This window comes from Pongo abelii, chromosome 3 (assembly GCF_028885655.2).
Source record: "Pongo abelii isolate AG06213 chromosome 3, NHGRI_mPonAbe1-v2.0_pri, whole genome shotgun sequence".
In the NCBI taxonomy this organism is placed as follows: Eukaryota; Metazoa; Chordata; class Mammalia; order Primates; family Hominidae; genus Pongo; species Pongo abelii.
Window position 1 is genome coordinate 136,230,284 of NC_071988.2, and position 72,089 is coordinate 136,302,372.

Genomic DNA, 72,089 nt, shown 5'->3' on the forward strand with positions numbered 1-72,089 from the left:
AGTATCCTGAATTATTTTGTTGGGCCCAATGGAATTATGAGAATGCCTATAAGAGGGAGGGAGTAGAATCAGGGAAGAGCAAAAGGCAATCTGATGATGAAAACAGAGGAAGGTTGGAGTACACTGAACTGCTGGCTTTGAAGATGTATGGAAGGGCCATTAGCTAAGGAATTCAAGGGATACCTAGAACTTGGAAAAGACAAGTAAATGTATTTTTCCCCAGAGCCTCCAGAGGAAGCAGAGCTTTGCTAACTCCTTAATTTTTGACCTAGCAAAATTCATTTCGGACTTCTGACCTTCAGAACTGTAAATTTTTTTTAAGTGTTGTTTTAAGCCATTAAAGTTGTAGTAATTGGTTACAGATATACATTGGTTATAGACCTATATATAGGTAAAGGTGATTGATAGTGTTGTTCAGATAATCTATGTTTTACTGTATTTTTGTCTAGTCATTCTTTCAATTGCTCAGAAAGGAATGTTAAAATCTAACTATGCTTATGAAATTGTCTTTTTGTTCATTTAATTCTGACAATTTTGCTTGATATAAATCAAGCTTGTCCAACCCATGGCCCATGGACCACATGCAGCCCAGGATGGTTTTGAATACAGCCCAACACAGGTTCCTAAACTCTTAAAATATTATGAGATTTTTTTTTTTTTTGCAATTTTTTTTTTGCTCATTGGCTATCATTAGTGTTAGTGTATTTCATCTGTGGCCCAAGACAATTCTTTTTCTTCCAGTGTGGCCAAGGGAAGCCAAAAGATTGGACACCCTTGCTAACATAAAGCTCTGTTATTAGGTGCATACATACTTATGGTTGTATTCTCACTACAAACTATATCTTGAGCAATAGCACTCATCTAATTTAATTCTGTTATGTATAATTGGGGTCGTTCTCATCCATGCATGTTTCTGGGGTCAGCCAGAAGATTGTACATCATTTGTAAACAGAGTTTGGGGCTCCCATTCTCCAACTCTTCCCTTTCTAAGATTTCTATCCCAATTTTTAACACTTAGACGACTCTGAACACTGTCCTGTTTTTCACCATACAGACTGGGGACTCTGTATAAAAGTTTTAAAGAACCCACTCACTACTGCTGCCTTCTGTCTAACTTTAGCTAAAATCTATAAAGAATGATTACTTCGTCCACACTATTTTCTTTTTGCAAACCTTGACTCATCTCCAAAATCGAGCTATTTTTTTTATTTATTTATTTATTTATTTATTTATTTATTTAGAGACGGAGTCTCACCCTGTCGCCCAGGCTGGAGTGCAATGGCGTGATCTCAGTTCACTGTAACCTCTGCATCCTGGGTTCAAGCAATTCTCCTGCCTCAGCCTTTCGAGGAGCTGGGATTACAGGCACACACCATCATGCCCAGCTGATTTTTTGTATCTTTAATACAGACGGAGTTTTACCATGTTGGCCAGGCTGGTCTCAAACTCCTGTCCTCATGATCTGCCCACCTTGACCTCCCAAAGTGCTGGGATTACAGGCATAAGCCAACATGCTTGGCCAATCCACCTATTATTAATTTAATCTAATCACAGGAGTGATATTTCATCATATTTCAGCTCCCACATATATGCTGGTACATATATTGGGTATGTATATCAGTAAGTAGGAATATTGAAGGACATCTTAGAATTCTACCTACCACACACTGCTGTGCAAAAAGTAAAATCAGGCTTTTGCATTTTACTTTTCAAATACCACATCAAGAACAAGTCAGAGGCTTTATTTCCCTTTCCTCCATCTTATTATCAAACTCTAAGATAAGGTGACATTTAGATGTCTCTGCTCTTAGGGGAAAATATTCTGTGACTATTCTATTCACTTCTTAGCTATTTAACATTTTGGGGGTCATGGTATTTTTTTTTTCTTTTGAGCTATTTTCTACTATCTTTGCTTATCTCCTCTGGCTCATTCCCAATTGCGCATTGCTGCTTTTCTTGGCTTTATTGCCATTTCCTTTGTTTTCTTCCTTTCTGAATAGTGTTTGTACAAGCAATACTTATGCCTATAAAGGAAACTTAAGTGTTTAGTGTTTTGCAGAACCAAATTGAGTTCATTAGATAAAATCACAAGCATGAAGTTGGTTCCATAGATTTTTCAGTTATTTGGGAAAATAAAACTACTGTAATGTGTAACAGAAGGCATCCTAAATGTATTTACAATGATTTTCATAATTATTATGTGATCTGAGCTGCATACAATTTACACTGTTCTTTTTAGGAATGTTTTTGAAAGGACTTAGCACACTGCAGCTTTCATGTAGCTCTGGGGATGTTCACAATGCTATATTATTGCTCAAGGATTACCTTTGTGGTACCCAAGAACACAGGATATAAATCTTTTTTAAGACTACTTGCTTGTATATTAGAAGTTTGTAAAGATATTGTTTTCAACTAATTCTAGAAGAGTAAAAACCTTGACAAGGTATAAAACCTGAGCTGGTTCTCAGGGTGTCTCCAGGAAATAAGATTAGATTCAAAATCTTTTGAATCTAATTTTTATGATTTTAACATAAAAATTCTTATTCCACACCTACTAAGATATTTGATAAAACACACACACACACACACACACACACACGCAGATTATTAAAAGAATATAAATCCTGGCTTTCATACCTATGAACATTGTTTTCTTTAGTGGTACCAATGACTGTTTCCTTTGACCAAAACTTCAGTTGGGCTCCTTTGAGTAAGCTTGACTAGACCAAACCTTGGGCTTCTCTCTCTCCTTGTAGAATCCTGCAAAGTCAGTGTAGGTGAAATCCACCCCTGTTGATATCTTATTGTCCTGGCCTGCCTTCAGCAAAAATTCTTATCAACCCCTTATGCCCGATGTTTCCTCTTGGTGATTTTCCATCCACTGACCCTCACCCTGCACCTTGCTTTTAAATCCCCACTGTCCTTGTTGGAGTTGGAATTAAGTCCAATCTATCTCCCATTGCAAGACTCCATTTCAGCAGTCTCTGTAGACATTGCCATGATCACCCTTGAATAAAGCTTGCCTTACCATCTTTAATGAGTGTCATGAATAATTTTTTCTTTAACAGTAGATACATAGATCTCTATCATTTTCAAATTGGTAATGACTTACTATTTGAAATGAGGAGACTGAGGCTATGAAACAACCAAACTAGAGGGTTGCAGTGCCAGAATCAAGCAGTTTAAAGAGGTCTTTACCCAGTTCAACCTTTTTCCATGGTTCCTCAAATCAGGTAGCTAAACCTGATTATATATCAGTCAATTTTATAAGTCAATTCACTAAGTGCAACAGGACTTCCCTTAAAAACCATCTAATTGTAGAATAAATAATCATTTCCTAATACATAATTAAAGTTGCTGCAAATAAAAGCAAATCTACCTATGACTATGGTTCCTTGGATATTTTGATTTTGAAAATACTAGTTGTAATGGAAAGCCAACAAATGTACAGTATTTTTTTTTTTTTTTTTTTTTTTTTTCGCTTCTGCTTGAGCTACTTAAAAGTTGTAAGGTCTTGGGCTGGACACGGTGGCTCATGCCTGTAATCCCAGCACTTTGGGAGCCCGCGGTGGGTGGATCACGAGGTCAGGAGTTTGAGACCAGTCTGGCCAACATGGTGAAACTCCGTCTCTGCTAAAAATACCAAAAATCAGCCGGGCGTGGTGGCATGTGCCTGTAATCCCAGCTACTCAGGAGGCTGAGGCAGGAGAATCACTTGAACCCGGGAGGCAGAGGTTGCAGTGAGCTGAGATCACGCCATTGCACTCCAGCCTAGATGACAGGGCAAGACTCCCTCTCAAAATAAATAATTAATTAATCAATCAATTAAATAAATAAATAAAAGTTGTAAGGTCTTTTCGCAGTCCCAGGTACTCTATTCACTGAGAGTCAGGCTTTCTTCAAAGCATTGGTTGATCTATGTACTCTTTCTGGCATGCACTTAGACAACTGATATTTAGTTGAATTCTAAAAGCATTCAGTTGGGGTCACTTAAATCTGAACTTTCAATGTGGCAGATGAGGTGGAGATTCAGAGGGATTAGTTCTTATTGTGATTTTTCCTAGGGAATTGCTTATATTTCTAATCATGATTTTTTCATCCATTTAGCTGGGGAAGAAATCCTAGACAAATTTTGACAAGTCTGTAAAGCGGTGGCAAAATATCTAAGAAATGCATACAATGTTTGAATATTTTAAGAGATTTATTTGAATCTGTAGTGGATAGAGATTTGGTGTTTTTTTCCTAGTAGAAAAAGTTTCTAACGCTTAGTAAGCACTCAGGACGTGTTGAATAAAATGATGTATTTGAATAAAATTCAACTATTTTTTACTACGAAATTTAATTTGGATGGTGAGATGCTTTGGATAAAGGAAAGTATATGGACTCAAAACAACTATTTAAATTCTTGTTTGGCTCCTTAGTAATTCTGTGTGTTCTTGGGCAAAACAATCACTCTCAGTATGCAGTTTTCTTTTAAATAAAAGGAAATATTTAAGTGTCTAAATTGATTGTGTTAAGCAAGAAAAGTGTCTGTAAAATACCCAGAATTTTGTTAATTTTTTTAAATTATAGGAATTTTATTAACAAAATTCTCTTCTGAGTCTGATATGTTTCATTTTTGTATAATTTCTAGGTTACTGATTCTAGGAATTTAAATTACATAAGCGCTATCTTTTAAATTTTTTTCTAGACTAAAATATGACAAACTAATTCATGATTGAGAAGAGTTGTCTTCTCTGTAATTCTGTAAGCACCTCATCTACCTGCCTAAAATAGCTGGAAGGGTACACATATATTTGAACATAGTTTTATGCATCTTTACCAGTACAATCTGTACTTGTTTAATTTCCAAGTTCAGGTTTTTATTACTGCTATCATAATTTAATTCCTGCTTCCACTCTTTTCAATCTCTAAGCAATATCTTAAATCCAAAAATAGAAAATATTTAAAGACTAAATATGGTGAGGACAATCATAGATATTTGACAGGAGCATAAAGACAAAGAATCATTGCCTTCTATCAATTTAATATGAACATTTCTATTCCACAAAATGAGAGTTCCTTTGCTAAGAGTTTAGGAGAAATATACTAATGTCATTAAAACTGTTAAATGATTTTAAATAGTTGTTTAATAATATATTAAAGTCCCCTTAAACATTGTTTTTAACTTGCTGGTCTGACTAGAAACCCACATCTGAAAAAGATACATTTGAAGCTGACAGTCATAATCATAGAAAAGAATTAGCTGAGCATCATTAGTCACCTAGCTCTATGTTAAAAGTTAGGGGAGATATAGAAGACAAATTTGGGTTCCATGCCATCAAATTTATAATAAATTAAAGAAACAAGACACATATGAATAAATGCTTAAATTGTAGAATTGTTTATAAATAAAAAGTTCTGTGCTAGCAATTTTATAATTTAGGCATGTAGAAAAGAGGAGATCTTGGATGTTTAGTGAAGAAGTTTAGGGAGCGAGATTTTTCCATGGAGGTCTCCAAGTTCTCAAGCCTAGATGGCTGGTGGACAGTAATGCCTGTGAAAAGAAATGAAGAAGGGATTTTTTTTTTCTTAACCTACCATACATATGGGGACGTTTTATCCAATGGAGAAAATACAACAGACAGGGACAAAGGTGTGAAGCTCAGTGAGAACTTCAAACTGAAGACTGAGACCTGGCAGTCATTACCAGAGTCTGAAAGATGAACATAAATGTACTTTCCAAAAAATAAATTGAATGTAATTTTTAAAATGTGAATTATACCACACTTCTTTTCTTCCATTTTAATTATAGAATTAAAATGTATTCAAACCATTTTGCTGTATTCTCTTAGACTTCTCCAGTTGCTATAACAAAACACCATAGACTGGGTGACTTCAACAACAGCCATTTATTTCTCACAGATCTGAAGGCTGGGAAGTCCAAGAATAAGGTGCCAGCCAATTTAGTTCTTGGTAAGGCTCTCTTTCTGGCTACAGACAGCCACATTCTACTGTCTTCTCACATGGCAGAGGGAGAGCTCTGGTTGCTTCCTCTTCTCAGGATACTACTCTGTTAAAAGATAAACGTAGGCACATTAAATTGTTAATGCATTTATTTGAGCATTCAACAATTCACAAATCAGGAATAACCAGTCAGCAGATGTTTCAGTGCTCCACTGAGGGGAGCAAGGAGAAAACTTTTCTAAGACGTTCATGGAGGCAAGACAAAGAAAGTCTATTTGATTGGCTAAAGCAGAAAGTTCCTAGTTAGAGGTTAGTTTGGTGCTTTCTGATTCATTAAGGTTAAGTTTTATTTTACTGTTTACATTGAGTTGGGCTTCAGTTTGCTTGCACAAGAAACCAAGGTGCTACAGGTTTCTCAGCCTAATAGCCTCCCAATTCATCTTTTTAATAAATTCTATTACAAGGGTCCTATCCTCATGACATTTAAACATAATTACTTCACAATGGTCCCATCTTTAAATTAATCACATTGGCAGTTAGGGTTTTAACATACAAATTTGGGGGTGACAGGACACAAACAGTCAGTCCGTAATGTGTATTGAAGAATGGTGGCCTCAGTATCTGTGTAACTTGAAAGGCTCCAATATTATGTAAGCATGTAATATTTGTGTATAATTATATAAGGATAAGGAAGACTCCAAAGCCTTCTGGGATAAGATATCATTTATAAACTTTGAGTCTGGAGATAATAGCTAAAAATGTCTAAAGTTTCTATTGCAGAGCCTATAGGCCCTCTTGTTAATGAAGTTTCCATAGTAGTATTTTTCTCTACCAAAGGTTAGGTCTTTTACTGATAGAATTGAATATATTAAGAGGCAAATAAGGCTGAAAGTACCTCCTCTACCACCTTATAATAAGCACACTGAAGTAAGACATTAAATGATCCTTTTCTGCTCAATGGCCTGGAAGCCAATGTCTTCAGTGGGTCCTGGTTCCGGAGGAGAAGTCAGAGCTACACTGGAAGAATATGCAAAACTTCCAAGTCAGGATGTACATACTGTGCAAATATGTCCAGCTAGACCTAACCCTGATTCATTAATTGCTTTTATTGAATGAAGCAAATTTTTTATTTGGATAATTTCATTTAAATTTTGTAATTAGGGCAAGGAGAGGATTAAGTAAATTGTACAAATATGAAAACTATAGCTTTAAAAATGGCTTCTGTGTTCTCAAATAATTTTAAGGGAAAAAAGTTTCTTCTAACATGACGCACATAGTTCCTTAAAAATAATGGGATATCTGTCAAACTGCAAATTGTTTTCTTGGCTGGAATTTATTGTTGGGGGCAATGCCCTTTTCATCTCTGCCAAGGAAAATATATTGAAATGAGTCCTTTTTTTCTTTTAAAGTTTGAGCTTGAAAAAATGACTTTAAAAATGAAACCATCCTAGAATGTGGTTTTTTAAAAAGCAATGGCTAGAAAGTACAGATTTAGAGAAGTGTAGAATTTATGCTGTGGTAATAGCCACCATTTTACAAATCTTGCCATTTACTTAGGTGAAGTTATGAATGTTATCTATTGTGGGTGTCTGAAGAATGTATGGTTAGATGCCAATAACCTCCTTTTGATTCCATTTAAATTATTCTTAGGATTACCCTAAACCAGTAGGAGAACAAAGAATTATGAGGCTAAGCTTAGAAATATCTAATAATAATGATTGTGAGAAATATATATCCTCAAATATATGAAGAAATACTTCACTGTCTTGGCTATATGAGAGAAAACAGGACATGGGATGAAGCCTGCAGGATATTTTTACGTGCCCTGCATTGCTACTGCCTTTGCATTTTTAAGGAAATGACCCTTAATTAAATGAGCTAAATTCAATAATAAGCATTTAGCTCAGAACAGACAGCTTGCAATCAATAAATATCATTTTTTTAATCTCACATTTATGTCACTTGGTCAACTCAGCCATTGTTTGTTTAAATATATAACGTAAAGATATTTGTACCACATTAAAGTTCATTTAATAATAAATTTTAGTTAAAATAATTAACAGTAAGCAACTCTAAGAAGATAACTTAAAATACAAGACATCTAAGGAAACCTTGCATCAGACTTAAAAGAATCAACATCAATTAAATGTATCAGAATACTCTGTAAATTCATGATTCAAGCAGCAATAATTCATAACAAAAATTGAATGTACTTTTAAAGAAATCTTTAGATTTGGTGCAGAATTCCCTCATATGAAGTGAAAGCTGTGCAGAAGATGAGCCAGATGAATAGATTCAAATTGCTGAAACACGGTCCTGACACACTCAGAGGGTCTTTTAACAAGTTATATTTTACTGTGACAGACAAGTCATTTTTCACACACATCAGAAACCATGGGGGCAGCAAGTATAGAGTAATATGTGACATATTCTTGATTAAGTTTGTCCTGTGCACATTTTTAACTCATTTGTGTAAGAGCAATGTTGGCTATATATTTTTTCCTTTCTATTGCTCATGCTTTTCGCAATCTGACAGTTGAGCTTGGCTATTTCATATATAGATACATTCTTCTTTGCTCATTATTTGAAGACAAATATCACAGCTCACACTTCAAATTTTTGAAATATTATCAATCATTTGTGCCTCCTTTCTTAATGCAAAAGTCATTTTTGGTACTTAATGGTAACATAAAAATTTTGTAACAGTCTTTAAAAATGATTTGTAAATTCATCACTCATTTTATGAAATTATGCCTCCTGCATAGTACCAAGGTGTTTACTCATTTTCCAAAATACCCTAAAGTGATACAGAGGAAAACAGACACAGTGACACAGGAGAGTCTGGAACCTTCCAGGGCTTGTGTGTTGTGGTCATTTGTCCCCTTAGAATACTACAGCAGAGGCCGGGCACTGTGGCTCACACCTGTAATCCCAGCACTTTGGGAGGCCGTGCGGGCAGATCATGAGGTCAGGAGTTTGAGACCAGCCTGGCCAACATGGTGAAACCCCGTCTCTACTAAAAATACAAAAATTAGCTGGGCGTGGTGGTGCATGCCTGTAATCCCAGCTACTGGGGAGGCTGAGGCAGGAGAATGGCTTGAACCTAGGAGGCGGGGGTTGCAGTGAGCCGAGATTACGCCATTGCACTCAAGCCTAGATGACAGAGTGAGACTCCGTCTAAAAAAAAGAGAGAGAAAAAAGGATACTACAGAAGCTTATTTTACATTTACTTTATTTACCTCTGTCAAATAAAGACTCTTGCTCTCTATTATAAAAGGACTCTTTCAGGTACATAGGGTGGCTTCTGAGCACCCATACATTGTCAGCAATTCCTTCAATAATTTTCTGGTAAAGAGACATTATCTCTGGGACGATAGGAGGCCTCCTTTGGTAATTCAGCTCAGGACTTCAGCTCCTAAGCATTACTTTTATTTCTACCAATTTAATAAATGCTACTTAAGTTATCCTCCTCTGAAAAACTTGGGACATTGAACTATAGGTCTTAGTCAGAATTGCATATAAAAAGGCATAATTCCTCAGGGTAGTTTTCTCTAGCAAATAATAGCGTAAATAGAAACAGTTTTTGGCCAGGCGCGGTAGCTCATGTCTGTAATCCCAACACTTTGGGAGGCTGAGGCGAGTGGATTACCTGAGGTCAGGAGTTCAAGACCAGCCTTGCCAACATAGTGAAATCCTGTCTCTACTAAAAATACAAAATTTAGCCAGGCGTGGTGGCAGGCACCTGTAATCCCAGCTACTCTGGAGGCTGAGGCAGGAGAACCACTTGAACCTGGGAGGTGGAGGTTGCAGTGAGCTGAGATCATGCCACCACACTTCAGCCTGGGAGACACAGCAAGACTCTGCCTCAAAAAAAAAAAAAAAAGAAAGAAAGAAAGAAATAGAAATAGGAATAAAAGCAGTTTTCAGAAATTGTGTCTGTTTATATTAACATAAAATAATTATAATAAATATTTATTATGTGTATAAAAATATTATGTATGTAAAAATAAATATTTATTATGTATATAAAAATAATTATTGTGTACGCAAAATAATAAATATTATGTTTGTAAAATAATAAATATTTATTATGTATGTAAAATAAATATTATGTATGTAAAATAATAAATATTTATCATGTATGTAAAATAATACGTTTTTGCATTTATAAGAGCTACTAATGACAGATTATATACAAAAAGACAGTTTTCTTGTTAAGAAATATGAGATAGATAAATTGTAGTTACATCAATAACACAAGTATAATTTTGGAGAAAAATCTATTAAGTTGTAATAAATGAATTGCAAACATTTTATACTAAACTGTATCAAAAAATGATATTAGTCAAAGGAACTACTGGTTTTCCCATTGACATGTAAAATGCTTGAAAGTTATTAATATCTTCCTCAAAACAAGAAAAAGCTGAACAAACTGAAAATTAACTTTTCTTAGATCTCAGAGAATTGAGATCATAAGACATGTTTAAGGAAATGGCCCTTCATTTCCTTAATGACCCTTCCACCACCTGGAATACTAGAGACAGGCAAATACAGACAATACTGATCAGCTCACTTGTGGCAGAAGCTGTGGGGGCCAGTAACTGGTAGAAACACTTAAACGGTAACTTCAGTTTAAAGCTGGGGGTTAATGGTGTGGACTAGCTTAATAGTGAAAAACTCCTGATGCCCCACTTTAAGATGGAATCTCACACCTTTGTGGATTTTCCCTTCAGGAACTGCATTGAGTTTCTATGGTAAAGATCAGAGGTGAGAAGAATAAGAAACCTTGTGTTTGGCCAGGAAGGGGAAAGAAGAATTTTGAAAGAAGGAGGGAGAGTTCACAAGAAAGGCCTACCAAAGGAATAAACCAGCAAAGGGAAAAAAAGGAAAGGAAAGGGAAAAAAAAAAAAAACTTTCCAGCAAAGGAAAAAATCTTCACTAGAGCCTTATTGGACTTGGGGGTAAGGTAAATTACCCACCTCCAGCTCCCTATAGCCTTTCTGTCTCACTTACAGGGAGGAATAAAAGGCTGAGAGTCAGGAGGATTGCTGGAGCCCAGGAAATGGAAACAATAGTAAACCAAGGTTATGCTACTGTGCTCCACCCTAGAATAAGGGCTATCTTGCCCATGGGACTTGACCAGTCTGATCTGAGTGCCTCATCCAAGGTCCCTGCTTAGCTGAACTCTCTTACAGCATAGCCTCAGATGCCCAACCAGGGCACTTCCCAGAGGCCATGGGCACAGCTCTTTTATGGGCAGATCCTGCCTAACCATCAGAGAACTTCTGCATACAGGCCCCCAACAGTGTGCACACACTTGCCTCCCCACACTGCTTTGCCAATTCACACTCTCCCACAACCTCCTTTGCAAGCACACATGTGGACCCTGCCACTATAGCCCCGATGAAGCACTTTTGCTAGCATTCCTCACTGAAGTATTGTTGCCAACAGACTTGGAACAGCATGGTCCCTCCAGGGCAGCAGGTGTTTAACCTTGAGGGGCCAGAGAACAAAGCCATGGGCCTCGTCCCAGCCCCCCAGTGTTAGAGAACACATGCCAGGAGTGCTGAGCTAAGCCTCGGCCCCTGAAATCATCCAGAAACAAAGCCAGTAAACTAAAACAAACTTACAGTGAAACCCTGAAGGACATCAAAGAATATAAAAGCAAAACCCCCATCAGAAGGAGAGCAACTTCAAAGATTACAGGAACATTAGCCTACACAGATGAGAAAGAAACAGTGCAAGGATTTTGGCTACTCTAAAAGTTAGGATGTCTTCTTACCTCCAAATGACAGCTCTAGCTCCCCAGCAATGGTTCTTAACCAGACTGAAATGACAGACATAGAATTAAGAATCTAGATGAGAAGGAAGATCATCAAGATTCAGGAGACAATTGAAACTCAATCTAAGAAATCCAGTAAAATAATTCAAAAGCTGAAAGACAAATAGCCATTTTAAGATAGAACCAAATGGATTGGATAAAGCTGAAAAATGCACTACAATAAGTTCATAATACAATCAAAAGTATTAAGAGCAGAATATACCAAGCTGAGGAAAGAATCTGAGAGCCAAAAATTGGTTCTTTGCATCAACTAAGTCAGACAAAAACTAAAGAAAAAAAAATTTTAAACATGAACAAAATCTCCAAGAAATATGGGATTATGTAAAGAGACCAAACATACAACTACTTGGCATCCCTAAAATAGAAGGAGAAAGAGCAAGGAATTTGGAAAATATATTTCAAGATATGCTTTTGTCTACGAAAATGTCCCCAACTTTGCTAGATGGGTCAACATTAAAATTCAGGAAATTCAGAAAACTGTTATGAGATATTATACAAGATGACCATCTCCAAGATACACAGTCATCATATTCTCCAAGGTCAATGCAATAGAAAAAAAATTAAAGGCAACTAGAGAGAAGGGGTAGGTCACCTACAAGGGAAACCTGTCAAATAAACAGCAGATCTTTCAGCAGAAACTTGACATGCCAGAAGAGATTGGGGCCCTATGTTCAGCATCTTTAAAGAATCTCCAACCAAGAATTTCATATCCAGCCAAATGAAGCTTCAAAACCAAAGGGAAAATAAAATCCTTTTCAGACAAGCAAATGCTAAGGCAATCTGTTATCAACAGACTTGCCTTACAAGAAGTCCTTATGGGAGTGCTGAACATGGAAACTAAAGACCATTACTGGTCACTACAAAAACACACTTATGTACATAAACCATTGATACTATAAAGCAACTACACAATCAAGTATATGTAACAATCAGCTAACGTGATGACAGGACCAAGTCCACACATATCTATATTAATCTTGAACATTAATGGGCTAAACACCCACTTAAAAGGCAAAGAGTGTAAAGTTGGATAAAGAGGCAAGACACATCTATTTGCTGTCTTCAAGAGACCCATCTCACATGCAATGACATCCATAGGTTCAAAGTAAAGGGATAGAGAAAGATCTATCAATCAAATGGAAAGCAAAAAAAAAAAAAAAAAAAAAAATTCAAAAGTTGCTCTGTTCTTTTATTTCAGACAAATTAGACTTTTAAAATTTTTTATGTCAGACAAAATAGACTTTGTAAACCAACAATGTCCAAAAATAACAAAAAGAGAAATTACATAATGATGAAGGGTTCAATTCAACAAGAAGACTTAATTATCCTAAATATATATGCACCCAATACTGGAGCACTCACATTCATAACACAAGTTCTTAGAGACCTAGGAAGAGACCTAGATAACCACACAATAATAGTGGGAGGCTTCAAACCCCACTGACAGCATTAGACAGATCATTGAGGAAGAAAACTAACAAAGATATTAACGACCTAAACTTGACAATGGAACAAATGGACCTAACAGACATCTATAGAACACTCCACCCAACAAAATAGAATACACATTTTCTCATCTGCACATGGCACATACTCTAAAATTGAGAACACACTGTACCATAAAGCATTTTTTCAAAAAATTCAAAACAAAACAAAATCTAACCAACCATACTATCAGGCCAGAGTGCAATACAAATAGAAATCAATACCAAGATTTCTCAAAACCATACAATTACATGGAAATTAAACAACTGGAACCTGAGTGACTTTTGGGTAAGCAATAAAATGAAGGGAGAAATCAAAACAAAATCTTTGAAACTAATGAAAATGAAGATACAGTATACCAGAATCTCTGGGACAAAACTCAGGCAGTCTTAAGGGGAAAGTTCATAATATTACATGCCCAAATCAGAAAGTTAGAAAGATCTCAAATTAACAAACTAACATTACAATTACAGAAACTAGAAAAACAAGAGCAAACCAAAACCAAAGCTAGCAGAAGAAAATAAATCACCCAAATCAGTCAAACTGAACTAAATGCAGACACAAAAAATTACACAAATGATTAATGAAATCAAAAGCTAATTATTTGAAAGAATAAATAAGATTGCTAGATCACTAGCTAGACTAACAAAAAAAACAGATAGAAGATCCAAATAAACACAATCAGAAATGACAAAGGTGTGTTACCACCAACCACACAGAAATACAAAAAGCCCTCAGAGACTATTATGAACACATCTTTGCAAACACACTAGAAAACCTGGAAGAAATGGATAAATTTCAGGAAGCATACAACCTTCCAAGATTGAACCAGAAAGAAACTGAAATTCTGAACAGAACAATATGAGATCCAAAATTGAATTCATAATAAAAAAAACCCACCAAACAAAAAATGCCCTATCCAGACAGCTTCATAGCTGAATTCTACCACAAACAAAAGAAAACCTGGTTATCAATCCTCTAAAATTATTTTAAAACATTGAGGAGAAGGAACTATTCTCTAACTCATTCTATGAGGCCTGCATTGTTCTGATACCAAAACCTGGAAATAGGAAATAATGGAAAAAGAAAAATCCAGGCCAATATCCTTGATGAACATAGATGCAAAATTCCTCAACAAAATATTAGCAAACCAAAACCAGAAGCATATCCAAATAATTCACCATGATCAAGGAAGCTTTGTCCCTTGGATGCAAGATTGGTTCAACATATGCAAATCAATAAATGTAATTCATCACGTAAATGAAACTAAAATCAAGACAACATGATGATCTCAATAGACCCAGATAAAGCTTTTGATAAAATTCAACATCCCTTCATATTGAAAACCCTCAACAAACTAGGCATTAAAGCAACATCAAAATAATAGGAGCCATCAATAAAAAATAAAACAAAACAACCACAGCCAATATCAGAGTGAATGGGCAAAAGTTGGAAGCAATCCCCTTGAAAACTAGAACAAGACGAGGATGCCCACTCACCACTCCTATTCAATATAGTACTGGAAATCCTAGCCAGAGCAATCAGGTAAGAAGAGAAAGAAATAAAAGGCATCCAAATAGAAAGAGAGAAAGTCAAACTAGCCTTGTTTGCAGAGGATATAATTCTATACCTAGATAACCCCACAGTCTCTGCCCGAAGGCCCATACCTCTGATACAAACAATTTCAGCAAAGTTTCAGGATACAAAGTCAATGTACAAAAAGTTGGTAGCACTTCTGTATACCAAAATGTCCAAGTTGCAAGCCAAATCAAGAATGCAATCCCATTTATGATAGTTACAAAAAGAATAAAATACCTATGAATACATGTAACCAGAGAGGTAAAAGATCACTACAATGAGAATTTCATAACACTGCTCAAAGAAATCAGGGATGACACATACAGAAAAACATTCCATGCTCATGAATAGGAAGAATCAATATTCTTAAAATGTCATACTGATCAAGGCAATTTACAGATTGAATGGTATTCTTATCAAACTGCCAATGACATTTTTCATAGAATTAGAAAAAAATTTATTCTAAAATTTCATACGGAACCAAGGAAAGAGCCCAGATAGCCAAAGCATCCTAAGCAAAAAGAATAAAGACAGAGGCATCACACTACCCTACTTCAAACTATATTAGAATGCTACAGTAACCAAAACAACATGGTACTGGTACAAAAACAGGCACAGAGAGAATTAAGAATGAGGAAATAAAGCCACCCACCTACAGCCATCTGATCTTTGACAAATTCAACAATGAAAAACAATGAAGAAAAGACTCCGTATTCAATAAAGGGTGCTGTGATAACTGGCTAGACATATGCAGAAGATTGAAACTGGAGTCCTTCCTTATACCATGTTTAAAAAAGTCAAGACAGATTAAAGATTTAAATGTAAAACTAAAACTATAAATCCCCAAAAAAAACTAGGAAATACCATCCTTGACATTGGCCCTGGCAAAGATTTCATGACAAAGACTCCAAAAGCAATTGCAACAAAAACAAAATTGACAAGTGAAACCTAATTAAACTAAAGAGCTTCTGAACACTGAAAGAAGCAATTGGCTAGTAAATAGAAATCCTATATTATGGGAGAAAATATTTGCAAACTACGCATTCCACAAAGGTGTAATATCCAGAATCTGTAAGGAACTTAAATCAACAAGCAAAACACAAACCTATTAAAAAATGAGCAAGGAACACGAACAGACATTCATGCAGCCAATAAGCATATGAAAAAATGCACAACATCCCTAATCATTAGAAAATGCAAATAAAAACTATAATTAGATGCCATTTCACATCAGTTATAATGGCTATTATTAAAAAGTAAAAAAATAACAGGCTGGCAAGGTTGCAGAGAAAAGGGACCACTTATACACTGCTGATGGGAATGTAAATTAGTTCAGCCACTGTAGAAACCAGTTTGGAGATTTCTCAAAGAACTCAAAACAGAACTACCATTTGACACAGCAATCCCATTACTGAGTGTATACCCAAAGGGATACAAATTGTTCAACCATAAAGACACATGCATTTGCATGTTCATTGCAGCATTATTCACAATAACAAAGACATGAAATCAACATAAATCCCCATCAATAGTGGACTGGGTAAAGAAAATGTGATATGTATATATATATATCTATCTCACAGTTATTCATATATATATAATGGAATACTAGGCAGTGATAAATAAGAAAGAAATTGTATTCTTTGAAGCAATATGAATGCCACTGGAGGCCATCTTCCTCAACAAATTAATGCAGGAAAAGAAAACCAAATACCCCATGTTCTATAATCAGTGGGAGCTAAACACTGAGTACATGTGGACACAAAGAAACAATAGACACTGGGTCTTCTTGAGTGTGAGAGTAGAAGAAGGGTGAGGATAAAAAAATACCGATTAGGTAATATGCTCACGTCCTGGTTGATGAAATAATTTGTACACCATACTCCAGTGACACACAATTTACCCATGCAAGAAATCTGCACAAGTACCCCCTGAATCTAAAATAATAGTTGGAAGGAAATAAAAACGTTTTACATGGATTTTCAATTGTGAGGCTGGTGGTCTGGGAGGCTGGTGGTTGGTTCTTCTAAACTCCTATTCATCATGGGTTAACTGCAGTTATTTTGATGTTTGAGTAGTAATGGATAAAATAAAAGATGTAATAAAATAAACACAGAGAATATTCTGTTCTTACGTTTTCCACCTGTCCAACTTGTTGAGTTTCCAGATTGAACCCATATATTTAAAGTAGTACCATAGGTATAATCTTCATTGTTAACTGTGTAAAAGTGTTACAGGAAAGAGGCCCCAATCCAGACCCCAAGAGAGGGTTCTTGGATCTCACACAAAAAAGAATTCAGGGTGAGTCCACAGAGTAAAGTGAAAGCAAGTTTATTAACAAAGTAAAGGAAAAAAAAGAAAGGAATAAAAGAATGGCTACTCCATAGACAGAGCAGCCCCAAGGGCTACTGGTTGCCCATTTTTATGGTTATTTCTTGATGATATGCTAAACAAGGGGTGGATTATTCATACCTCCCCTTTTTAGACCATATGGAGTAACTTCCTGACATTGCCATGGCATTTATACACTGTTGTGGTCCTGGTGGGAGTGTAGCAGTGAGGATGACCAGAGGTCACTCCCATGGCCATCTTGGTTTTGGTGGGTTTTGGCCAGCTTCTTTATTGCAATCTATTTTATCAGCAAGGTCTTTATGACCTGTATCTTGTGCTGACCTCCTATTTCATCCTGTGACTTCGAATGCCTTAACCATCTGGGAATGCAGCCCAATACGTCTCAGCCTCATTTTACCCAGCTCCTATTTAAGATGAAGTTGCTCTAGTTCACAAAACTGACAAAACTCCTCTGACAAAACTGCCAGAAAATGAAATTTTTTAGGGGTTTACTTAGTATCTTGAATGATAAAACACACCAAAATGAATTTAGACCTCATTCTCCTTTCTTATTCTAATATGTTAAAGCATCTTCCCTGTGATTCAACTAATAAATGTTTTGAACTTCAAAAATCCAAAGATGAGTTCTTTGGCAATAAAGCGGAACTTGTTAATTTATAGCTGATGTGTCTTAATGAATAAAACTCTGATTTATGAAATTTGAAAATATGTTTAAAGATAATTATTGTAATTTTTATAGTTTTTTATTAAATTAGTATATTATATTATACTGTAAAATAGAATATATAAAAGTCCACTCTTATTATTTGTGATACTAATGTTCTATAAAATTACTACAAACACTGGATTAACAAACACTGAGCCTCTACTCCTAAGGGAAATACAGGGTTAAGTACCTATGAACCTATGGTCACATTTTTGTCACTTAGTCAGTACATAACTCTATTTTATGTATTCTTCTGTTTAAAGACACATTTTAAAATATATATATTATTAATTTATTAACATTGAACTCACAGCCAACAACATTTCAACTCATGCCTGAATGAACTCTATCTAACATGCATTTTTTCCCTAAATTACGTCACAGCCTCCTTGCACCTAGGAAACACTAGACAGCACTTCAACACTACAACTGAGGGCTATTAAAGAAGCGAAATCATCAACAACCAAAGCACAGAGATGAGAAAAAGAGGGCATTAGTTTATACTGATGAGAGCTAAAACAAAAAGGCAGAGCATCGCCTTGTTCAATCTCAGCTGCACATCGGGCAACTCAACATTTTCTTTGCTCTGTGCATGTCCACAAATGTTTAAAAAAGAGTCGCAAGTATTGATTTCGGTGTTACAAGTAAATTTTAGTGAGTTGGCAAAATTGCAGATATGGAATCTATGAATAATGAAGATTGAAGATTGTGCGTATACATATATGTATATGTGTGTATATATATGTGTGTAAATAAACATATGTGTCGAATAAATATTCTGCAGGAGATGTTTATAAGATTCTTTGGCTTTGTGAGTTCTTTTATCTTTTTTTTTTTTTTAAACGAAATATCTTAGTGAATGGCCTTTCCATTTTTCCAATGACCCACATTGGTAACCAGGAATGATCTTTGAGTTTATCCACATTATTGGATGCAACTAATCATGATGTGTTTGTTAAAAATTTTTTTGATTGTGTGTCAGAAAATAGCAAAAAGTAGTCTAAGTATGGAGTGTAATTTATAATAAAGACTCAAGCATCACTCATGGAAATCAAAGTAAAAATCAAGTGGGCATCTATATTGAACTGAAACCAAGTATTTCAGTATTTTCAGGTTCTTTTTCTACTTTTCTTGTTTCTATTTGTCTGCAATTCTTATCATTCATGACTCTCATTAGATTACTTTTCTCCACAGTGAACATAACAGACTATAGCCACCCATGTTTGGTAAATGAACAAAATTTGTAAGAGAATAGAGATAACATTGTTCCCACCCCACCCCCCAACAGGTCAGCTTCACAAATTCATGGAGTATATATTTCATTGGTTATCGGAAAGTGTTGAACAACTGCTGAGTCAATTTTCTGGAACTGAGTATTCTTAAACAGGATAAATTTTTATTCTACTAATATTAAATGAATAAGTTTTTGTTGCTAACCATATTAATGTCCCAGCTATTACCCTGAAATAATTTATGGAGCAGTCACAAAGGCAGTGTTTAAATATGCTGTAAGATACAAGGATAATTCTGCTATTAAACATTGATCAATCACATCTGTTATATATATACCCATCACATCTGAAATTTTTTGAATTATGAGAGGTTGTACTATAAATCTGAAATTAAAACAACAACAACTTTATTAGCTCAGATGCATTTTCATTACAAAAATGTAACTCATTGAGAATAATGCTTTTTTCTTCCTACTTAAACTGGAAAAGTTAGAAAGTATAATTATCCAAGCTCTTTATTTCAAGAAGTATCATTATTATTATTATTATTATTTTTTTTTTTTTTTTTTTGAGACAGAGTCTCGCTCTGTCACCCAGGCGGGAGTGCAGTGGCGTGATTTCGGCTCACTGCAAGCTCTGCCTCCCGGGTTCATGCCATTCTTCCGCCTCAGCCTTCCAAGTAGCTGGGACTACAATTAGCCTGCCACCACGCCCGGCTAATGTTTTGTATTTTTAGTGGAGACGGGGTTTCACCGTGTTAGCCAGGATGGTCTCTGTCTCCTGACCTCGTGATCCGCCCGCCTCGGCCTCCCAAAGTGCTGGGATTACAGGCATGAGCCACCGTGCCCAGCCAAGAATTATCATTTTTTTTATAATCACCTTTGATTAGAATATACTTTCATTTGGGCACACAAACCTAAAATTATATATGGTAAAGTTCTGAACCGAAAAAGAGTAAAGCTGTTTGTATAATCTTAATAGTAGCATTATCATCTATTAAAATTATATCAAGATTTAGAATTTGTTAGACAATTAATTATAGAAGACTTCGCATATTAGTAGATGAGTGTATGTACTTTTCTCAAATTTTTTACCTTTTGGTAAACCATGTGTATAATTCAGTTTGTGCATTACATGTGTTCAATTACATATATACCAGGCTGGCTTCTATTAACACAAGGCCTCCTCTTATGAATTATGCTCCCAAACCACAGTAGTTATACTGACAAAAAAAAAAAAAAAAAAAACCGTCAACCCTGTAAAATATTTTTAAAAGTTTATTCTGAGCTAGATATGAGTAACAACTGCCCAAGGCACAGTCTCAAGAAGTCCTGAGAAGCTGTGCTCAAGGCGATTGGGTTACAGCTTGGTTTCCTACATTTTAGGGAGACATAAGACATCAACTAATACATTTGAGGTATACATCGGTTCAGCCTGGAAAGATGGGACAACTCAAAACAGGGGCATGGTGAGGGTTACAGCTCATAGATGGATTTAAAGATTTTCTGATTGGCAATTGGTTGAAAGAGCTAACTTATTATCTAAAAACCTGGAATCAACAGAAAGGAGTGTCTTGGTTAAGACAAGGGATTGTGGAGACCAAGGTTCTTATTACGTAGATGAGTCTCTGAGGTGGCCTACCCTTAGAGACAAGAGATGGCAAATATTTCCTATTCAGACCTTTAAAAGTTGCTAGACTTTTAGTTAATGTCTTCAGGGTTGGGAGGGACTGGAAGGGGGAAAGAGCTAGTTATGTTAATAAAGATTCTTTACAGATACAAATTTTCCCCCATGAAAGATTGCTTTGCAGGCCATTTTAAAATATGAAAAACTGACATATTTGGGGGTAAAATATTTTGATTTCTTTATCTGTCATGTGATATTATACTAGAGTCTGGCTGGAGTTTGGTGTCTTATGGTTACAAAGAGTCTGTTTTGTCACTCTTATTATGACCTCTGTTTTAATGTTAATGCTGGTCAACTGTGCCTCAACTCCAAAGGGAGGAAAGTATAATGAGGCATGGCCTATCTCCTCCTTTCTGTCATAGCCTGATGTAGTTTTTCAGGTTTCTTTGTGTCCCCTTGGCTGAGAGCGGAGTCCATTCAGTCAGCTGGGGGAATTTAGACTTTTACTTTTGGTTTACAGGTTTGGTTAAGGGAAACAAAGTAAGATTTAATGTTAACATAATTAAAATGTGAGTATATTTCTTTGTATACGTATAAACAAAAGGTACCAAATAGTAAACTAGTTAATTAACATCCATACAACTGACCACTTATTTTATTTACATACATAAAAAATTGGTTAGAAAAAGAAATTCAAATCAATAGTCATCCGTATGTATAATTTATTATACTATAGTTCCCCCCACTAGCTATTCACCTCAATTCTTAAAATTTAGTACTAATGTTTATGATGGAGGTTTACAGGTCATAACAACTAGCCTTTTGCTACCACTCATAAAAATAAACCCCTCAGAATCTATGCATTGTCTTTCTTTACAGTAGTGTATAATGTGGTTGGGGTTTTCATAACATTTATGCCATAGGGCCATATGTTGTTTTGAAATTAATCTTCCTTGGGGTGATTCATGTCAGTCATTTTAAGTACAAGCATCAAGTTCTGATGGTACTCAGGAAAGATTTCTACCAAATGTCAACTTAAGCACTATCTGCAAGTGCCAGAAATTTTCCCAAGAACATTTTTGTTGTGAATTGAAATTCTGAACCCAGAGACTAGATTTTAAATGCAGGGAAAAACAGATAAGAGAGAGGAAGAGCAAATAATTCTCCCTGACAAGCACTTAATTAGCATCTTAATAGGGGGTCTACACTCCTGAGAAGTTGTGCTGATGCATGCCCTATCTTAAAAGGGCACCATGCTAGAGTTTCTTTTCTCTTTTGTAAGAGGCTCTTGGTTGTTTTTCTGCAATAGCAACTGAATGCTGAAGTAATATTTAGGTAATATCCTGAGAGATAAATCTCCTTTGCTGCTCAAAAGGCACTGGAATCATTAGAAACAACTGTCAGGATAAGTGGAGAATTAAGTGAAGTAAACCTATTGGGAAGGGTTTGTTATTACTCTGTTTTAGATCTATATTTTCCTTGTCTTGGTATTTGTGTCTTATTCTAGGTGAATAACAACATCAAGAAGAAAATGGAAGCTATCAGAAAAGCCTCTACCATCCCCACCACATCTACCTGTCTACCTGTGTGTGTTCCTGGACTGCAGCTTCTCTCATGAAAGAACTCTCCATGCATCTGGCTTAAGGTCATCCCATCCCTGATCTCCACTTAAGGTAATTGCTCCAGCAATTATCCTTCCCTCTTGCATCATTGATTTTTTGTTTCCTAAGAAATCACACCATCAGCATACAAATATACTGTTATTTCTCCCATCTTAAAACAAAGAGCAGAAAGACTCCTCAAAAACCTTTGTTTCCACTTTCTCTTCTAGTTTGTGCACCATTTCTCTACTAATAATTGGAGCAAAACTCCTTGAAAGAGTTCCGCATACTTCCTATATTTCCCAATGTCCTCCTCCTATTTTCTCTCAAACACTTTTTATTCATTTCTTTGGTCCCCACTTCTCCCTCAGAACTATTCTTATCAAGGTTATGATAACCTCCACGTTGTTAAATCCTATAGTGATTTCTCAATGCTCAATTTTCTTGACCTGTCAACACAAGTTAACAGAATTAGATTTCTCCTCCCTTTAACACTTGCTTCATTTGGCATCCAGGACATGACATTCACCTGGTTATGCCTTGTAAGTCCCTTTGCTGTTTTCTCCTTTTCTCTCAGGCATCTTAGTGTCAAAAGCCTCTTCTCTCTATTTTTACTTATTCCTTTGGTAATCTTATCCAGTCTCATGATTCAAAATATCATGTATATGCTGAAGGCTTTAAGGTTAATATCTCTACCTTAAATCTCTCCACTGAATTTCGAGTCATCTGCCTACTTTGAATGGTCAATAAGCATCGCACATCTTGGGAGGATTCCTTGAGCCCAGGAGTTTCAGACCCTGAAAAAAAAAAAAAAAAAAAGAAGGGGAGGGCATCTCAAGTTGACCGTGACCACACTTAGTTCTTAATGTCTCCCAGAAAACCTGTCTTTCCTGTAGTTTTCCTCATCAAAATTTATGGAAACTCCATACCTTCAGTTGCCAAGGACCAAAATGGTTGGTATTATCTTTGATTTTTCTGTCTTTTTCACCCCACATTTGAGGCAAATTCTGTTGATTATATGATCACAATATATCTGTGAATCAAATACGTCTCATCTCCTTACCTACTACCACCAGTGTCTAATAACCCATTTCATGACTGTATTATTCTAATAGTCTTTTCATTGTCCTTCTTGCTTCTACCTTTGACCTCCACCCTACTTCAAGCCCTGTAGTTTATTCTCAAGAAAGCACCCAGGAATCCTGTAAAAAAAAAAAAATAAGTCCAATTATGTCATTCTAATGCTAAAAAGTCCATAAAGGCTTCTCATTTCAGTTGGAGTAAATGCTGAAGTCTTTAACATAACATATTAGACCCCATAGGACTCTCCTCTCATTTCTGCAACATCTTCTGCTATTATTTTTTTTCTCTTGTTCACTGTGCTTCAGCCATGCAGGTCTCCTCACTGTTACTTTATGCACCCTCCTGCAACAGAGCATTGGCTCTTGGTATTCCTTTTGCCGACAAGGCTCTTCACTTAGAGGTTCACGTGCTCAGCTCCCTTACTTCAGTCATGTCTCTAGGGTCACCTGCTCAAGAAAACCTTGACTGAACACTCTATTTAAGCTTTTACTATTCCCCAACTCCCTCTGCTAAGCTCCCTATTCTCCCTCGTTGCTCTATTTTTCTCTTTAGCATTTGCCACCATATTTACTTATTTATCTTGGTTATTGTCTACACTAGAATGTAATGGAGAATGGAAATGTTTCTGTTTTCTACGCTGCTTGACACATTGTGGTCAATTAATTTTTTAAAATAAAAAAGTAATACTTATTATTGCTATTTATTGGGTTTGCACACAATATGAAGGAAATGATAGCTCAGTCTATCAGTAGCATGTTTACAATCAGGTAAGTTTGCTTGCTCATAGTCTCTAAGTCAGAACCCTTGTGCTATAGATTGAATGTGTCTCTCAAATTTCATATGCTAAAAATGTAATCCTCAAATTCGTATGTTCACTAGTGGTGGAATATTTAAGAGGTAATCAGGATTAGATAAGGTGATTGGTGTGATGGGACCAGTGGCTTTATAAGTAAAGGAAGACAGACCTGAGCTGGCATACATGCTCTTGCCCTCTCACCACATGATGCCCTCTGCTATGGCTTGCTGCAGCAAAAGGGCTCTCATCAGATGCAGACCTGTCAAACTTGGGCTTCCCTACCTCCAGAATTGTGAGCTAAATAAAATTGTATTCTTTGTAACATACCCAGTCAGCAGTATTCAGTTATAGCAACAGAAAATGGACTAAGACACCTGGGTTTATATATATAAAAATATATTAACTGGTATGTTATTTTAATTGGTATTGTTATATTTTAGTGGCATTATTAAGATATAATTAGGCAAATGGTGGCAATTGAAAATAGCCTATAGGAAAGGAAAATAGCTCAGAGAAGTCTGAAAATATGAGGTATGCAAAATGTGTTAGGCTCAGAGAGACAAGAGTATGTGACTGAAGTCATCTTCCTCGCACCCATGCCTGGGGCAATTGTTTTTGTTTTTGGATTTTTTTTGAAACAGGGTCTCACTCTATCACCCTGCTGGCTAGAGCACAGTGGCACGATCATAGCTCCCCTTAATCTTAACCTCCTGGGCTTAGGTGATCTACCCACCTCAGCATTCTGAGTAGCTGTGACTACAGATGCACACCACCATGCCCGTCTAATTTTTTATGTTTTTATTAGAGATGGAGTGTTGCCATGTTGCCCAGGCTGTTCTCAAATTCCTTGGCTCAAGCAGTCTGTCCACCTCAGCCTCCCAAAGTGCTGGGATTACAGGCGTGAGCCACCGCACCCAGCCAGGCAATTGTTTCAAAGCATTTTGTTCTTTTTACCCCTCCCTGTAGTTTCCAGACTGATAAATTAACTACATAATTTATAAATTTATAATAACTGATAAATTACCTAAAATGTTACCACAGGTTGCACAATGTGACCCTCACTCATTATCTTCATATTCCTGAAATCAGTGATACAAAGAACAATGTATAGCCAATTAATAGCTTATGTTATTTTAATGTAAACACTTGGTATAAAAACTTAAAAACTGCCCCTTTTTTTCCCATTTAAAACCCACTCACAATTTAGTGAAGAGAATGGATTAATCCAAAAGAATGAATCTTCTCAAGAAGAAACTTTGTCAGCACTCAAAAGAAACAACATTTTTTATATGTAGTTTTCAGAATTGTTTGTGGTAATTAAAAAAAAAATCATTGAAGAATTTTGTTATGGTTTTCTACAGTTTTATAAACAAATGGTGTGTCTCATATATAAACCAATCTTTTCGTATTTAAGTCAGTGTAATCTCAATGTCCTAGCCTTGTGTATTGTAGCCACTCATGAATATTTGTTGAATTAATAAATAAAGATTAATACCTAACCTCAAAATATGAATCTAAGGAAGTAGGCATTCATATAAGTACAGCTAATATTTAGCTAAGAAACTTGTGTAAAATTAACATCACTGATAATCTTTGTGAGGTTAAGTATACACGTGTGTTAAAGAGAAGAAGCATATTTTTAAGCCAAGTTACAGAACAGATATTCAAATAGAGAATGTTTTCTGAGTTTTTGTGAGCACATGAAATTATCAACCTGCAAAATGCCTTACTTACAACTATAGACCGTATTAGGGCTTTCACTGATACCGACGTTTACTTTTAGGATTTCTCAGATTCTGTAGTCAAGTTTTAAAAGTTACTTTTGCAGCACAGTTAGACTTAACTTTGAATCGTATCTACCTGTCATCACTAAAGCAAAAAACAGCTATAAGAATAAGAGGAAAATAAAGGTTCTCACTGTGAAACTGGATGACAGGCACCTACTTAAACAAGACAAAAAAAAATTGACCTTTGGATTTTTTTCACTAAAATAAAAATCCATGAATTATACCACAGCAGGAAAAAAATGGAAAGTTCTCATAAGGCAGAAAAATGGCCACCAATTTCAAATGAGGAAAAAAGTGTCCTGTTTCATAGTAATTTAATTATTTAAAGAGAATATCTCAAAAAGATTTTATAGATATATAGGCTAAAAAACTAAAACTCCAACGATTCACTTTGGGCGTTTTTGTTTCACTCTTATATTTGTTCTTCAAAGGAAAAAAAACAAACAAGAAGCAACCTCAAGAAAGATATTATCTATGTACCGTGTAATATAGTCCTTCCACAAATATGTGTAGATTACCTAAAATATGGCAGGCACAAGTACTTATTAAAAGCCTACTATTTGCTAAGTTGTGAACTAGATGCTGAAAATATAAGTACACACAAGACCAGTCCCTTATCTCAAGGAGTTTATAGTACGCAGATGCCCACGTGGACACAAGATACAGAGATACAAGATACAGCATGTGCACTTGCACTTCCTGTCCTTAAGGAATCACCTTGAAAGGGTACCAGAAAGCTTTTAAAATGGTTCTCTTTAGAATCCTAAGCACATATTGTAATATTCCAAATGGAAGCATATGACAACTTCTCTATATTTCTCCTCTTTGCCTCAACTAAAACCTGGCTGGTCTTCAAATACCAAATACCTTCAAATAGTCCTTTCGAGAACAAGCTTATTCATTGTCCCACACCCCAAATTCCTAAAGCAATTGCAACATTCTCTCAATTTCTCTTTGCCAGTTCTAGATCATTATTTTTCTATATTTATGCAAGAAAAACCCCTTCATCCTTTAAAACTTACAGCATCCAAATTTGGTACCCTCTAAATTTTCTCCTTTCTGACATGTTTCTGATAATTCAATCTTCCCCCATATCCATTGAGGAGTTTGGCCCATGCTTTACATTGTTCTTTCCATCTTATTTTTCTTCATTCTTCTGGAAGATTTCCATATGCAAGCAGTGATTCTAACCAACCACTTAGTCACGATGTTTATTGTGATCTTCAAATTCAATCACTTCCATCTCTATTTTGGTTTAATACACACTCCCATCTCAGCACACAGAAAGTTACCATATGAAAGCTCCCAACCCCCAAATTTTAAGGTTCTGTTCCACAATGCTTTCATTCATCTAACCCCCTTCTCTTCTAGCTTTCTAAATATTTTTTGCCCAGAATCCTTGCTGAACTGAGACCTTTAGTCACCCTGTCTTTCCCCTGTATTGACTACCTTCTCTATGCTTTGGACACTTTGAAGTTCATAACTTCCCACACTTTCTCTCCTAAATTCTTCATCCCATGTCTTTCTTTTGTTTATTTGTTTTTGTTTTTGTTTTGAGACAGAATCTCACTCTGTCACCCAGGCTGGAGTGCAGTGGCGCGATCTCGGCTCACTACAATCTACACCTCTCAGGTTCAAGCAATTCTCCTGCCTCAGCCTCCTGAGTACCAGGATTACAGTTGTCTGCCATTGCGCCCTGGTAATTTTTGTATTTTTAGTAGAAACAGGGTTTTGCTATCTTGGCCAGGCTGGTCTTAAACTCCTGACCTCAAATGATCCACCTGCCTCAGCCTCCCAAAGTGCTGGGATTACAGGTGGGAGGCACTGCACCTGCCCATGTCTTTCTTTTCTATGGTAGTTCCCAAACTGTCAGTCTTCCCCCTCACTTCATAAGCTCTCACATTGCTGCTGAGCAATGCCAGAGAAAATGTAACAACCACATGGCTGTTGGCAGTAAAAGTGCATGCTCACTGACTCAGGTCCTTCAGTCCAGATCAACAGAAAGCATTATTGGTCAGCTACTTCTCCCATTTCTGCTCTCCTTCTTCCAACTCCAACAAGTACCAAGACAATCTGCCACTCCTCTCATCTTACTTCCTGCTGACCTGGCTTTTTATTATCTGGTGCTATGCTTTACACTTCGGTGTGAAGTGTCCTCCCTTTATCATCGTTATTTCATTTTCACTTTCAGAAAAAGAACTGCCAATAATCTGAGTCCAATGCATCCCTTTGCTCCATTATCTCTTCATGTGTTGGCTTCTTTATAGCATATGAATACGGTTATCGCTTCCATTTGGGGAAAAAATTCCCTCCTTGACACTTTACATCATTATAATACCCAAACTTCTTTCTGGTTTTTTTTTTTTTTTGGCTTAAAAATCAAATTTCTTGAAAGCATAATTTATATGCATTCACTACATTTCCTCACATATCATTCACTTCTCATTTTCCAAGTATATTACTTCTGAACCCAAAATGCCCTCAAATATTTGGGGCCTTTGCTATGCCTAGAATGCCTGTTAGTCACCTCTTTTCACCCATAACCATACTCTGTATTAAGGAGTACTTACTACACTGCTTTGTAACTTCTTGTTTGTTTATGTCCTTTAACAAACACACAGGAGCCGTGTTTTTCAAAACTATAGTTTCCCTGATAAACACAGTGCCTGTATCGTAGCAGGTGGTAAAATCATATTAAAATGAATGACTAGACCACTACAGATAATAAAATTATAGTATATTATTCCTACGAATTCATAGAAATCTATCACTGAAAGGATGTTAAAATCATTTAACTTCCCAATTTTCTGATACACCCAAAAGTATTACCTCTGTTAGTTACTTACTAGTAACTTTATAAGATAATTTCCCTAAGTCTCCTCATAGGTAAACAGACTCTAGTCCAACACTATTCTGAAATGCATTTGTTCTAAGTACAGTTTTCAAACACACAAAGTGCATGGCACATTGTAAGTGAATGCTAATACACTAGACTGAGGAAGGTCACGGTGTGGTCATTTATTTAGATTATTTGATTCCTATCTTTGACGTACTTTAGAGCAGTTATGAATGAATGAATAATGAATGAGTGAGTGAGTAGAGGCTAGATTTACTGCCAATTGTAAAAAGTTCTAATCTTTCCCCACCTCATTTTATGTTATGAGTTGCAAATATCAAATAAGAAGAGAAAATGTTAAACCCTTTGCAATTTTGTGAGGGAGAATGAGAATGATAGGGGTCAGGTGTTATAATCAAAATAAAATGAATATGTTCCAAAGAAGGTTCTAATTTTATATGACTATACCAAGAAATAAAAGTTAAATTGATAAAGCATGAAAAAAATGTGCAGCACTGTTTGGGTTAATTCTGTCTCTTTTTATTTTCTCTGCATACTGGACTCTGTTCTATTTTTACTGCTCAGGCTATCAGTTTCCTAAAGCAGTTGAATAAGCCCCAGAGGACAAAGGTATCACTCTGAAGGGCGTGAGCTTTGCAGTAGAAAAGCTGTTGGTGTTCTGTTCTGTTGACTCAGTATCTCCTCAGATCAGATGAGTGAGAGAAACAGCCTGTCAGCAAATTTAGTGCTACTGCACACTCTCATGCCAAATCAAGCAGGTCCATAGTATCTCCAGAATTCCCTATATATGGATAATATCTCCAACTGGAAGGTAAAGCTGAAAACACCATTAACTGATCTACAGCAATTTTCTCACTTTTAAATATGGGTTTCTATACAAGAGTGTATGTGTGACCTCAGGCAATGATGAAATAGTTAATAGGATCCATGCTCCATAATATGTAACCTAAAGTATCCAACCCCATCATTTAAACAGAATCATACCCAAATGTCCAATGCCTAAAATAATAGGACTTTAAAATTAGAATTTGCAAACACAGTGGCACTGCAAGTTCCTGAAGCTTCAATGAAAATGAAATTACATCTATGTAGTATATTCTGTGAAATAGAAAATGCTCTAGTAAGTTTTAGAAAAAGTTTCAGCTATGAAAAACGGTGACACAGCCTTCCATAATGAAGGTTTTCTGCTTAAGCCTTAGATAGCCAAACAACTAAATTGACATTATATTTTCCTGGCTTTCAAATTATATAGGATTTTACTCTACGTTTCAAGTTCAGTAATATCAGGTCTGAGACTCTGTGTGGAGTCAATAAAATGAAGAACATTAAGTTGATTGTGGCTGTGCCTACTAAATATGCACCTTACAGGGACATTGTTTCCCCTTCAGACAGAATTTCATTGAAATATTTCAGAAAAATTGAATTCTATACTTACTAAAAGTTTCTATGAATTGTACTAGGATTTCTCACCATTAATAAATAACTGCATTAGTAACTTTGATTCTCAAGAAAATTATTCATCTTTCTGCAGGTAATGGAGTTTAATGAATCATCATTTGTTATACAATACCCTTTGTTTTATATGTTTAAAATAATTTTACCCTCCTGGTTTTCTCCACAAAGTTTCCAATTTCCATAATGGGTCTTTCTAATCACCTTCTCTGATTATAAAATTAAAAAGCAACAATCAAATACAATCAGAAAATTTCTACTATTTTAACATTTTTTCTGAAGTTATCTATTTACTACCAAATATATAAAGAATAGCTTAGTGCAGTTTTAAAAAGTAGACACTGACATTAAATTCAAAGTTTTTTTCAACCTAATATAGGAAATAAGAATGCACCATACAAATATAGTATACAGTAGAATGAGACTCATGCCATAAAAGCAGTTGCAAAAACATCATGACAATTTAAAAAAGGGAAAGATCATATATATCTGTATAGATGAGGGCAGGCTTCACAGAAAAAACAGATAGGATCTTTCAGGCAACCATTAGAAGAAAACATTTTAGTAAGAATGCAGGCAAAATACACACGGGTTTGATAATAATGGGTGTTTAGAGAAAGGAGTAAGTAGTTCAGCTTGCCTTAAACATAAAATACAAAGGTCAAAAATAAAGTTGAAATGAAATATTCTGAATATTTTATCATCAAAAATATAAAAATATAATAATATATTTCCCTCCATGGTCACCTGCATGTATATAAAATGCAATCTCTGGTTAATTTTCTGAGACACTCTCTCAGGAAAATTGTATTCATTGAGATACCAGGTTCTGATAACTTGTAATGGGGCAAGTATTTTTGACACTACACCTTTTAGAGTATGAGAAAAATTAAATACAATTATTCAGTGACACTTGGACAGTAATACAATGTTTAGAAATCCACTTGCATTTGGGCACCTACAGTGTTCATATAATTTGGCTCTGTTGCTGATAGTTGTCTCTTCAGTTTAGGTACCTAGTTTAAGGATCAGAAGACAATTAACAATTAATAACAAGCTCAAATGGCTTCCCTGTTATTGTTTCTATGGTATTAGCTGCTTGGTTCAGCTACTTTACATTAATACTGCTAAATCAAAACAAAGGTTAATAAACAAGAAGGAAAAGAACAAGGGTGTTTTTAAAAATCCACAGCATTTGGTTTTTTTCTTTGTTATATAATTATTTTCAAGGTTACAGAAGTGAGCAATTGCCTTACAAATATTCCAGTTTCTTAAATGATGTAAATGTCTCATGGATTAAGTCCATTTCAATCATTGGAAAAGGAAACTTTTACCCAGATGTATTGAAACTACGATAGAGAGAAACATAGATCCCAAAACCTATTTAATTTTTATCTCACTTTACATATTCAGACCAACTTTAAAAGCCGTGTTTTTATTTTGTAATTTTTTGGCTTGTTTTTCTAACATGTTTAGAAACACTTTGATAAATGAAGAAGAGGGTGTCAGTGTGTTAGATATATCCTAGAACTTTCTTTTTTAACTTCTCTAAATAATTAATAATTGGGATTTAAATATTATATGTTCATAAATGCCTTATCTTCCATTTTCCTACATAAGATTTATTTCAAAAAAACGTGGCTTGCTTTCGCTGGATTTTAAATTCCAAAAAGAAGCAAAACAAATGATAAATTTTTAAAAATGCCATCATACAATGATAATGTGTGGCAAAACAACCAATTACGTCTTACACAAAAGACTTCTTCCAGTTCCACTTATATTTCTCTTATCTTTAAAGATTATGAAAGAACAGTAAATGCCAACTTGTATATGACGATTTTCCTAAAAGTACACCATTACAATTGTGTTGATCTCATTTTGAAAATCTAAGAAGGAAAAGACACACTTCACTTGAGTACACGGATTTTGAATATAACATGTATTAGACACAGTTCTGGACTAGCCTTAGATATCTGGCCATAAGAATGTTTTCATTTGAGATATTGTTAATTTTTCCCCTAGGTAAGAAAAAAGCAATTGAGCCACCAATAAATAAATAAGCAGCTGCCTTCCTGAATCTAATAAAGGTTCTGCTAAAAAGTAAGCACCCAGTTTGATACAACAACCTTAGTTTCAAACTAAATTCAGCTAGCTTTTTATGGAAATGAGAAAAGAGTGACAATCATTACAAAAAATCTGAGCTATTCATTTATTTATTTACTTAAACAATTATTGAAAATTGACTATGTGCCTAGTATTGTTCTAGAGGATAAACCATAAGTTTAAGAACATGATTGCTTTATTTCATAAAAGGGTAACTATTGTTACTGTGGCATAATAAAAAATATATTTAGTCTCTGTCCTCTCATCTCCTTCTCCCTGCTTGTTTTCTGGCACAGAGTTCCTAAAACGCTTGGAATCTCCAAAATGATAAGTGTCTTTTTGTATGCTCATAAGATGCCTGGTATCAGGCCCTCCTGGATAGTCTCAGGATGGTGTTGGTTACCCCTCCTATGTGATTAGAGGGTTAGAACTTTTAGCCCCATCCCCTACCTCCAGGGAAGGGAGAGGGACTAGTATTGACTTAATCCCCCATGACCAGTTACTTAATCAATTATGACTCTATAACGAAGCCTCCGTAAAACACACACACACACATACGAGAACAAAGTTTGAAAAACTTACAGGTTGCTGAACACATGAAGGTGCTGGGAAGGTGGCATCGATGGTGAGAACACAGAAGCTCTGCACCTCTTCTCACACGACTTGCCCTATGTAACTCTTCATCTCACTGTTTACCTGTATCCTTTGTAATCTTGTTTATAGTAAACTGGTAAACATAACTGTTTGCCTAAGTTCTGCAACCTCTTCTGGAAAATGATCAAACACAAGGAGAGGGTTATGGGAACCTCCTGTTTGTAGCCAAGTCAGACAGAAGTTTTGGTGAGCCTGGAGACCCACCACTTGTGATTGGCATCTGAGGTAGGAGCCAGCCTTGTGGGCCTGAGCCCTTAATCTCTGGGGTCTGCACTAACTCAGGTTAGTACCAGAATTCAATTGAATCATAGGATGTGTGGCTGGTATTGGAGAATTTTCAGTGTGGCACAAAAATGCCACACATCTAATGTGTCAGAAGGAAGTGTTCTGGAAGTTTAAAGTTTTGCCCTAATAAAAGTGTTTTCTCTATTTCTAAGTAAGGAATTACTGATTACAATTGGGTTTACGTCGATTATCTCATTATGTTTTTAATCTAATTACCACATCTATTTTTGTTTCCTTACCCTCCTTTCCTTCATTTGTATTACTCAGTGTATCTTATTACTAATTTTTGAAGTATTTTTATTTTCTCCTTTTTAACAACATTTTTGAAATGATTACCCTAGAAATTTTCAGATGAATTCTTAAATACAAATGACCTGGTTTGGGTAATTTCTTCACACATGTGCATCGGTTAGAACCCAACTGAAGGCTCAGTGTTCCTTTGCAGGTCTCTGTAGCCCTCTCTTTCTGAAGCTATCTGCTCTCTAGTATCCCTTCTGGTGAGTTCTAGACTTCTTGCCTCCTCTCCCTGCCTGAATTCTAACTTCATCGCTTCAACTCAAAGAGACTGCAGGCTGTACCTGGCTTCATTCTCCCTCCTCCGTGGCGTGGAAATTTTCTCCAGGCAGTAAACTAGGATAAGCATGGGGCTTACCTTATTTGTTTCCCCACTGTTAGGAATGAGTATTCTGAACTTTTTGATGCTCCGTGTCTGAAAAACATTGTTTTTTCCATTGTTAAAGGTGATAACAGTACATCCAGGCCCAGTTACTCATCCTATTTGGAGGTAGAGGTCTCCCAGCGTGTTGTTTTCTTTTTAAAACTTTTTTAGTATTTGCTTATACATATATATATATATATACACACATACACTGGCCACCTTTTTACTGTTAATCTACTTGTCTGTATGTTCTAAGTGAATATATTTTGTGAACAACACAGGTCTGTTTTTATCCAATCTGAAAATCTCTGCCTTGTAATTGGAGTGTTTAGACTATTTATAATTCATGTAATTATCGATATTATTAGATTTACATCTAGTACCCTATTTGTTTTCTATTTGTCTCATCTATTCTTTGTTCATTTCTTATCTTTGTTTTACTTCTTTAGATTGTGTCTATTTTGTCACTCAATTTTATCATCACAAATGGCTCATTCACTTTATCTTTTTTATTTTTCGGTTGGCCAATGGGTTACAATATAACAATTTCATATTATTACAATTTATTTTCAAATAATATTATATGACTTTGCATATAGCATAAGAAACTCATAACAGTATATTTTCATTTTTCTCCTCTGTCTTTCATGGTACTACTGTAATACTTTTTACTTCTATATATATATTATAAAGTACACAGTAAATTGTTATTTTTAAGCTATCAATATTTTTTACATAGATCAAATAATGAGAAGAAAAACTCTTGTATGTTTATTTATATTTTTACCATTGCTAATTTTGTGTGTGTGTGTGTGTGTGTGTGTGTGTGTGTGTTTAGATCCCAATTTCACTCTGGTAACATTTTCCTATTCCCTAAGTCTTTGGACTGAATTTTGCTTCACTACCCACCCCTACCCAGTTGTATATATGGACGTTCTAACTCCCAGTACATATCAGAATGTTACTGATAGTTGCAGGAAACAGACAAATTCGTAGGTAGACAGGGGCAGGTCCCTGGTGAAACCCAACCTTCAAGCCAGAAGACAGCCTGAAGCCTGCAAACTGGGCTGCCAGTCCCAGGTAGTATCTGCAACCTGGATTGAGAACTTCCTCAATGCCTTTTAGCCAACCAAATGGTGCTTTTTCCAGGCCCACCAATGGATCAATCAGCATGCACTCCCCCTTGCTGAGTCCATAAAAACCCCAGACTCAGCCACATGTTGGGACTACCTGCCTTCAGGTAGAGTGAGAACTGTTCTGTCACTCAGTAAAATTCTTCTCTGCCTTGCTTACTCTCTGGTTGTCCATGTAACCTCATTCTTCTTGGGACAAGAACCCAGAACCTGCCAAACAGAACATGGGAAAGGAACTGTAACACTGTACCCCTCCTGCTCTCTGACAGTGCCAGGCAGCCACCCCACATGACAGGAAGTGGCAGCAGGGCTGGGCCAGCCCATGAGACCTGGGCCAGAGTGGGGCAGTGGGACCAAACCAGCTGTAATAATAACAAGATGAAACACCCTCCCACCCCATTTGCCACACTGAGGACAGAAGAAATGAACAAGCTGTGAAATGCTCAGGCTCCATGGTTGCTGGCATCTCCAAGTTTTCGGGCACTACGATGTTTCCCTCATCCAGATACCAGCGCCTAAGGCAGAAGCCATTTGCAGTATTCCTGGTCCAGCTGCAGCCTCACACAGAGCCTGAACCTGTGCCAGCACATGGAGCTGCCCACCTCACCACAGTAGCTGGCACTCTTGGCTGTGTGCTGTGGCCAGACCCTGAACTCACTCACTCACATGCCCCTCACTGCTCTGTGCCTGGCTCACCCTCAGTGGGCATGGGATCTAGGCTGGTAATGTGGGCTGAGTGCAGCTGTCAGGCTGAGTGGGTGGAGTAAGCCCAGCGGATATGAGTGAAACTTGAGCAGAAGCACCACCTGCCACAGAGGTTTCCGGCTGGCAAAGTGGCACCCAAAGGATCCTGTGTCATTACTACAGTTGGAGATAGGACCTTCAAAGAGGTAATTAAGTTTAAATGAAGTCAATGAGCAGGCCCTAATCTAATATGATTGGTGTCCTTATAGAAACAGAAATACCAGAGATGTATGCACACAGAGAAAAAGCTGCGTGATGGCACAGCAAGAAGGTGGCCATTTTGGAAGCCAAGATAGAAGTATTAGAAGAAACCAAACCTGCTGACAGCTAGGTCTTGGACTTCTAGCCTCCAGAACTGTTAGAAAATAAATTCTATTGTTTAAGCCACTCAGTCTATGATGTTTTGTTATGGCAGTCTTAGCAAACTGATACACTAGGAATTTCCTTTAATAGTGTTTGACATGCATATCTGCTGGAGATTAATCTCACTATCTTTGTATGTATGAAAAATTTTCGCTTCATTGTTGAAAGATATTTTTGCTGGTAAGGAATTGTGGGTGGACTTTTTTCTTAAGTACTTTAAGACTGTTGTTTCGTTGTCCTATGGCTTGCATTAGTTTGTTATTATCCATGCTTCTCTGTATAAAATGTTTCTTTTCCTCTGGCTGTTTTTAAGATATTTCTTTTCATCACTGGTTTTAAGCAATTTGTGATGTCCCTTGGTGAAGTTTTCTTTGTGTTAATACCCCTTGGGGTTTGCTGAACTTCTTGGACATGGAAATTTATATTTTATATCAAATTTAGAAAATTATCAGCATTATTGTCTTTTCTATACTTTCCCCTTTTTCTAGACCTCTAATTATGTTTGTTAGGCTACTTGATAACGTAATTGATATGCTGTTTAATCCTTGAGGTGTTAATTTTTTTCTCTTACATCACTTTGAAATGTTTCCATGCTATGTCTTTAACATCATTGATCTTCTGCAGTGTCTAATCTGCTATTAATGTCTTCCTACTTTGGATTTTTAAATATCTTCCATTTCTTTCCTCATCGTGATTGTATTTCCCTCTATCTTGTTGAACATATGGAGCATGTTTTAAAAGCTATTTTAACATTCTTATTTTTTAATTTGATTGCCCTATTTTTTGCGGGTCTTCTATTGATTGATTTTTTTCCTCTGAATTATTAATAATATATTTCTGTTTCTTTGCATACCTGTTAACTTTTTTGGGTCAAATACATTGAATATAGTATGATTCTGATTGCTGTACATTATATATAATACGATTCTGATTGCTGTCTGATGAGAACACAAAATAATCCCCAGTCCTGTTGTGCTCCAGAAATTAGTTGGCCTATAACTTCCTGGTGTTTTTTTTTTTCTTTTTCTTTCTTTTTTTTTTTTTTTTTGTTGTTTTTTCCCTCCAGTCTTGGGTAATTTCCTCTTGTGAATATACTGATCAGTACTTATGCAGGAAACTCTTATGTAGATTTCTAGAACTCACTCTGTGTGCAGTTCCAGCCTCTCTGATATTCTGAAATGAAATTCTAGCTCCTTGTCCTCCTCAAATATCGGGTTATTTCCCTTCTACTCATTAAGATTGCCAGGCTCTGTTGTGTTCCCCCTCCCTGTGCTGTGGCCTGTAAACAAACTGTAGATGGTAAGCTGAGGAAATCAAATGAGTCATCGTGTATATTTTTCTTCTATCACAGACCACAGTTTTATATCGCCTATTGTCCAATGGCCAAAAGCCCCTGTTTTATATATTTTGGCAACATATAAAAGAAGATCTGTAGCTGATTTAGAAGATAAATAAATATCAACCAGACATGAATAAAGTAGAGTATGAGACTTTGTGTTTCCCATTGGGGGAGGAGGAAAAACATGTCTTTGGTTGTGCAAGGTATGGTTGTTTCAGGTTAGGAAGAAGCATGTTGTTACTAATTTTATCTGGAAGTTATACATGGAAAAAAAGGCAGTTATAAATTCTGAGTTGACAAAGTTGATAAAATATTGGAATGTGTAGGCAATGTAGAATTACATATCATATATATGCTATATATTTCCACTTGGAAAGCTGATTTTTCCAAAGAGCAAGCCATTAATAGATTAATAGCTTCCTCTCAGCCTAAAGAACTTTTTCATTTTTTCCATAAGGGCTAGCACATTTAAAGTATTAAGAGATTTGGCATCATCAGCTTTCACCTTTTCATGTGGGAATTTAAGATAATGAAAACAAGTAATAGTCTCCAGGTACCACTAAAGACAATAAAAATAGCAGGCCATTATATTAACAGTTAAAATTTTCCTCTAAAGAAAACAAGAAACTTGAACAGTTTTACTGGTCATCCAAAATTTCCAAGAGCAAATCATTCAATTCTTAAAAAAAACTTCTAAGAATAGAAAAAGTAGAAAACTTTCTCTCATTTTATGATGTTTAATATCACAACAAAACCAACAGGAACAGTATGATAAGCAAAACTTACAAGTTCTTTTCACTCATGAATAAAGATGTCAAATCCCTCAAATTACCAATAAACACAAACCAACACTGCATATAAAAAAAGACATTATGATCAAATTAGTTTTATGCCAGAAAAAGGCAAATATGGTTTAATATAAAATCCAAAAAATTTATTCACTACATTTACACTTTAATATCATCATATCAATAGATGTAAATGCACAGATGTAATAAAATTATAATTTAATATTCCAGCTTTAGAATAACAACAAACAAAAACAAAAAATCTAACTACTTGATATCTTAAAAAAATGCTCACTAAAATCTTGGATCAAAGATATTTAAAAATCATAAACTATGAAAAAATATCAAAATGAAAATACTGCATAGTTAATAATGTGATGAAAGCTTTATTTAGAGGTAAATTAATACACACACATACACACAACACACACATCTAGACCAACTTAAATATCTAGACAGTTACAGGTTAACAATATTTGTTAGCTTTACCTTGAAAAATAGCACAAATTATTTATAATAGAAAGGTGATGTTAGAATAATAGCATTTTTCTAAAAGTCATATTCAGTCTATAAACTTTGTGGAAGAATCACAGTGGCACTCAGCTATTTGTCTATAAAAAAAGCTGAAACAAATCCAATTTTAAAAATTAAAAAATATAAAAGCAAAGAAAGTAGGTTAGTCAGATATGCTTATTTTAACATATCTTTCTGTATTGTTTAGCTAGATGACTGAACAAAATATTTCTATTTTTTGGCTAAATTACTGTGAGAAAGCCAAGTAATCCCTTTCAGGAGGCATTACAGGGTAATTAATTAACTTTAACAAATTATGATCAAATCATTAACCTTGTGAACGTAAGGTCAGATAGTCTTCATACAATTTTAGAGAAAAAACCCTAAAGAGAAAGATTTCTTTTGTTATGCTACTATGTAGAAATAAACTACTAAAGAAATACAAGAAAAAAGAAATATTTTTCACTAGGTTTTTCTTGGACAGCCAACTAAAAGCATAATTTGAAAATGATAATTCTAAAATTCAATCACTGTTGTTGTTTTTTTTTTTTTTTTTTGACTCGAGTCTCTCTGTCACCCAGGCTGGAGTGCAGTGGCGCGATCTTGGCACACTGCAACCTCTGCCTCCCGAGTTGAAGTGATTCTCCTGTCTCAACTTCCCAAGCAGCTGAGATTACTGGTGCCTGCTACCAACCCTGGCTAAGTTTTGTATTTTTAGAAGAGACGAGCTCCTAATACAGGAACAGACAACCAAAGTTTCACCATGTTGGCCAGGCTGGTCTCAAACTCCTGATCTCAGGTGATCCGCCTGCCTCGACCTCCCAAAGTGCTAGGATTAGAGGATTAGAGGCATAAGCCACCACACCCGGCTGGATGTGATTTTTTTTTTTTTAAAGTAATTCTGGTATAATCTGACTATTTTATGTGTTAATTCTCTCACTTCATTGTCGCAAGTGCTAAGAGAGCAAATGAAATATGGGCACATCAGATAACTTCTAGTTAGTATTCTATCATATCTACTCACTTAAAATTAAGTAGAAACACCCATACTTGTTTTAAATTCTGATTCAAAGTGATGAGGATTTCGGAAATAGTAGGAATGACATGGGCATAGGCCACTCAAGCAGGCTTGAGGTCTGATCCAAGACCTGCGATTTCTTTTCCAAATGTGTAACTTTATTCAATCATATAATTTTACTTAGATCTTCCCCATGTTAAGGCTCAGATCTTCCCCTTAGTGAGTGAATAAATGTAACCCAAATGTGTAAGGCTTCTTGTGAAGATCAGTTAAGTCAACTATAGTTTATTAAGTTTCTTCTATGTTGTAGACAGGTTAGCATGAAATAGTATATTAGATACTCTTGGCACATAGTAGGTGTTTTATACATAGAAATTAGGAAATTATAATGTTGTTTTGTTCTAGTAATGTCCTGCCATTGTAAGGATAGAATGCAAATTCATGTTTAAGGAAGAAACAGAATAATTTTTCACAGCTATTATTTGCCAATTCTTTAAAATATAAAAATAAATACATTAGATTGTTATAGCAATTGTCTAACAAAAACCTAATTTAAAAAATAAAATCCCCTGGGTACAGTAACATCTCAGACTTTACCACTATACAATTCATCTATGAAACCGAAAAGTATTTGTACTCCAAAAGCTATTGAAATATAAAATATTAATTTACAAAATAAAATCCCGGCTCCATTTTTGTGTTTAATTAGAATCATATGGTTGATGATTTCATAAGACATACAGAAGAAAATATTTCCTTGTTTAAGTAATTTTAGCCTATTAATGCACTTAATTAGAAAATTTGTTATTATTTCAACTACTCTCAAAATTTGCTGACACAATTTTCATTCACTTTGTGATTTTAGACACTTACAAGCACAATGTTGGAAAATAGTTCTTTGCTTTAGGATTGAGATCATGAAAATGAACTGCTAAGCTTTTTATTTTCTTCTTTTTTGGTGGGAGAATAACCAAAAAATTATCAAAACTCAGGCTTAATTGTATAGAAAGAAATTATTATATTACACATTTATCCCTTATTGCCAGGTAAGTTTTAAACTTCTCTTGTATATTCTTTCTTAAAAAATATTCATATATATATATATATATATATATATATATATATATATATAGACATGGGGTCTCACTGTGTTGCCCAGGCTGGAGTGCAGTGGTGGGATCTCAGCTTACTGCAATCTCTGCCTCCCAGGCTCAGGAGATCCTCCTACCTCAGCCTCCCTAGTAGCTGGGACCACAGACGTGCACCACCAAGCCAGGCTAATTTTTTTGTATTTTTGTAAACAGAATTTTGCCATGTTGCTCAAGCTGGTCTCGAACTCCTGACCTCAAATGATCTGCCCACCTCAGTCTCCCAAAGTGCTCGGATTACAGGCATGAGCCACTGTACTCCAGCCTGTATTGCATATTCTTGATATTTGCAGGTAAACCACATCATTTATGAATTTTGATGTATGCATATGACAGAAAAATTAAAAACAAACAAAAGTGGTTTAAACAACATATAAGTTTCTCTTATTTTATGCAAAAGAAATCCAGATTTGGACAGTGGAAGCATGTCCACAGTGTGATTAGAGGCCAGACTTTCTTCTTTCTCCTCTGCAGCCCTTGCACATGGTTTCTTCAAGGTTACTTCATGGTATTAGATGGATTCTGAAGCTCCTGAAATCACTTTCATGAAAGCACAAAAATAAGAATAAAGAAGAGAAAAGCAAAATGGGGACTTTCTGGAGATACAACACAGTGCTTAATATTTCATTGAACAAAAGTCATATGGCCACAGAAAGCTGCAAGAGAGTCTTTTATTCTAGGTATCAATGTACTTAATGGAACCTGAGTTCTGATACTAATATTTTTTGGAATAAGGTAGCTCTTCCTCCCACTATTTGGCATGATTTGGTTTTTTTCAGTGCTGTAGAAATTCTTTGAAACCCGTATGCTGGGATTAGCGATGGAAAACACACTGCAAAAAGTTTCAGATAGATGCAGATTAAGGCCATTTTATAGATTTGGTTGGAAGAAAACAAGAAAGTTCTTCTCTGACTGTTTCTATTTCCTCATTAGAATATGACTGCCCATATGTAGAATGCCCACTTAAAGCTCATGATGGTCCCTTTAAGTAAAAACCAGTCAGCTTACTCATGTGATATTTCTTTCCAGCCACAGAAGTTTCTTCTGTCTTCATGTTAGAAAGTGAATTACTCATTAAAAATTTGGTTTGTCAGAGAATTACCACAGGAAGTGGCAGATGTAGAGAAATTAAGGATATTTGCAAACAAGGTTTTTTAATGAGTGATGGTAGTGTGGAACCATATAATCTAATGTGGTTTAAAAGGAAAACTAATATACAAGGAGACAGTATGGTAATGAGAAAGTCGCGAGGTCAAGGAATTGGTCCTCAATGAAGTTGAGGAATTATTTCAGCAACGGTACTTTTGCAAGTGAGATAGAAAAGTAAAAGACAATCATTGTAAAGCAATATGGTTGAAATACAGATGCTGTAGTTGGCATAGTTTCTAGAAGAGAAGCATCTAGAATGTTGTTGGGGTTCAGTCAGGCTGGTGGGGAAAATATTAGAGATAGTTACAGACATAGACACAAATCTTCTTGGAAGACCAAGAAGTTTGCATAACTTTGGTAACAGATATGGTTAAAGACAATCTGATCTTAACCTTTAGTTAAATAAAGTAGAGTAGTAACAAAGGAATGTGGGGTAGTTAACTAGCTAGCTTGTTTACTCATGTGGTCTTAAGACTAACCTTTGATGTACCACAGGTGCTTAAGTGCTTTTTACTTGGGAAGTCCACAATGTCAATTACCATCTAATGGTGTTGACTCAAGACTTTGTTAATTAATCTTACTGAATAAATGTGAGTCTCATCAGCTGATCGGGCCATAGTTGCAACTGTTCACAATACTCAGCAGGGAGTTTGTAAATGGCTTGGACACTCAGCTGGACTGGCAAAGCAGATTATCTGTGTGTCAGTGTACTTTATTCATCCATCGCTGGGTTAGGGTCTGCAGGCAGACCCCGGCAGCTGGTGCCCCTGTGTGAGGAGTGCTACCACAGGATGTGACCATGGGGATGATTTGTTGAGATGGAGATGGCAGTAAATGTTATTTAAAATGAAGAGGGCAAATCATGCATTACCAGCCTGTTGAATAGGTCTTCCTCTTGGATTTTGAATTCAATAAAAATGCTGATAGACAGGTAGATGTAGAAAACAAAACTGGTGGATCAGGAATTATAAAGTCAGATTGGGTAGAACTGGCTAGTGCAGAAGAACAAAAAAAAACCTCTGTTTGAGAAGGCTACAAAGAAAGCAATCTCCTCACATCCTCAGAAGATTTTGAAGTGTCAGTTGGGACAAAGGAACTGGAGGGAATTTACAGAGAAGACACAGAATATACAGGAACATACTGATCGTAGAACAGTATTTCAAGGACGTGATAGGGTTTGGAGAAGAATGGTGGGAACAGAAGAGGATATCATTTTCTAGGCATCAATCTACATTGAGTTTGTAAAAACACTGACTGATATCTGTAGTTTTTAGAACAGCAATACCACACAAAAAGAGAAACACAAAACTCATTATGTTGTTCCCAGGAACTGTGGATATGTGTGTGTCCATTAGTCCCCGAACAGAGTGGAAGGGTTTATAAAATAGGGAAGCATTGATGGAAGGGAGTAAATAGAAGAATATCGAAAGAAGTATGAAGATGAGAGTATAGGTGCTACTGCATGATCACAGTGGCGGTGATGATATAGATGGTGATGGGAAACAAGACAGAAGCAATTATTTGTAGGAGGTGGGCATTCTGCATCAGGGTCTAGCTTTGTCATCTGATCTGTCTTTGGCACTGATAACTTCTGCTTAATACTTTCAAGCACATTCTCTTTCCTTATTTTGTTATCAAAAGATTCTCCAAAATATTATATTTGACATTTCTGCTCTAATCTTACTATAACATAGTGGTAAAGATTTCAGTTTTCAGAACCAAAAAGATCTGGGTTTGTATCATAATTTTCCTATTTATTGGCTATGTGACCTTGTCATGTTGCTTAACCTCTAGACAGTAATATGGGGATAATATCACCTACCTCATAACTTTATCCTGAAAGTCATTGTGAAATGCCTAGCACAAAATGTGGTATACAGTAGTTGGTCATGTTAATTTTTATTAGCTGTTACTATTCTAGCCTAAGCCCTTTTTATGTTGATATCTCAGCAAGCTATTTGAATTCTCTGCTTCTATACATTATTACCTGATTCCCAGAATTCTGAAGAGATTACTTTTCTAAAATTTTGCTTTCGTTTTATCACTCTCCTGGTTCTGGTAGTGGAATAATTTACTGATATTGTGTCTGGAATTGGGGGGTTCTTGGTCTCGCTGACTTCAAGAATGAAGCTGCGGCCCCTTGCGGTGAGTGTTACAGTTCTTAAAGATGGTGTGTCTGGAGTTTGTTCCTTCAGATGTTCAGATGTGTCCAGAGTTTCTTCCTTCTGGTGGATTCATGGTCTCGCTGGCTTCAGGAGTGAAGCTGCAGACCTTCGCGGTGAGTGTTACAGCTCATAAAGGCGGCGTGGACCCAAAGAGTCAAAGAGTCAGCAGCAGCAAGATTTATTACAAAGAGCAAAAGAACAAAGCTTCCACAGCATGGAAGGGGACCCGAGTGGGTTGCTGCTGCTAGCTCGGGTGGCCTGCTTTTATTCCCTTATCTGGCCCCACCTACATCCTGCTGATTGGTCCATTTTAAAGAGAGCTGATTGGTCCATTTTACAGAGAGCTGATTGGTCCATTTTGACAGAGCACTGATTGGTGCGTTTACAAACCTTTAGCTAGATACAGAGTGCTGATTGGTGCGTTTACAAACCCTTAGCTAGACAGAAAAGTTCTCCAGGTCCCCCACCAGACCCAGAAGCCCAGCCAGCTTCACCTCTCAATGGCACTCACTGTGGGACTTTGCGGCACCTAGCCCGGGCACTCCGGCAGCCCACAGGGAGCTCATCCCCCAATCAAGCTCAGCAGGCGCCAGCCGGCTGCACCAAATGCAGGGCCTGTGGAGCCAACGCCCACCTGGAACACGCGCCGGCCCACAAGTGCTGCATGCAGCCCCGGCTCCTGCCCGTGCCTCTCCCTCCACACCTCCCTGTGAGCAGAGGGAGCTGGCTCTGGCCTCGGCCAACCCCAGAGAGGGGCCCCCACAGTGCAGCGGTGGGCTGAAGGGCTCCTCGAGCATGGCCAGAGCGGTTGCCGAGGCCAAGGAGGTGCCAAGAGTGAGCGAGGGCTGCTAGCATGTTGTCACCTCTTAATCTCCCCTCTAAACAGGACACCCCAACTGCTGTTGGGAATTTAGCCAGTGACCACTCTAGCTACTTCCTGCTGGATGGGGTGAAGAAGGGGCCCTGCAGTTGTAGTGTCCACCAGAGGGGAACTCTTTAGGCCAGTGGAAGGGCCAGTGGGTCGGTCCAGGGGTCCTCAGTAGAAGTTGTTAGTTGAGGTCATTTGGGGCTCCATTTGTAAGACCATCTGTAGCTTGACGGCCTCGATTCCAGAGGAAACAAATTTGACAAGCAGGTTAAAAATACAGGGTCCAAAGGTGAGTAACAGCAAGATGGCTGCCATAGGACCTAGAAAGGGGAGAAGCCATGTTGCCCAACTCCCGAGGTTGGTATAAAAGTTTGAAAGGCATTGTCTGATTTCAGAAGCCTTTTCCTGTAAACACCGGGTGGCATCTTGTACTATCCCTGACTGGTTAGTGTAAAAACAACGCTCTTGCCCTAAGAAGGTGCAGAGTCCTCCTTTCTCAGCAGTGACGAGGTCTAGGCCTCGGCGGTTTTGGAGAGTGACTACTGCTAAAGAGTCTATTTGGGATTGTAGAGTAAGGATAGATTTCGTTATTTCTTACAAACTGTCTGAGAAATCCTTTGAGTGTGTGTGGTAGTAGGATAATGAAGTAGATAAACTGGCTATTCAGATTCCTGTAGCAGTAGCCATTCCTAACCCTATAAGTAGGGGTATTAGTTGTATGGCCCTGCGCTGATGTACTTGAGCTTTGAGGGGCACTGATAGGGCCTGATTTGGACTAGGTGGCCATTTTTTGCTCTTCCAAATTCTCCTTCTAATGCCCAGACTTCAGAGTTGATTCCCTCCTCAAGTAGGGGACAACATGGGTAACTTGTTCCCCATATTCAGGTAGATAATAGCTCCAGCTTGGCTAATATGTCCCTCCCTAGTAAGGATGTGGGACTTTCAGGCATAACAAGAAAGGCATGTGAAAAGAGCAAAGTTTCCTAATTACAACTGAGGAGGTGGGAGAAATACCTGATACAGGCTGTCCCAGGATTCCTTGGATGGTAATGGACCTTGAGGACAGTTATCCAGGACAGGAGATTAGCACTGAGAAAGCCACACCAGTGTCCAGAGGAAGTCAATTTCCTGGCCCTCAATGATTAAATGTACCCAGGTCTCAGTGAGGGTGATGACATGAGCTGGCGCTTGCCCCAGACACCCTCGGTCCTGTTATTAGATCATCTGGTTGGGTGCTTCTGATCCAGAGAAACTTTGTCCTCTGGGGCAGTGTACCGTCTAGTGATTGTCTCGGCATAGTGGACATGGATGAGGGGGCGGCGTGTTTCTCATTGGAGAATCTTTTTAAAAGTGTTCTTGTAAACCACACTGATAACAAGCCCTACTGGGTGATTGGTCTGCTCCATTTTCTGTCCTTTCTGAACCACCAAGGTTTGTTTGTCTGAGGGACATGACTAAGGCTGTGGCCTTTCTCTGATCTCGCTTTTCCTTTTGGGCCTGTTCCTCTTGGTCCCTATTATAGAACACTGAGGTTGCTAGGTTCAATAATTTCTCCAAATTCTATTCAGGGCCCAGGGCTTACTTTTGGAGCTTTCTCCGATATCTGTGGCTGATTGGATAATAAACTTATCTCTTAAAATCAATTGACCCTCAAGTGATTTGGGTGACAGGAGAATATATTTTCTTAAGGCCTCCTGTAGCCACTCAAGGAAGGTGAAGGATTTTCTTCCATTCTCTGAGTTATGGTGGACATCACTGAATAATTCGTGGGCTTTTTCCTAATTCTCCTGTGTCCTTCTAGAACACAGGTCAACAGATGTTTACGACTCCAGTCCCCACGATCTGAGTCAAGGTCCCAGTGGGGATCCATACTGGGGACATCTTGCTGACCGGTAAAGAATTTGTCCCTTTCTTCAGCTGTCATTCTATCATTTACTTGACTAAGATACCAGGTATCTCCAAACTCTCGGGCTACAGCTAAAGCTCCATTCTTTTCATTAAAGGCCAGGGTTTGATCTAACAGTAGCATGTCATCTCTCCAAGCGAGGTCGAAGGTTTGCCTAGACGCTGTAGGACATCTATGTACCTATCAGGATCATCTGAAAACTTCCCCAGGTCTGCATTGATCTGCTTTAATTCAGAGAGGGAGAAGGGGACATGTACCCGGGTTGGGCCAAATTCCCCTCCCCCTACAGCTTGAAGGGGACATAACTGATAGCCTGGGGGGTTTTGTGGTCCTTTGGAGATCTCTTTGCCTATTTCCTTCTGGGCGGGGGAGATTAGAGGAGGCTTATCATTAATAGGAAGGGGAGCTATAGGGAGGCTAGGATATGGGTGTAAACTGAGAGGTCCTCCTGTGGGATGTAAATTGCAAGCTTTCCGTAGTTGTGTATTCTCCTTCAGTGAAAAGAAAGCTTGGACATAAGGTATTTCACTCCATCTGCCTTCCCTCTTACAGAAAAGGTCAAGCTGCAGGATAGTATTGTAATTTATACTTCCCTCAGGTGGCCATTTTTTGCTATCAGAGGGAGAATATTGGGGCCAGGCCGTAGTGCAGAAAAAAATGAGCTGCCTCTTTTTCAGGGTTTGTGGGTCAAATTGGTCCCAATGGCTTAGGATGCATTTCAAGGGTGAGCCTGTTGATGTCTGAGTGTTTCCCATCTGAAGACAAAACCGCCCATGGTTTTGGTTTGTTTTACTTCTTCCCCTGCCCAAGAACCTGCAACGGTCCCTGGACCTTGCTGATCAGAATAGTTGCGCTCACCAATGCAGCAGCAGAAGCAACCCTGCCCAAGAACCCACAACAGTCCTTGGACCCTGCTGATCAGAATAGTTGCGCTCACCAATGCAGCAGCAGAAACACTAGTTTTCCTCCAAGACCACAAGGAGGACTGAGGAAGGTTGGATTTAGTGGCCCTTGCCGACACGTTCTCGAAAACCTGCACCCTTGCCTGTCCTCCTAGACCACAAAGAGGACCAAGAAAAATCGTATTTAGTGGCCCTTACCGATGCATTCTTGAAAACCTGTTAGAGTCCTAAGCATTCTCCTGTTAGTATTGGGACCTTACCCATGTCCTATAAAGATGTTATGCCCCCAAAATGAAGTGGAGGGCCATACCGAGGGAGGGAAAGTATCTCCAGCATTGGAAGAGTGATGCCTTTTGTCCTTACTTATACAAATAGGAAGGATACAATTTCTGAGGCTCCCCATATCCTAGCTTTAGGAATAGCTTTTGTTAGGCCTGTGGGTCTGAGGAGGGATCCTAAAATTCCAGATAGTATCCCCTACAACGGGGCTTTGGGCAAAAATTATGTCTTTCTGATTGGGGAGCCTGGGTGCCTAAAGAAGGTAATAGAGTCCTGGAGTTTGTACTAGAAATCATTCTTACAGGAGAAACTAGAAAAGCACCAGAGACAGGGAGTGTTTTTTTAGAAGTGGGATTAGCCTCGGAGAAGAGAGGCAAGAGGAAGTTTGTCTGGCAGGCGTTAGGACCCAGGGGCCAAGGGTCAGGATAGATTGGATAGATGGGCGAATCTCGCTTGGGCGACATGACTTTGAGAGTTCCCCTCATGGCCACAGGGACAACCAACTTGTTGTTGGGACCCCAGAGCTGAATGGCTTTCCTCTCTGTCAACTCTCAGCTTAGCCCAGAAGTAAAGGAAAAGCAGAAAACTGGTTCCAGGCAAACCAATACTCTCAACTCCGAAGAGTCGGGGGTTGTTAGAGAGCCCCTTCCCAGAAAGCTTGACACCCATGTCTTTAATCCGGCAGCCGCACTAATTGCTTCTACCTGGCTGACAGGTGCCTGGTATTTGGCCCCTGAATTCTAAGGAAAAATAGGACAGAATAGCAAACAAAAGGGGTCCAATGGTACTCACCACTTGGTGCTAGGCGATAGTCTCACTGCTTGGCAATAGGCAACAGACTTACCGCTTGGTGATAGGCAATAGTCTCACTGCTTTGCGATAGTCTCACTGCTTGGCGATAGGCGATAGTCCCACCAGAGTTGCCAAAATGTGTCCGGAATTGGTGGGTTCTTGGTCTCGCTGACTTCAAGAATGAAGCTGCGGCCCCTCGCAGTGAGGGTTACAGTTCTTAAAGATGGTGTGTCTGGAGTTTGTTCCTTCAAATGTTCAGATGCATCCAGAGTTTCTTCCTTCTGGTGGGTTCGCAGTCTCGCTGGCTTCAGGAATGAAGCTGCAGACCTTCGTGGTGAGTGTTACAGCTCATAAAGTCAGTGCAGACCCAAAGAGTGAGCAGCAGCAAGATTTATTGCGAAGAGCAAAAGAACAAAGCTTCCACAGCGTGGAAGGGGACCCAATCGGGTTGCCGCTGCTGGCTTGGGTGGTCGCTGCTGGCTTGAGTGGCTGGCTTTCATTCCGTTATCTGGCCCCACCTACATCCTGCTGATTGGTCCATTTTACAGAGAGCTGATTGGTCCATTTTACAGAGAGCTGATTGGTCCGTTTTGACAGAGCACTGATTGGTGCATTTACAAACCTTTAGCTAGACGCAGAGTGCTGATTGGTGTGTTTACAAACCCTTAGCTAGACAGAAAAGTTCTCCAGGTCCCTCCCCAACCCAGAAGCCCAGCTGGCTTCACCTCTCAATGGCACTTGCTGTGGGACTTTGGGGCATCTAGCCCAGGCACTCCGGCAGCCCAGAGGGAGCTCATCCCCCAATCAAGCCCAGTAGGTGCTGGCCGGCTGTGCCCAGTGCAGGGCCTGCTGAGCCCGCACGCATCTGGAACCCAGCTCCCCGGCTCCCGCCCATGCCTCTCTCTCCACACCTCCTGGCAAGCAGATGGAGCCAGCTCCGGTCTTGGCCAGTCCCAGAGAGCATCCCCCATAGTGTAGCGGCGGGCTGAAGGGCTCCTTGAGTGCGGTCAGAGCGGACGCCGAGGCCAAGGAGATGCTGAGAATGAGCGAGGGCTGCTAGCATGTTGTCGCCTCTCAATATCTCCTGCCTGAAATCCAGAATTCAGATCTGTGTTTACTGGAGATGCTCAGTGTACTGAAAATAGTAAATAATTTGGAACCAAAAAGAACTGGATTCCAAGCCAGGCTTGACTGCTTACTAGTTGTTGTGCCTTTGGTATTTCTAATATTTATAAGCATTAATTTCCTCACCTACAAAATTGGGATAAACATTGAATTTCTACAGCCTGTAGTGATGTTTAAATAAAATAATATAAAATGCTTGGCACATATTAGACAGAAAAAAACATTATATTTCTATAACTTGGCCCTATTCGTATCCAAATTTAACATAAATGGATTTAGACCTTTCCAAAACATCTTTACATAAACATGATTAGATTATTCCATTGTACTACAAGAGTTTATGTATTTCTCTCATTTATTGGCTTAAAAGTTATTTTTAAAAGTAATTTATGATATTTGTTTTCTTTACCCCATTTTGAAAGCTCTTGTATCCAACCTAGTGTGTGGTGTCTGGTAAGAAATTAGTAAATACATAAATATTTCTTGATTGAATGAATACACAACTTTTCCCTGTAAATGGGAGAAAATATATAACTTCTTTTCTCAACCCCTTAAATGCATAGCGGGAACACTTCTGTAACAAAAGACAGATTAACAAGAGGAAAACAGACATTTTTATCTATGTGTGCAGTGTACACACACGGGAGAAACCTCAGTTCAAAAGTTTCTCATAATATGATGGCTTAGGGTTCCTGCTTATATAGCATATCTGACAAAGAACAATCAATTTAGAAGTGTTAAGACAGAAATTACAAGCAGCTTTAGGGTCCCAAATTTGGGGAAAGCTGCATAAAAGTAGTCAAAGTCTGTTCCCAACTTCCTTTGACTCTGCTGGTGCCACTTCTGGGCTGATAAGCAAGCGAGAACTTATATCTCCATCTACATGTGGAAAGAGAAGGCAGAGCCCACCTGCATCTTTTTTACAGGAATGTTTATAGCCTGCCTTAGGTAAGAAAGGGAAACTCAGTCTTTTCTGTAACTGCTGCTTCCCAATTGCAGTAAGCTTAAAAATATGTATGTCAAAGAGGTGTATTTTGGGGTGAAATATTCTGCTTTTCTTCACTTGCAAAAATCACTATGAAGTTTTAACATTCTCATTTTACTAAAATAAATAATATTATAACAATCAGTATCAGAATGATTAAATTTAGCATAATTTTTTTATTCCATGAATTCTCAGAATTAAGCTGGAGGACTTTATCCTTAGCAAACCAATGCAGGAACAGAAAACCAAATGCTTCATATTCTCACAAATGAATTGGATCTAATGATGAGAACACATGGACACAAAGAGAGGAACAGCACACACTAGAGCCTATCAGAGGGTGGATGGTGAGAGGAGGGAGAGGGTCAGGAAAATAACAAATGGGTACTAGGATTAATATACCTGGGTGACAAAATAATCTGTACAACAAACCCGCATGACACAAATTTACCTATATAACAAATCTGCACATGTACCCTTGAACTTAAAAGTTAAACAAAACAAACAGAAAAAAAATACTATTTTAAGCTCTGCTGGAGTCATTTGTATGAAAAACAAAGAAAAGGAGAAAAAATGGAATAATTTGCAACTAACTGTGTTATCTAGAACAAGTGCCACCCTTACTGATTGGCTTTAATTTAGATATAATAAAGGCATGTATGCTTTACCTTCATTTTTCAAATATTAGTGAATTTGATATGGCCTACAGTAAAGTAAAATTTTAACTTCAAAGCTCTGCTAAGAATTTTAATGGAAAGATGGTTCTGTTTTGGACAGGATACGTGGCTAGATACTACCTACCAGTAATAGTCTAAACTAGGAAATTACATGGTTTGATCTAGAGATAAGGTGGAGAATGAAACTCATCTGGATAATAATGTAAATTTATATCTTCCATTGTGATTACAGACAACCTTTAAAAATTGTATTACCCAAGGAAAAAAAAATTATCTTTCTTTCTGAGTATTATGGCTTGTATAACCCCTAACAATTAAATTAATATTTATTCTAGAACAATGTATATGTTTGTATATGTATGTTTCCTTATACTGTTAGAAATACTACAAAGCCACAAATTTGGATTGTCAATACCACACCTATTTTTTTTTTTTTTTTTTGATACCATGGAGTACTAAAGGTCATTCTGATGAAAACTGAAAACATCTATATCCACATGCCTTAGTTGATTTTTTTTCTAAAAACAAACAAAACAAAAAATTTAAAAAACACTCTAACATGAAACTAAACCAGTAAACAACTTTACTGTTTTCTTCAAGAAATTCCTACAAATCAATTTATCAGAGATGTTTGTTCACCTCAATAAACAGATCATTTATCAAAGGTTTGCTTACCATGTCAACACCTCACCTCAATGCATTCACCAACCGTAAACTATTGTGTTATGAACATTGCCCAATTCTAATAATTTTCCTGCTTAAAAAAATCTGCTTTAAACCCATCCCATTTTGAAAACTCTTGAGCCCAGACTCCAAATCCTCTAAATTTCCTCCAATACTAAGAATCTGTCTGCTTTACTACAATGAGTTTGAATACATTCTGTTAGTCTTTAGGAACAGGGTGTCTGATGACACTTTTGGGAATTCAACATCAGGCATTTCTTGCCAATGCCACAAATAATGCTGGTTTGTTTTTGTTTTTTACCTAATCGTATGTATTGCCTTAGTGAGGAGGAGAAGAGAAGGCCCAAAGTAAATACCGTTCTTGTGGGTAGTGGTAGTGTATTCTAATGTGATAAGGAAAATTTATTCTCTGACTACATGATAAAGCAGCATCTCTCCTTGAATGATGGAGCAGCGTGAACTTGAGATTGGGGAAAAGGATCTGAACTGGTGTATGTCCACAGTTGGAGACACCAGGCCAGGGTCAGTCTTTTCTTTGTACTCTGGCAACAGTCATATTTAGTATATTAAAGTCCTGCCATATCTCATTACCTACCCTCTCTAGTTATGCCTATACCTTCGAGTCACAGACACTCACTAGTCTAGTGGTGTAGGGAATTACAGAGCTAACAGCAAATGACAGTATTGTCTTCCCTACGTACTTGTACTGAAGCTGAGACAGCAACAACTTCGTTCCTCCACAGAAGCTGGCTAGCAAGGAGTGCCCCACAGGGCAACGTAACAGCACGGGTGGGCCCTGAAAAGGATGACAGACACCTCCCTCCCCTTTCTCACGTATGATTTTTTAAAAGTATTTTCACGAAAAAGGGCAGTAGAACTTTGGGTTAGAGTTACAAAGGGATAGTTACCACACTATCTTTTCTCTGAAGTCTCTTCGTTTTTCTGTCCAGTAAAGAAGAAACAAGAAATTAACTGCAATTCCTCCTGTGAACTTCTATCTCCCCACAGGCCTGTGGATGTCTAGAGGAGACACTGTCATTATTTCCAAGGCAAAAGCAGAAAAAGGAGGTTGATGATCAGGAAGAGGTTGGTTAAAGGCTGCTGGGTGGTTCTAGAGTTGCAACTAGTAATTAAAGTTCATTAATCAACTCTCTCAGCCAGGGGCACTAGGCTAGCTGCTATTTTGATCAAACAATTATTTATCCTGATAAGGGGGGAACATGTGAGAAACTTCTTGGCAGCAGAACTTGTTTCTTTATTTTAAAGCAAGATGATAAATTATCCCAGAGAATGGGTTCTTGTTTTTTTCTAAGAATATACATGTATATAAAAGTAACATGTGAAGTGCAACACCGTAATATTAATACAACTCTTTCTAACTAAAATTAACATTGACCTTTTTTAAAACCCAGGATTAGTAAGGGTATACATAATCTTTGCTACCTAGTTAATTATTCATTGTATGATAATCCCTGTTTCAGTAGTCATCTAAATGTTGATCTCCTCCACAGTGTTTTTTTGTGACTGACTAACGTTGGAAATGCAGAAGACCCAAGGAGAAATGGAGTTTCCCCTTGTCTTTCAGTTATGTCTTTTAAATGGGTAGTTGGCATATGATACAACAAGGAGGGCACCAATGGATGAATAAAGAAATCAAAGTTCCTGCCTGGGCTCAGCAATAAATTCCTATGGCCTTGGGAAAATCATTTAACCTTGTGAACAACAAATTCCATTTTTCTAATTCCCTAGATCAAGGGTTGGCAAACTTTTTTTCTTTTACTTAATAGTAAATATTTTAGGCTTTGCAGGCCATTTGGTCTCTTGCAACATCTCAATTCTGCTCCTGTATTGCAAAAACAGCTATAGACAATATGTAAATGAATGGGCATGGCTAGGTTCCAGTAAAACTTTACTTATGAACAGTGAAATTTGAATTACATGTCATTTTCATGTGTCATAAAATGTATTTTGTTTGTTTGTGTCCCAACCACTTTAAAATATAAAAACGATTCCTAGTTTGTGAGCTGTATAGAAACAGGCTGCAGGCTGGATTTGGCCCATGGGCCATGGTTTACCAACCACTGCTCTAGATGCTTCCTAACGATAAAATTCCCTTTGGTTTTCTAGAGTTTGGAAAAGACAAAGAATAAGCCAATTCTTAGATGAATAATTAAAATGATAATAAAGAGGCTTTTAGAGAAGTTGTAGGAGACAGCGTGATGAAATGATGTTTTTGGAAGGATATAACAAGCAACTAGCTGAAGTGAAAGATTACACAGAAAAAAGGAGTAGCTCAAAAGAATAGACTTGCCTGGTTGATAACCAGAATATCTAAGCAACACATCTTTGACTTAAACTAAAACAGAAATTGAACCATAAGAAACTCTAGGGGCAAGTAGAGATGACTGTAGACAGGACATTATGTTTGTACACATGCACATTTGCATGTATAGTGGTCATTGACACACAGAGCCACACGGAAACCCTTGAGTGACTGTGAAGAAGATAAGACATGCCTAATAACATGTGCTTGTGAGAAAAGAGGAACAAAGATATGACCATAGGATGAATAGGAATAAAAGCATTTTAAGTAAGCTTGCAAAAGAGCTGCCTATTGTATTGGGATAATTTGCTTAAGAATAAGTTACACAGTAATAAGTGTGGCAAGAGCAGTTTGGCATATTGCATACTGATTTCTGCATATATCAACAAGAGGCAAGAAAAAGTAGTATTATTTAATGCATAACACCAATGCAGACATTCAGAAACTTGTATTTCTCCTCTGTTTTTCCTCTCCAGTTGTCAGGTATTGACCGTTCCTGTGATATTTGATAAAAGATGTTTCACATTATAATAGAATGATTTATAACATTCAAGTCCTTAAAACATTTATCAAATGCAAACAGATGTGAAACTATTGTCTTTTCATTTTATGTGGCTAAGTTGGGTGATACTTTTTCTTGTAATGTCTCTTTCACATTTTAGTATCAGGGTTATGCCATCCTCATAAAACAAGTTGGGTTGTGTTATCTCCACCTTTATTTTCTGAAAAAGCCTTATGTAAGACATTATTTCTTCTTTAGATGATTTATAGATTTCAGTGATAAGCCATATGGGCCTACAGTTTTCTTTGTGGAAAGCTTTTGGTGATGGAGTCAATTCCTTTAAAAGTTACAGAGCTATTAATGAAAGAGTTGATACGATTACAGTTTCATCTACTGGCTCTAAAGGAGGTGACCTGTATTATTACTATCTGGGTAATGTGCTGAGTTATGTTTTTGATAGGGTATGATTGTTTTAATAAACATACTAGAGTGGCATGGGTCTGTGACTTGCCTTATTTATTCAGGCCAATGTCTTCAAAGACTTCAGCCTGATCAGCATGAATATTAATTTATTTTTCTATCTAGTAGCAGTTTGATAAAGGCATTCCAAAAAGATGGCTTCCTTTGGCCATCTATGAAGATAAACTATATCACAAAGGATTGAGATAGTTCCTAATTCATCAAAACTGTATTCACTCTGATATTATATTAAGGGTGAAGAAAATACAGACACATTGGAAATATTCTTACAAATGTGTTTCATGAATAAAAGCAATAAATAGCACTGGAGTGTTTTCTATAGGGAGTTGTTTAAAGTAATTAATAAGTAGGATTTAACTAAGTGCTGATTAAAGAAGAAATATTAGCATTCTTCCTAAGAGTCATAACCATTAATTTGACTCCCCTTTTACTCATCAAATATACTCAGATGTGTAATAAAAATTAATAAGATATTGTTAGGGAAAAAATTAATTAGATGTTGTTAAAAGATTTTTACAATTTCACATGGAAAAAATTGTTGACAATAGGTTTTGTCTTAAAGTAGACAAAGAGAATTATTTTAATGGACTCTTAATAAGATATTGTTAGGGAAAAAATTAATTAGATGTTGTTAAAAGATTTTTACAATTTCACATGGAAAAAATTGTTGACAATAGGTTTTGTCTTAAAGTAGACAAAGAGAATTATTTTAATGGACTCAAAAATATTCATCAAGGAGAGAAGTCACAGACTACACAATACGTAGTCTTGTATTAAGTAAATGCATTAATTTTTCTGTTTTAGAACTCTGCTAGTAAGATTTAGTGGCATGGTATTCCAGGATTTTGTGATTATTATTATTATTTCACAGTAAGCCACTCAGCCTTGTCTAGATTTAATATGTATGAGAGCTCAATTTTGGGAATGTTTGTCAAGGCATTCCTTAGAATCCAACAAATCAAGGAGCACCTATTAAGTTGCTGAGACATTAGTGCTCTCAGAAGTCTATTACTATGTTAAAAGTTATGGTGTATACTAAAATCAGTAAGTTATCTGCCTTCAGTTTCTGTTAACAACAATGCCACTGCAATTCCTGATGCTTTGTAAAATAATGTTAGCTATGTTTGGCTGACATGCAGAAACTTGTATTTCTCTTCTGTTTTTCCTCTCCAGTCATCAGATATTGGTCATTCCTGTGATATTTGATAAAAGATGTTTCACATTATAGTAGAGTGATTTATAACATTCAAGTCCTTAAGACATTTATCAAATGCAAACAGATGTGAAACTATTGCCTTTTCATTTTATGTGGCTAAGTTGGGTGATAATTTTTCTTGTAATATCTCTGTCACATTTTAGTATCAGGGTTATACCATCCTCATAAAACAAGTTGGGGTGTATTATTGCCACCTTTATTTTCTGAAAAAGCCTTATGTAAGACTTATTTTTTCTTTAGATGATTTATAGATTTCAGTGATGAGCCATAAGGGCCTACAGTTTTCTTTGTGGAAGGGTTTTGGTAATAGGTTCAATTCCTTTAAAAGTTACAGAGCTATTAAAATTTTCTATTTCTTCTTTTGTCAGATTTGGTAAATTGTGTTTTTCAAGATTTTTTTCATTCCACTTAAATAATCATATTTACCAGGATAAAGTTCTTTATAATATTATCTTTTCAATATCTATGAGCTCTGTAATCATATTGACTCTTTCATTGCTATAGGTAATTTGTGTTTCTTTACTTATTTCTTGAACAATCCTTGTTAAGATTACCAATTTTATTAATCGTTTCAACAAAATATTTGTGGCTTTGTAAACTTACTCTGTTGTTGGTTCATTTTCTATTAATATTTCTAATAGAAATATATATAGTAAAGACCATTCTGATAAGGTGCGATGGAAATGAGGAATATCTTACTGTGAACTTGAGTAAAAGCCATCCTTGTTATACTGTAGCAAGGAACTTGCCTCCATTGTGTCCATGTTCTAGGGTTTTATGAAGGTGAAACTTAAGAATGTTGAACTAGGATTTCTGGAAGAAATTTCTAAACAAATTAGAGAAAGAGCTGTGTGGTTACTTTGACCTGCTTATACTGAGATCTGGGAGCAAATGAATAATTTAAAACAGAATTTATAACTAAAGGGCAGCAAAGCTGAAAAAATCTGGAAAAGTCACAGCCTGATCATGTTAAGAGTAAAAAAGCAAGTTTGGGAGAGATTGCTGAGGGTGTGGCCCAGTGACTACTTTCTAATAAGATTAGCATGAAAACAAGAAAGATAAGTGTTGTGTGTTAGGACAACGGAGAAAAGGCACAGGTCTAGAAGGGCAGAATGGCTTTGTGAGATGGGCCTGGAGCTCCCCATATCCATACATTGCTGCTTCCTGGATCCTGGCTGCTCCAGCCATGGCTCAAGTGACTCCAGATGTAGCTTGTGCCGCAGCTTTGGAGGGCACAAACAATAAGCCTCCGCAGCTTCCACATCCATGTAGTGCTAATTCTGCAGATCTGCAAAATGCAAGAGAGGTAGGGATGTGGTGGTCCCCACCTAGATTTCAAAAGATATATCAACCTGCCTGGGAATCCAAGCAAAAACTTGCTCCAGCGGTGAAGTTGCCACAGATAGTCCCTACCATGGCAATGTCTAGTGGAGTGTGGGAGTGCAGCCACTGCTGGGTTGGGCCACTGGCAGCATGCAACATCCACCTGGGAGAGCTATAGACACTGGGCTCCAACTCGTATAAGTAACCATCTGAGCTGTGCATCCAGCACAGCCCTAGGAGCAGATCTGCCTAAGGCCTTGGGGCCCAACCCCAGCCCCAGTATGTCCAGGAGACAGCATATGGAATAAAGTATCATTTTGCAGTTTTAAGATTAAATTTCTACCCTGCTGGGTTTTAGATTTGCTTGGGCTGGTCACTTCTTTCTTTTGGCCTATTTCTCCTTTTGGAAATCAAAATGTTTAACCAATATGTCTCCCACCATTTTATGTTCAAAGTAGATAACTTGTTTTGCATTTTACAGGTTCATGGCTGGAGGGAGCTTGCCTTGAGACTCAAATGAGATTTTGGACTTTAAATGATCGAGTTGTTGCTGAAACAGGTAAGACTTTGCAGCTATAGGGCGATTGTATTTTGTGCTTGAAAAAGACATGAGTTTGAGGGGCCAGGGGCCGAATGCTATTGGTTTGACTGTGTCCCCTCTGAAACTTATGTTGAAATTTGATTCCCAATTTGGCAGTGTTTGGAGGTGGGGCCTACTGCGAGGTGTTTGAAACATGGGAGTACTGCCCTCATGAATAGATTAATGCTGTCTTAAAGGAGTAAGTTCTTGCTCTTGCAGAAATTAATTAGTTCCCATGAGAGTGGATTGTTATAAGTGAGCCCAGCCTCTCATGTGTGTCCCTTTGCACTCATCTGCTCACCTTACTGCTTGTTTGCTATGTTGTGATGTAGCACATGGCCCTAACTAAAAGGTGAGCAGATAACAGTATCATGCTCTTGGACTAGAATTGTCACCAGAATTGTGAAACAAATGAATCTGTTTTCTTTATAAATTACCCAGTCTCAGGTATTCTGTTACAGCAACACAAAATGGACAAAGACAGGAGGTAATTAGCATTAGATAAGATCCTCAGGGTAGGAACCTCATGAGATTGGCAGCTTTATAAGAAGAGGAAGAGAGACCTGAGCTGGAACATTTGCTCTGTCTTGCCACATAATGTCTCTTGCCAAGTCATGACACAGCAGGAAGGTCCTCATTAGATACCTGTGCCATGCTCTTGGACTTCCCAGCCTCCAGAAGAGTGAGCTAACTAAATCTCCATTCTTTATAAATTACCCATTCTGCAGAATTGAAATATAGCAACAGAAAATATTTTAAGACAATTATGTCTTCAGACAATTAAAGCATAATTAAAACAATAGAAATGTTGAACTTATGGAATGCAGGTGGTGGGATTGTTGAGAAGGTGCTGGTCAAAAGACATAAAATTTCAGTTGGATAAACCTAGAGTTTACAAGGGCATTGGGAAATGGATTTTAAAAAAATACTTCTGGGAGAGTAATGTTGCAGTCTTTCAAAAAAGCTGTTTGTGTTAATTAAGGTTGTTAATTCTGTATACTTCTAGGGATTTATTCTAAGAGAATTCATATGATTCACATACAAATTCCAATATACTAATATCAGCATTATGTATACTAATGCAAATTTGAAAGCAATGAACATTGATTTAATAAACTGTCACATTCATGTAATACCATGTAGGTATTAACATAGTAAGAAAAAAGTATTCTAATATGAAAAGCTATATTCATGACAAATTATTAATTTAAAATCAAATTAAATGGTTTATTTATAATAATCCTTTCTTTCTCATATCTCTTTATATGCATGTAGACAGGATACCAAAATGTTAACAGTGATATTCTCTGGGTAGTGGGATTATCAATTATAAATTTTCTTTTTGTATTATTTGTATTTTCCAAATTTCATAAAATAAATAGGTATTATTTTATAATAAAGTTTTCTAAAATTGCATTGCATAAATCATGTAGCTTACCCTTCTTTTTTCTTTTAATTCCCAATTTATGCGTTTTCTAATCACAAGCAAGGTCAAGAAATTGAGAGAGAAGAGTTGGCTGAAGAATGAGATTCCCAAGGAAGATCAATAGTGAATAATGATAGAAAAGTAGATGAAAGAGTCTAAACAAAGTTAGGGTAGACTGAGAATATCGATTGCTAAGTGGGTAATCATTGTGCTCAAGGAAAATGGGTATATTAGGAGAGCCAGAGAAGGATGATTGAGAGTACTGAGTTCCACATTGTAATGGTTTTTCACATATTTCCTACGTTTGACTTTACAGAAAGCAGGCAGTAGAATATAGCAAAGTTTCTCCAGATAAGATCCTGTCAACACTCAGGTGTCATTAGCCTTAAGCTGCATGAAGAGTAAGGCCAGTCACACCATTACACCATTGCAAAGTACACCAGTCTATGAGGGGCATCAAAAGAGTGAGAAAGCAGTAATAATGCAGTTGGGGCTCTACAAAGAATTCTAGTTGTAACATGGAAACATGTAATCTAATCCTCCCTCTGCCAAAGTGGAAATGATAATGATATTTCTTATTTAGTATTATGGTTTTGATTTAAAAATCCCTTTGTAGGCAGCAACCATTTCACTAGTAAATAAATATGAAAGAAACATTTAAATATTGTCAATTCGAAATTATGCCACATTATTTTTCTGCTTAAGGGCCATAGTAGGTTGTAGTTCATTTGTACATCCAATTACAAATCAGAAAAAGGGATTTAACAAGATTCCAGTAAAAACCTCCCATGCTCATGGATTGAAAGAGTCAATACAGTTAAAATGGCCATACTGCCCAAAGCAATCTACAGATTCACTGCTATTCCTATCAAGCTACTAACATCATTTTCTATACACTTAGAAACATTATTCTAAAATTAGTGTAGAACTTAAAAAGACCCTGGCTTGCCAAAGCCATCCTATTCAAAAAGAACAAAGCTGGAGACATCACATTATCACATTACCCAACTTCAAACTATATTATAAGGCTACAGTAACTAAAACAGCATGGTACTGATACAAAAACAGACACATAGACCAATGGAACAGAATAGAGAACCCAGGAATAAAGCTGCACACCTATAGACATCTGATCTTCAACCAAGTCAACAAAAATAAGCAGTGAAGAAAAGGCTCCTTGTTCAATAAATGATGGCTGCGATAGCTGGCCATCATTTATACAGAATAAACTTGGACCCCTACCTATCACTATATGCAAAAATTAACTCAAGATGGGTTAAAGATTAAAATATAAGACCTCAAACTATAGTAACTCTGGAAGACCGCCTAAGCAATACCACCCTGAACACAGGAACTGGCAAAGATTTCATGATGAATGAAATCATGTCCTTTGCAGCAACATGGAGGCAGCTAGAGACCATTATCCTAAGTGAATTAACACAGGAACATAAAACCAAATACCACATGTTCTCACTTATAAGTGGGAGCTGAACACTGGGTACATGTGGATATAAAGATGCAATAATAGGCGCTGGGGATTACTGGGAGGAAGAAGGGGAGATTAAGTTTCAAAGCCAACTATTGTGTATGCTATGTACTATGCTTAGTACCTGGGTGAAGGGAACAATCACATCCCAAACCTCAGCATCATGCAATATATCCATGTAACAAACCTACACATGTACCCGCTGAATCTAAAATAAAAGTTGGAGTTATTAAAAAAAAAAAAAAAAAGTGATTCAGGAATTTCAATTCATGACCCTGTTGGAAAACACCAGATGTGAACATGCAGAAACAGTCAACCAAATGTTTAGACCTACAGTATTTTTTATAAAACAAGAAAAAGAGCATTATAGAACTGTATTAGTCCCTTCTCATGCTGCTATGAAGAAATACCCGAGACTGGGTAATTTATAAAGGAAAGAAGTGTAATTGACTCACAGTTCTGCATTGCTGGGTGGGGCCTCAGGAAACTTAGAATCATGGCAGCAGGCAAAGGAGAAAAAGGCACCTTCTTCACAGGGGGCAGGATGGAATGAGTGCAAGCAGGGGAAATGCCAGACACTTAGAAAACCATCAGATCTCCTGAGACTCACTGATTATCATGAGAACAGGGTGGGGAAACCACCCCTTTGACCCAATTACCATATCAACAACACACTTAAAGGAATGCGGATCACTTAAATGACCTATTAAAGAAATGGAAATAGATTTTCAGAGACTGGTAGAGTAAAAAAAATAAAGAAACATTGTAGAGGAGCTAAAATATGCACATAAACTAAATCCATATTTGAAATAGCACAACAAAATGAACACATCAGAGAATTTGAGAAACCATCCTAGAATATAGAAAAAAAAGTTGAAAAGTACAAAACATGAAAGCTATCAAAGAGAAGATGGTATCTGTGGGAGAAAAAAAGAAAGATTTGATTCTCTAATTATAGGTATTTCTGAAGAAGAATCAAATTACAAAACTTGAAACAGAAACTAAAATCAAGTATACAATTTAAGAAAAATTTACTCTCCTGGAAAATATACTGTTTACATTAATTGATTTAAAGAGAGTTCACACAACATTAATGAAAGGAGACTCACTTCCCAATCAAATATTGGAATTATAAGACTGCAGAAATATTAAAGGAGTATTTGGACTAAAAGAGATAAATCCAAGGCCAGGTATTTGGTGCAGACCTATAATCCCAGCACTTTGGGAGGCTGAAGCCGGCGGATTGCTTGAGCCTAGGAGTGTGAGACCAGCCTGAGAAACATGGTGAAACCTCATCTCTCCAAAAAAAAAAAAAAAAAACACACAAATTATAGAAAAATTAGCCAAGCATGATAGAGCATGCCTGTGGTCCCAGCTACTTAGGAAGCTGAGGTGGGAGGATTGCTTGAGCCCAGGAGGTCGAGTCTGCAGTGAGCTGTGATATGATTGTGCCACTACTCTCCAGCCTGTGTGAAAGACGAAGACCCTGACTCAAAAAAAAAAAAAAAAAAAGAAAGAAAGAAAAAGAAATGATACGACTTCGATGAGTGGAGAACACCAGGGCTCTTGTCTTAGGCTGAATTGCATAAAATGACAGATACACGTGGAGTAGTTTTAAGGAGCAGAGAGTTTAATAGGTAAAAAAAAAAAGAAAGCAGGAAGAAGCTTCCCTGTACAGAGACAGAGGGAAGGGGTCTCCAAGGCCGAGAGAGGAAACCCGGAGTGCAGTAGATACCAGCTTTATATGAGGATGCTGGAGGAGGCGGTGTCTGATATGCATAGGGCTTAGGGGATTGGTTTGACTAAGCATGTCATTCACATAGCCCTGGAAAAAACTGGCCCTCCCACCTAGTCTTTTAATATGCAAATGCAGGGAGCCGTGATGTTCTACATACGTGGGGATATGTGGGGGCAGGCATGTTGCCAGGCACGTGTGGGAGCAAGGGCAAGAGGACAATGGTGGGAATCAACATGTGTAGATGGAAGCAGCTTCTAATGGCCTGTATTTGCATATCAAAGGTTGCCTGACTGGCTCTTAAGAGCCAGGCTTTCCTGCTAGACAAGAAATGTTTCTGGAGCTGCTTTAAAAGAGACAAAAACTTTCCAAGAACCGTTTTTCCCCTCTATCTAGGTAAAATAATTTCTTAATAACTCCTATAACAGAAAGAAAGAAAGAAAAAGAAAAGAAATAAATCTAGGCCACAGTCTCAGTCTTATCTGAATATTAAAAGCCAGAAGTCTTTTTTATAAAGTTTTGAAAGAATTAGAGAGACCTCTATGTTTTACTTCTTCATTTTTAGTAATTGGAAGAGAGACTAGCACATCATAGACATCAATAATTATTTTATTGAGTGAAAAAATGAATAAAGATTAGCTAGTTGCCCATCATGTATGAGGGCAAAATACATTGTTAAAAATTTAATATACATCCATACACACCACTTAGAAAACAAAAGAAATCTCTTAACATTGTATTGATAAAGAGATGTATTCTAATTAATATTTTGAGCACTGGGAAGTCAAGTAGACCAGTAGTTCAGTCAATGACAAGAGGGGCTGAATAGAATCACAGCTGCAGGTTGCCACACTAGAGAACCCAGAAGTTAGTGCAGAGATTGCTTCCCAAAGATGCTTCTGGATAAAACTTCAAAGAAAATCAAATTGTCATAACTTTTTTTTTACTTATTACAGGAATAAGCTGTAACTGCCACACACACACATGCACATACACACAAATTCCTCCTGAATTGACTCTGAGTTTAAAAAGTCAGTTTTACTATTCCTAGACAAATGCCCCATCCCTCATTCCAACACACATGGAATGAAAACATACTAAAATATGGTTCTTAGATCCAGAGGTTTGAGGTCAATTATCTATATTCTATTTTCTGTGTTTTCTAGTCTTCATCAGGTATTTATATTGAATAATTCTTTGTTTTCAGAAAAGAAATATAAAATTATTATCTGTAGTGGTAATTTCTAGATTTTGTCCCCTAGTGATTAAACATCCTTGAAATATTCCTATGAAAACAGGAACCCAGTTTTTTATTCTATTGATAGTTTCAATTGAGAGTCCAATAAAATATCGAGGAAGTAAAACCTCTTTTGTACATGTTATGCTTGCTTTGGGGAGCTTTCTAGGCATACAAGTGCTGAAAATTTTTTCTCTGGTTTGCTTTTAAACTCTTAATTGTATCCTTCTAGCCAAATCAACAACTCAAATTGGATCTTGATCCTGAATCTGAGCTCCTGGTTCCATGCTTCCTTCCTTCCAAACCTGAAAAGATCATCCGTGACTTTCACAATGCAGGGCATTTTCTAGAGTCTTACTTGATTCAGCAGATTTGCCTGAGAGTGAACAAATGAAGCATGAAAACTTATATGGAACTGTCTAACACAAGCACATGTTATTATATCATTAATAAGAAGAATTAAGTCATTGGCTCTGCTGTTTCCAGACTTCAAAGTCATTTTGCTTTTATTGTAGCTAACTGACAAAAGAGAGGAGTCAAATGATCAGTTTACAACAGGAGACACCATGTCATTTGCTACACAATCAGTCCTCTGTGTTCTGTCAATGAGGATGGACCAAAAGAGGTCACTTACAAATTTATTGTTGTAATAAAATATATTGACCGGTGATCAGTGGAAATGAGATTATACCAGCCCTTTCTTTTGTGAAATATAACTTTCCAAATGTTATAAGAGCTAGAAAGTAAAATAAATATTTTTGTGTAGGGGAAAGTAGATTCTTCTGACCTACCATGTTGGGTTTCTTACCCTTGCTTCTACAGTCAGAGTCCTTTTGGCTATATGTAATGATAGAAGGAAAGAGAGGGCTTGAGAATATCATTATAACTGAGTGGTTACTGCAGAAGACAAGAAATTATTCCTTACCTAGTAAAAATAACTAGCTACCTAGAATTTGCATAAAGGCAACTGAGTTATCTGCAAATTTGGTATGCCCAGGGATGCTAAATGAATACAATCGATACCTCATAAAGATGTCTGGATGTTATGGGAATAATGTTGCAGACAAACAATATTGTAGATAGAATAAAAAATCATTTCAGAAGTGGTCTGTCAATCTTAATGCAAGTTCTACACAATGTAGAGTGCACCACTGTACTCCACTGTTGGCTCTTAAAACACTTTGTTTCACCCTGCCAAGGAAATAGTTATGAGTAAGACCTCAACTTGGATGCCAGTCTATTCAGGATACTTCAAAATGATCAAGATTCTATTGAGTAAGATTCAGAATTGTGTGAAATGGGCCCTTAACGAAGGGCCCTTCAGTCTCAAATAGTAAGAATCAGTGTTGTGTCCTAACAACCTATCTGAGATCTTTAGTAACCTGATATGACCATTTGTGGCTGTATACATATTATCCTGATATGAAAATGAGAAATGGTATCATTTGCTTTGGTTGATAATATGGTTTATTCCTTCAATATATATTTGAGTGCATATGATGTATTCTACACTGATGTCAGCTGAGATAAATCAGTCAAAACAAAACGAAACCAAAAACAAATGCAAAAGTCAAGACCCCGATATTAAGAATGCATTATAAACTTGTTAACTAGTAGGCATACTGTAACATGTCATTAGAGTCACAGATAAAAGATTTAAACAGAATTTTAATTTTGTTAGCAACTTTGTTGAATATTCTCATCTCTAATAATTTTCCCATATATTATTTTAGGTTTCTATGTAGAAAATCATAAAAATTGCAAATCATGGGAATTTTATTTCTTTATATCCCATCCATATTTATTTTACTACTATTTTCCATTTCATTTTACCATAATTTACAAAAATTGGCATAAATTCCTTTGGAATCAATTTGATTTCTTCTTTTTTTTTTACTTTTGACATTTGAAGTAAAATATGATACACACACAAAAGTGCACAAAACTACACATATAACTCAATAAATTACCACAAAGAGAACATATTTGTAGCCATCACCCTGATCAAGAAGCAGAATATTACAAGAACACTGAAAACCCCCATTAGACCCTTTCCAATTATCACCTCTACCTTCCCCATGACAAGTAACTAATATGCAGACTTTGAACACCACAGTTTTGTTTTCTTGTTTTGGAATATTTTATAAAGTCATATAGTATGTTTTCTTTTGTATCCAGCTTTTTTCTTTTGTATTTAGCTTTTTTACTTCATAGAATATCCATGAGATCCATCTATTTTTTTTAAATCTTAAATTCTGTTACCATCATATGAATACAACATGATTTATTTTTACATTTTTCTATTGATGGACTTTTGGATTGTTTCTGGTTTTTGTTTATACAAGAAAGACTGATATACAAATAAATTTTACATATGTCATTTGGTGCATATATTCATGTATATATTTTTAATATATATCTGTAAGTAGAATAGTGGGTTTATAGAATAAGCATACAGCCTTAATAGATACTGATACTCAGTTTTCCAAAGTGGCTGTATACTTTAGCTGTACACACGAAAGTGGTATTTATAATATCACCAGCAGTGTATAAACATTCCTGTTTCTTAATACCCATGCCACCATTAGGTATCATTAGTCTTTTAATTGTAGCCAGTTTGATGGGTGTTTAGTCATATCTAATTGTGTTTTTTTTTAAAAAAAAAAAACATTTTCCTGAATACTAATAAGGTTAATCAACTTTTAATATTATTATTATTTTGATATTTTAAGGCTTTATTATTTTCCCTTTCACATTTAGATCTACAACACACCTGCAACAGACTTTTATATATGGTGTAAAGTAGAAGGAAAATCTGAATTATTTCAGCACCACTTTCTTCAGTGCTACCTTTGATATGAATGAAGTTGTGTACCTGTCATTGGGTTAACTTCTAGATTTTCAATTATATTCCAGTGTTCTTTTGTTTGTTCTTGTACCAGTATTCTATTGTATTAATTATATACCTTTACAAATAAGAGTTGTATTCATTAGATTAAGTTATTTCACCATGTTCTTTTAGAAGATTTTTATTATTAGAATTTTTGACTTCCATACAAATTTTATAATCATATGCCAATTTTTGAAAAACTTATTGGAATTTTTAAGATTGCATGAAATTTCTAGGTTAATTTAGAGAGAATTGCTGACTTCAAATTTTGCATCTTCCAGGCTGTGAAGAGAGTATATACTTCAATTAAATTAATTAATAAAAAATTTATCTGAAGACATTTTATTATTTTAGAAGCATTTTCACACATATTGTTTTCAATTTGTTCTTAGGTACCTAATTTTTTTTATAGTATTGTTAATTTTAAAAATCGTTTTCTGTTTTTGGAATGTAGAAAGTTGATTTTCATACATCCATTGACATTGTATCTAGCAATCTTCAATCTTGCCAAACTGCTTATTAATTTAACAATTTATATGTACATAATTGTAGATGTTCTAAGTTTTCAATCATAGTGTTTGCAAATAATGATTATTTTATTTCTTTTTTCCACCTTTTATTTTTTAAAAGAAAACTGTTATTTCCTCATTGTGTATTTATAATCTCCAATAGATGTTGAATAGCAGGGTTACTGGCAATTTTCATCTCTGCAAACATTGTTTCTATCTAGAATCTCTGCTTCTTTTGGAACTCCAGTTAGGCATATGTTAGAATTCTCAGCGTATCCCATATTTATCTTACCTTCTTTTCTCTATTTCCCAAACTTTTGGAGCTCTCCGCTTCATTTTCAGTGCTATGCTGCTGCTATGCCTTCTATGCTATAAGGTCCTTGACTTTCTTTTCAGTTGTATCTAATCTATTATTAACCCAACCACTGAGTTCTTAATTTTAGCTATTGTATTTTTGGGATTTAGAATTTTTGTTTAGCTCTTTCTTTTATAATTCTCTTTGCCAAAATTCTCCACCTTATATTATATATCCATGAACATACTAATCATGAAGTATGTATATGCTAACTTTATTATCTGGATTCTCTGTGGGTTATTTTCCTAGTGTTTGTCATATATATTTGTTTGGAACACACCTTTGCCTTCTGCCTTGTTATTATATATGTAATACCAGATAGGAAACATTATAGAAATATTATGAGTTGTAAGATGCTGTTAACTGCCTCCAGAAATGTTTTATAATGGTTTATTTTTTATTCTTTTTATAAAGAAGGTAGAATCAATCTCAGACCACTTTAATCCAGTTCTGGAACTGAAATGATTAGAAGCTGGATTTAATGAAAGCTCATATTTACTTTTGCTTTATCCTTACTCTTGGGCTTAACTTTACCAAACTTGTGAATTTATCAGCACTATTTTCCCATTGTCAGACTGTGCATGCCAATTTTTGTCCCCTTAGTCTGCTGAGGTTGTTTTCTTTGTTCATCTTCTCCCACTATCAGTTTCCTCTTCTGTAATCTGCATATTCCCTCAGGGATAATGGGCTTCACTGCCAGGCTCGCTCACTTTTCTCCATTTACTTCCTTTTCCTTACAAATCTTATTTCCACAGTTCAAAATTGTCTTTGTTAGCTCTCCAGTGCTTTCAAACTTATGTTTGTTGTGCTAAACTACATTTTCTGGTTATTCTTAGTTCACGTGTGGAGCTTAATTATCAAATCTGCCTCTGCTGAAATTTCTTCCCTTTATTTCATTAAAATTTCCTCCCTTTATTATTTTTTCTCTAGCTACAAACAATAATTACTGGAGAGAGACTTTCAGCAAACTGGAGTACATAAACATTTATGAAGCATTTATCACATACCATACCATTAGTATACAGTTTAATTGTCCCCATAGTCTGTGAAATAGTTACTATTAATCTCCTTTTAGAGATTAAAAAAAAGCAACAAAACAGTGGATAGAAGATTCCACTTTAAGAGTGTTTTTCATGTATTAATGCACACAAATCAACAATTCACATGGCGTTATTGTTAAATGCAGACTCTGGGTTCAGGTGATCTGTGGTGTGGCCTGAAATTCTGTATTTTTAATGAACTCCCAGGTCAGGCTAATGTTGCAATTCCATAGATCACAGATTGGGTAGCAAGGCACATCACACCACCAACACAGTTTTTCTTTTTGCCCATAAGGTCTAAAATCAGTCCTCCTCCTCTTCTGACAAGCTTATCTTATTCCTTTCCAATTCTCATACTTCCCTCCTCCATGCTTTAAAACAACTTCCCTTTCTATGAATTTACTGCCAATAATATTCTAACTAGACTCCCTTATTCCTCAGTTTAAACTATAATCTTGAGCTCATCCATACCCTACTCCCGCATCTGACTTTCTATACTTATACTCTATGGCAGCCGTAAGTCTAGCTTAGTCAGCAGCTTTGGAACTCCATGCTTTCCAGGTTTAATTTTTTCAACATCTGCCTTTCCTTTCATTATTTATTATTTTCTAGTAAATGAAGGTTGTGTGTTAACGTGCAAAACCAAAAACGAACAAAAGCCAACAGGCTTTCTGAGTACAGAGATCAAGTTGAAAAATTATGAATACTATTTCTCAAAATGAAGTTGAAAACTTCTGTGCCGTACTAAGATAGGTTACTGGAAATAGGAAACAAAGTCATGTTACAATTGATGAAAACAATGTAGAATACCTAAATCAAGCTAATTAACATATTAATCACCTCAAATACTTATTATAATTTTTTGTGGTGAGGACATTTGAAATTTACTGTCAGCAATTTTGAAATAAATATATAATACTATAATTAATTATATTCACCACACTGTGCAATAGATCTCCAACAAAACCTAATTCCTTTTGTCTGCCTGAGACTTTGTACCCTTTGACTATCACCTCTGCATTCCTCCAGCCTCTGAAATCACCATTCTACTCTCTGCTTCTATGAATTCACTTTAGATTCCACTATAAGAGAAAATATGTGATATTTGTCTTCCTGTGCCTGGCTTTTTCACTTAGCATAATGTTCTCTAATTCCATTCCTTTTGTCACAAATGACAGGGTTTTCTTTTTTGTAAGGCTGAATAGTGTTTCATTGTGTCTATATACATTTTCTTTATCAATTCATCCGTTGATTAACACCTATGTAGATTCGATATCTTTGCTATTGTAAATAATACTGCAATAAATGTAGAAGTGGAGACATCTCTTTGACAAACCAATTTCAAATCTTCTGGGTAAATATCCAGAAGTGAGAGTGCCGGATCATATGGTAATTATATTTTTTGGAACTTACTAGTTTTACATAATGGTTGTACTAGTTTACATTCTCACCAACAGTGTGAAAGGGTTCACTATTCTTCAAATCTTTTCCAACACTTGTTACCTTTCACATTTTTGATATTAGCCATTCCGAAAGGTGAGAGGTGAAATTTCATTGTGTGTGAAATTTGCATTTCCCTAATCATTAGCAATATTGAACATTATTTTTCATATAACTGCTGGCCATTTGTATGTTTTCTTTTGAGAAATGCCTACATGGGTCCTTTGCCAATTTTTTAATTGGGTTATTTGTTTTGTTGCAATTAAGTTATTTGAGTTCCTTATATATTTTGAACATTAACCCCTTAACAGATATATGGCTTGCACATATTTTCTCCCAAATCATATGTATCTCTCTTCACACTCTTCATTGTTTCCTTTTCTGTGAAGAAGCTTTTTAGTTCGATGTTATCCCATTTGTCTATTTTGGCTTCTGTTGCCTGAACTGTTTGGATCAAATTCAAAAAAATTATTATCCAGAAAAATGTCGTAGAGTTTCACCCTTGTGTTTTCTTCTAGTAGTTTTATAGTTTCCGGTCTTATATTTAAGTCTTTAATCCATTTTGTGTTTATTTTAGTATTTGGTATGCAATAAGCTTCCAATTTCATTCTTCTGTATGTGGGTGTCCAGTTATCCCAGCACCCTTTATTGAAAGGACTATCCTTTTCCCATTGTGTATTCTTGACACTTTTGTGGAAAATCAATTGACCATACATGTATAGTTCATTTCTGGGCTCTCTATGCTGTTCGATCTGTTAATATATCTGTTTTATGCCAGTACCATGCTGTTTTATTTACTGCTTAATATACTGTTGATTTGTAATATAGATTAAAAGTAGGTAGCATGATGCTACCAGCTTTTTTCTGTTTGCTTATGATTGCCTTGGCTATTTGAATGTTTTTTGTTGTTATTGTACCATATGAAT

General features: G+C 36.5%; 1 long non-coding RNA gene across 3 annotated transcripts; it reads right to left on the reverse strand.

The window, feature by feature from the left end:
* Positions 1-5,825: 5,825 nt before the first annotated feature.
* Positions 5,826-50,425, reverse strand: LOC112133161 (uncharacterized). Of its 3 annotated transcripts, XR_008524693.1 has the most exons (9): positions 49,151-50,425; positions 35,274-35,386; positions 34,038-34,094; positions 33,029-33,213; positions 31,306-31,359; positions 25,272-25,326; positions 23,065-23,165; positions 22,351-22,492; positions 5,826-6,052 (listed from the first exon to the last, which is right to left on the reverse strand). It is a non-coding gene; the product is annotated as an uncharacterized LOC112133161 (long non-coding RNA). The 3 variants fall into 3 exon arrangements; XR_010139769.1 differs by lacking the exon at positions 31,306-31,359; XR_008524692.2 differs by lacking the exon at positions 22,351-22,492 and having other exon boundaries at positions 5,830-6,052.
* Positions 50,426-72,089: the final 21,664 nt, after the last annotated feature.